Genomic DNA, 64,386 nt, shown 5'->3' with positions numbered 1-64,386 from the left:
TGGCTGTGTTACCTTTGAAGGTTGTACATTCAAGGATTATTCCAGAATTTGATGTGAACTGATACTTTCAGTAGAGTCCTGCTCCTTTGTTTCTCAGCGAGATACCGTAACCTCCAGCCATTTGTTCTCATGAGGGTGGGAACATTTACCCATGCAAAGTTGAGGTTCCACTCATCCCTATACAACTACTGCTCACGCAGAACCTGCTGTCAAAAAAATGCTGAACGTCACACCCTCTATTCCTTACTCTTCCTCTTTACCACCCCACCTCCCGGTTTCTCCCCACACAGAAGCAGGCAAGGATGGTGTAGGAATTTGGATTCGATAGCAAGCCTCAGAGTAAAGCCCTTGCTGAAGGATCAATTTAGAATGCAAACTAACCAGGTTTATGGGACAATGAAGATTCATAGACTCCCCAGTGCAGGTGCCTGCCATTCGGCCAATCGAGTCTGCACCGGCTCTCCGAAGCACTCTGCCTAGGCCGGTTCCCCATCCTATCCATAACCCCACTGAACTCACACACTAACCGGCACACTGTTGCATTGTGGGAGAAACCGACGCAACACTGGGAGAACGTGCAAATTCCAGTCACCCAATGTCCAAATTGGTCTTGGGTCCACGGCACTGCTAACCACTGTGCCACCCAAAATAAAAATTTCTGGCCTGGTACCCTGTGCCTTTTGGTTGATTGCCCACCCGCCCTCCTCAGGCCTTGCCTGGAGGCCCGGGTCGCAGCTCTCGACAGCCATTGGGTCAGTGACTCATCTCAGATTGATACTTAACATTTAACGACTCAGAAAATTGCATGATACACAAGTGAAACGAATGTCTGTCTTCCATGGATCAAGGGACTATGAGGGTGTTCTCTTAATTCCTTGAACTTAGTGTCTTGACTCACGACCTCCTTCAAGATTTTAGCTTAGGCAACTTAACTCTAACATATATAAAAGTCTCTTTGCAGCTTTAAGATTTCAACTCGTGGATCCTTTTCCAAGCCACAGCTCACCTTAACTGCTGAAATTGCAGACTTCACAGCTGCTTGCTGAGTGTTCTCTCCCTCTAGTGGAAACTGCAGCTTTCTTAAAATAACTAAGACTGCACTAATTTGTCCAAGATAGATTTAAACCGACAGCTAAGTGCTTATTTGGGCAGCACGGTAGCATTGTGGATAGCAAAATTGCTTCACAGCTCCAGGGTCCCAGGTTCAATTCCGGCTTGGGTCACTGTCTGTGCGGAGTCTGCACATCCTCCCCTTGTGTGCATGGGCTTCCTCCAGGTGCTCTGGTTTCCTCTCAGTCCAAAGATGTGCCGGTTAGGTGGATTGGCCATGCTAAATTGCCCTTAGTGTCCAAAATTGCCCTTAGTGTTGGGTGGGGCTGCTGGGTTATGGGGATAGGGTAGAGGTGTTGACCTTGGGTAGGGTGCTCTTTCCAAGAGCAGGTGCAGACTCATGGGCCGAATGGTCTCCTTCTGCACTGTGAATTCTATGATTATACATTTTCAATTTACTTTCAAGGCAATTACTTCACCTCTGGAAAATCTGTCTATACTGGATCCATTTACCTCCAATACCGGGTTCTTCGAACAACCCCGCAGCCCATACTAAATGTGTCAACTGGCAAGTCCTACCATGTGCCTTACTCCGAATTCTCTCCTGATAAATACCCCCTAGCAATTGTCCTGTGACAAATGTTAACACTTGGCAAGTGAAAAGTGATGCAACACTTTTATACTCATTTTGCAAATCGCTTTGGACATTTATCCCAAGTATATGCACCTGGATCAACACAGCAACTTCAATGCAATATGTGCAATCCTTGACCAACAAGAGCGCACCCTTTCCCACAACCATCCAACCTTAATTTGGATCCCATGAGCTTCATCCTCAGATCATTGTTCTAGACATTCAGCTTTGTAGTTTTACTGTTAAGCTAGACTTCGAACCCAACGTCGGAGTTATAACTTCAGTTCACTCCTTGTTTTCTTAAAGTTACATAACCGTATTTGCCACCTTTAAGGCTTTAACATAACCAAAAATCCACAAATAATTTCAATAATACATACAAATCAGTATAGTTCTGCACAATTTGATAATGTAAGCCTTATTAATTAAACAAGTGTGCCAATGAGGTGAAGGCGAACAATGAGGTCTAACAAACTAGGCTGGAAACAGTTGTATTTCTGAATTCCTCCTTTGCCATGCTCCACAGAAATGTAACTTAAATTAATTAACATTCTGGACCTGGAGCAGCTCCAAAATGAGTTGATTAGGTCACTTAAGGCAGAGCACCACTGCAAAAGTGCAACTTTTCCTGATTTCAATTTGGGTCACAGTATTCAAACCCCAATTTGCGCGCAATTTTATTCAGGCTGGTGCTGGGACATTGAAGTCACAAGCTTCCAATTATGGTCAGGGTGTATTAGGCATTAGAATTTGGAATATGAAATTTTGGCCTGATGTTTTATACCCAGAAAACACGCAATCTAAAGTTAATTTTCTCCCCCAATTTTCCAATTTCACCAGTGACTCTTCAATATGCTCTATGGAACTATGCATGTTGCCAGCTATTATACCTTTATAATTATTTTCAATACTTCATAATTGTTCCATTTAATTTTCACTGTCACCACTTGATTTCATATCTCATCCAAAGCTTTACAATTGCTGGGCACTCTCCAATTCCACTGCCCTTTTTCATTTGTCAGGATCTGTGAAAATGGAAAGTTCAATTTGTCTTGAAGCAAAAGGCGCTGACATGACAGCCAAGTGAACCGTATGCATATGCTGCATGAATAAATTTGTCTGCTTGCAAATAGTTAAGAAAGAAAACTGCGGGCAGCAGTGGTTAGTATTGCTGCATCACGGCGCCAAGTTCCCAGGTTAGATCTTGGCTCTGGGTCACTGTGTGGAGTTTGCACATTCTCCCCGTTTGCATGGATTTCTCCCACACAACCCAAAGATATGGAGGGTGGGTGGATTGGCCATGCTAAATTGCCCCCTAATTGGAAAAAATGAATTGGGTACTTAATTTTTAATTTTTTTTTTTTAAATAAAGGAAAACTGCTCCTCAGCTTCTTTTTTTGAAATATAAATTCAGAGTACCCAATAATTTTTTTCAAATTAAGGGGCAATTTAGCATGGCCAATCCACCTAACATGCACATCTTTGGGTTGTGGGGGTCAAATGCGTGCAGACACGGGGAGCATGTGCAAACTCCAGTGACCCCGGGCTGGGATCGAACCCAGGTCCTCAACGCCATAAACAGCAGTGCTAACTACTGTGCCACCATGCCACCCAGCTACTGGTAATTCAAACATTTGCTTCACTGTCTCCCAGAATATCCACTTTTCTAAATTCTCAGTGCAGATGTGCAACTTGCTTCCACATGAAAGCACAACTGCACTATCACCTATAATTAACGTGAGCAGTGCCATTCAGATCTGCTTGTCTTTTTTTTGAGAAAAACCTGTTTGGACTAAATTACTAAGAACACCTACAATATTATCGAGATCACGCGAGTCAGAATCAGACGAAGCACAGGGCATAATCCTTGCACTAAAAAATATCTATTTTTCCATGATTAAAACAAGGGCAGCATTTCCAAATACTAATATGCATTGTAACCATCACCAAAATGGAGAAGATAGTTTGTTTTAAGTGGCAGACCTTGAATGAATTAGAAATTGGAATTAAAATTCAGTGCCATCAGAAGCTGAGGCAGCTTCTAAGCAGTTATCAAAACGTTGATTTAATATTTGGAATAAACACAAAATTAAATAGAAGAGAATTATTTGGGGTACAAAGGAATGTCATGCTTCAGTTGTTCGGAGTCTCAGTCAGAACCTCACTCCAAGTATTGAGTGCAAACTGGAGGGCTGCAATATTAGCCTCAGAGGTACAGTGCAAATTCACAGAATTATATTGGGTTAAAGGATTAAATTACAAAGGCTGCATTAAATAAACTTGGCTTGTATTTTCTGGAGTTTAGAATATTGATTCAATCAAAGCGGTCTAAAATAAGCGATTTGGTGAGTCAGTACAGATGAACTATTTCCTTTGGAGCACTAATGCAGAAGCACGTAGAGCTACGCCATGAAGAAGGCAAGTATAAATCTGAACTCTTTCTCCTCCTCCTTCCCACCCAAAAAAGGGCTACAGACATTGTATCAGCTGAAATTTAAGCCGAAACAAAGATTGTTAGGCAAGGGCATCAACTGTCATAGGTTAGTGGTCGAATTAAGGGGTACGTCAATCATGATGTAACTGGATAATGAAACAGGTTTGAGGGCTTGAATTGCCCTTTGACTTTTGCATTTATAATTTTACAATCTGTACAGCACATCGTGCAACATCATGGAAAATACAAGTTATAAAGATGCTCCTTGCAACACTAAATGCTCTGCTATATGTGGGACCAAATTGTGGTCCATATCAATATATAATCCTCATACACTGGTATATTTGATCTTAATGAGCACTAAAAAAGTTGAAACATATTTTACAATGCACAAAAAGTAGCTAGCACGACTAAAACATACCAGCATCAGGGACTCCTGCATCAGCAATAGTATGAATTCGGCCCTGTGCAAGATTTCTTCTGCTCCATGTCATAGCCCAATAGAGTACTCCCTACTTCAACAGGAAAGGCTTTTCCCTCTCGTGGTACCAAACATTTGATTTTTCCACTAAATGATCAATTTCAACTAATGTTTTTTTAAAATTGAGATTCTTTTGAAGATAATGGCTTTAACTAGTAAACTGAAACAAATTAAACCCCTGTAGTAGTTTCAAATAACTAAGTTCCATGTACTTTATCTGACATTTTTGTGATCAAAGCAGGTTAGTTTTCTTAAAAAGTTTAATTGAGCTGCAGAAATCTAAGAAATGGAAACCATGTTATTTATTTTTAAAATCACTTTATTCCTTTAGATACAGAAGAAATAATCCAGAAACGACTAATGTCAATTAGCTTTCAACGTCCGCATAATCCACCCATTCCACACTCAAATGAGCTAGCAATATTTTTTTACAAATGTGAATCGCACCAACATGCAAACCACTCTAAAATATCTTTAAAATGAAGTTTCATAAATGGTACAGAAGTTTGCTCTGCACCTTCAATTAACAAATGGCACACATTACTGTTAAAAATAAACAGTTGGTTCTGACATGATTGTTGTATTTTACATTTAATTGTATAATTAAAAACACTCCCCATTTGTTGGTGGCCTAAAGAAATTATGTAACTATTCAACCTTGCATGAAATTTTTACGGTTCAATAAATTTGCATGATATTAAGCATAGCAATAGAATTGGGTTGAAAAGCAAAGAGCACAAATTAGTCTTAATGACACTACGCCCAAAGCAGCTTAAAGAAATAAAATTTAAGGCTTCAGTTTGAAATTTACTTTGTATAATTTTACATACCACTTAACTGCAGTAGGAAAGATATATTAACATACTCTTGTGAAACACTGCCACACATTGCACATTCTGGGCAACCTGCTAATTCAGTATTGTACAATTGAATAGCTTTTTAAAAATCTCAACCGCTGACAAAGTAGGAATTGTGATACCTTTACACTAGAGCATGCTTTAATAATCATACTGGTGTATTAAATGTTATCTATAGATATTTACACTTGTAACCTTCACCCCAATCCCCTTGTCCATGTGTATGCAAGTACGTAGAGCTCATCTCTTATATAGCCAAACTAGTACAAGGGACTCCAGCAGTCCAAATGTAGCCAGCGTTCCCTTCTCATTGTTTCCTGATTTTAGAGTGTTAAGCAACCCATTAAAAAAAAAAAACTGTTGCCTTCATCAGGCTTCTAGTTCAATCCATAGGATGGTGAAGCAAAAGCAAAAATTTACGCCCAGGTAGAGTGTTAAATTTGATGCATCTCAATATATGCCAGTGCGCTGGCATTTCAGGATGGCCATGAATTATAACTTCCCTGAAAACAGCAGGCAGTTGGTCCATCGCAACGTGAAATTCAGTTGTCTTGTGTTTATTGAACATTAAGCCTGGCTTTATGATACAAGGCTTTAAAATTCCCTTTACAATGGTAAGAGTATGAAATTAATATTGTGGAATGCTCAACTAAAAGAAAAGATTGTCAAAAGTCTGGTTGACATTTTCCCACTAACACTGTATTTATTTTTTAAATTCATACACAATAGCACTTCATTTTCAAAATAAATTCATCATTCTCGATTACTTCACACTTTGAAAACAACAGATTATATGCTTCCCCCCCCCCCACAAACCTCTCCCCATCCCAAACAAAAAAAAAAGAGAACAGGGAAACATTCACATCCTCCACCATGAGCTCAGCTGTGATAGAATTTTTAAAATATTCAGCTTTAAAATAAATAGTCTATATTTTATTCATGGTGTCAGTGAACATGTTGATGTTGCGTCAATAGAAAAATCTGGGCTCCTCATTTGAAGGCAAGGAGAAAGAGTCCCTGCTCATTGCGTCTGGTAACCTGCCATCCCAAAGCCGGCTTGGTTAGGTATAACAGCTGTACCCTGCCCTTGGGCTGGCTGAGCACTAAATCCACCTACCCAGGCAGCTGCAGATTGAGGTTGACTACAAAGAAAACAGAAGTATCTCAATTAGTGAATTTAACTTTAAATTCCCAGCACATGTAAATTACAATACATTAATTTCCCAATAATCCTTCAATAGGCACACAAGTTGGATTTAATACAAGCTAAAGTAGTTCAGCTATGACAGGTGGGTTAGGGCACCATTCACAGAACTGTTATACACAGGCTGCATTTTCGGGAAGTATATATTTGCAGACCCAGTTTCCCCAACGGTTCACCTAGACTGTGAATTCAAGCTACTTCATCCAATAAATTACTTACTCTACTCCAAATCCTTGCTGATTCCACGCTTGGCCATACATGCCGTAAGAGGGCACCTGCCAACCATTGGCTACATACTGACCATACTGTTGAGCATTGCCATACCACTGGCCCCATTGACCCCAGGGCTGGGCAAATTCCATCTGAATGAGAGGTAGTAATACTACAAATTAGCTTCATGTGACACACTGCAGTAAAACCAGAAAGTTTGATAAATCAGCTGTAAAAGCAAGTTACTTCATAAATTATCTTACCTGCTGATACTTGTTGGCCGAATCAGTAGTTTCTTTACCCCAATAGCATTTAACAATATGGCCTTCAATAGTGGTTCCATTAACTGACACTATAGCATGAGCAGCACTATCATGTGTTGCAAACCTACAAAAAAGAAGAATGTTTTTACACCAACCCATTATATTCATCTAGATTTTGAGGCAGTCTCAAGATTTCGTAACATACACACCTCGAAATCAAGAACAAAACCTTTCCACACCCTGGTTGTACACCACACAGTGAAAACATGTGCACAAGGCTATTTTGGCATCTAGATTTTCATCTGGAAGGTACAGGTTTGTGCAGGAGTAACAACACTCGCAGCATCGCACAAAAAGTAATTCTTCATCTGTAATCATGCCACCTCGGTTAATGACCAAAGTTAATGGCTCCTGTTAGAAAGCATGCAGTCTGATAAAGACATCTGCTCTTAAGTACCCAGGCTGGAGCGGGAATCCTGGTCACATCGGAGCCCAGTGATAGATGCAAATGTAGTTTTCCTAGTGCAAAATATGATCAGAATAGGCCTTCACTCCTGCCCCCAGTCATTTGGTCCATTACTGCCCCCAATCAGTTTTTAGCTTTCCATCAAGTGGGAAGACAAATATGTGACTATGTGACCTGTTCAAACATATAATCAATAACCAGGTACATCGATTGACATGCTCGATGTTTTCACGCTGGTAAAGGTCATCTTCTGGAGGACATTAGTTGGCAAGTCCTTACTGAGTTAGCTTGCACAGAAAACTATGTGCAAGTTACTAACTCTACTCTAATGGACCAAATACTTTTCTGCAATGCCCCTTCTGCCATCTATCAAGATGCGGTCATAAACAGCACTGGCTTTGCCATTATCTTGAAAATTCACCAAGTGCTTAAATGCCAGCCACTCCAGAAAACAATATGCAGCAGATACCAACCTAGCAAACAGCTGGACGTAATTGTGGGATGTACACAGTGCTAAGTTCCTTGGAATGGCAATCAGTGTCAAATTGCCACTCCGTGCTCACTTATAGAAAATTTCTTCCATGCCTCTCGTCCCAATTTCTCACTCAGGCTGGGCAGGATCCAGGCAGCTGTTGCCAAGCCAACTGTCAGAGACCAGCAGAATCAGATTGATGAGGACATGCCCCTTTTTTTCAGCACTGGCTACTGCCTCACAGCGCCAGAGACCCAGGCTCGATTCCCGTCTTCGCCGACTGTCTGGAGTTTGCACGCTCTCCTATTGTCTGCCTGTTTCCTCTGGGTTCTCCGGTTTCCTCCCAAAGTTCAAGGATATGCAGGTTAGGTAAATTGGCAATGATCAATCCGCAGGGTTACGGCGAGGGAATGGGCCTCGGGTGAGCGCTTTTTTGGAAGGTCGGTGCAGACCCGATGGGCTGAATGGCCTCCTCTGCACTATAGGAATTCTATGCTTTCTTCCAGGTAAAGTTAAAGGTCCAGTGAAATTGACAGTCCAGGGAGAAGTCAAGTCTCTTAGCTAAGTGAGGGGTGTGCATAAATCTGGGTCTTTTCAAACTGTTTGTAAAGTACTTCTAACCGTTTCTAGGTAATTATTGGTCTAACCCTGGCGGAACGACCTGAAATTTGCATTTTTCGATGGCTGTCAGTAAAGGGCAATTACCCAGAAGTAGTTTACACTTCTGGGCAATTGCCGTGCAATGCTTACCTGTGAAGTTCCAAGAGGGATTCCCCAGCACATCTTTGGTTTCCCCATATCCAAAATCCATGCTGGGGATCTTGGAAGTTACAGCCCAATGAGTCAACACCTCATCACTAACCCAACAGTGGAGGTCCCTGGCTTCAGGCTTCCTCAAAGGCAACGTGACAGTGCTCAACTGAATCTGCGAAGGGAAGAACAATGTGGCCACTTTCTCCATAAGAGGATGATGGAAGTGACTATGGCCATGAGCCATGGAACACATCTCATCAACCTGCCATTAATATCTCAGATTGACTGCAAAAGCGAGATTTTTTTCGATCCAGACAAGGGGGCAGGAGAAGAGATTGGGGGAGATGCCTTGGTGAGAGGGAGCTTTAAGTACTTGGGTATTCAGGTGGCACAGGAATGGGGTCAGCTTCACAAATTGAATTTGGGTAGATGAATAGAACAGATGAAAGGGGACTCCCACAGTCACTGGCAGGGAGGGTACAGACTGTGAAAGTGACAGTCCTCTCGAGATTGCTGTTTGTATTTCAGTGTCTCACAAAACGCCCAAGGCGTTTTTCAGGAAGATGAATGCGGCGACCTCGGGTTTTATTTGGCTAATGGAGAGGGAAGGAGTTCCAATAGGAGAGGTGAAGAGGAAGTGTAAAGAAGAGTTGGGAGGGACTTCCAGGTGCGGCTATGCGGAGCTGAGCCGCACAATTCGGCAGCTCCCGCTACCACGGACTTTCGGGCTTGCTAGAAGAGCCCCAACAGAACTTTTCTCGATACTGACCCGTGGGGAAGGTAAGAGGGAGGTCCCCCTCCAACTTTTATGAAACGGACTCAAAGTGTAACAGCCACAAAAGTGGCATTGGAGCAACGGGAAAAAACGGGGGAAAAAGACAAAGGGGCGGCGGCCAGAGACAAAGTGGAGCTGCAGGAGTTGGAGCAACGGGAAAAACCGGGGAAAAAAGACAAAAAGGCGGCGGCCAGAGACAAAGTGGAGCTGCAGGAGTTTATTAAGCACTGCTTCGAGGAGCAGCGCGAGGCGTTGCGTAAGGAAATGCTGGCGCCTATGCTTTCGGCAATCAAAGGACTGGGGATCACCCAGAAGGCCCACGAGGTTCAGATCCAGGAGGTACAAAAAAGAGTTGGTCAGAACGAGGACGAGATCTCGGGCCTGGTGGTGAGAGTGGAGCAGAACGAGGCGCTACACAGGAGGTGGGCAGGAAGACTCGAAGACCTGGAGAACAGGTCGAGGAGAAAGAATCTGCGGATCCTGGGTCTCCCTGAAGGAGCGGAGGGGGCCGATGCCGGGGCATACGTGAGCACGATGCTCGGGGTGATGATGGGCAAGGAGGCCCCTTCGAGGCCGCTGGAGCTGGACGGGGCACACCGGGTGCTGGCGAGGAGGCCCCGGGCAAATGAGCCGCCAAGGGCGATGGTGGTGAGGTTCCACCGGTTCACGGACAGAGAGTGGATCCTGAAATGGGGCAAGAAGGAGCGGAGCAGTAAGTGGGACAATGTAGAGATCCGAATATACCCGGACTGGAGCATGGAGGTTGCAAAGCGTGAGCGGGTTTCAACCGGGCCAAAGCGGTGTTGCACCGGAAAGAAGTGAAATTCGGAATGCTGCAGCCAGCGCGACTGTGGGTCAGATACAAGGACCAACACTACTACTTTGAAACGCCTGAAGAGGCGTGGACATTTATACAAACCGAAAAGTTGGACTCTGAGGGTTTGAGAGGGTGGGGGGATATTTGAGGTTTGATGTGTGATGGTTGTTGTATATAGGGGGTCAATCACAATGACGCGCAGGAAATGTTACATGGGCTGGGGGAGAAAGACAAGGCCGCGACAGGAACTGCGCCAGAGGGGGCGGAGCGGGCTTTGGAAAGCGCGGGGTTTTTTGTTTTTCCCGCGCGCGGGAAGAAAGGTGGGAGGGGGAAACTCCCACACGGGGAGGTCAATCGGATAGCGGGGGTAGCCGGGGTCAGCTGACTTACGGGAGTGACATGGGGGGAGCAGAAAAGCTAGACAGGGGTCTAGCGGGGGGAGGTTGGGGGGTGGGGAAGAGAAAGGGTTGCTGCTGCACTGGCCGAAAGGGAATGGGACATAGAAGAGGTGTACAGATCTCAGCCCCCAGCGGGGGAAGAGGGTATGAGACGATTCCTAGACCAACTGAGATTCCCGAGGGTGGAGGAGCAAGAGGTGGCTGGTCTGGGGGGCACCATTGGGTTGGAGGAGCTGAGCAAGGGTTTGGGGAGCATGCAGGCGGGGAAGGCCCCGGGACCGGATGGGTTCCCGGTGGAGTGCTACAGGAAGTACATAGACCTGTTGGCCCCGCTACTAGTGAGGACCTTTAATGAGGCAAGAGAGGAGGGGACCCTACCTCCGACAATTTCTTTGATCCTAAAGCCGGTCAAGGACCCACTGCAATGTGGATCGTACAGGCCGATCTCGCTCCTTAATGTGGATGCAAAGTTGCTGGCAAAAGTGCTGGCCACAAGGATCGAGGACTGTGTCCCGGGGATGATTCACGAGGACCAGACAGGATTTGTAAAGGGTAGGCAGCTAAACACCAATGTGTGGCGGCTCTTAAACGTGATAATGATGCCATCAGTGGAGGGAGAAGCGGAGATAGTGGCAGCTATGGACGCGGAGAAGGCCTTTAACCGAGTAGAGTGGGAGTACCTCTGGGAGGTGCTGCGTAGGTTTGGGTTCGGGGGAGGGTTTATCAGTTGGGTTAAACTCCTTTACAGAGCCCCGGTGGCGAGTGTAGTGACAAACTGGCGGAGGTTGGAGTACTTTCGACTGTACCGAGGGATGAGGCAGGGGTGCCCCGTTTCCCCCTGTTGCTCGCATTGGCGATCGAACCATTGGCCATGTCATTGAGGGAGTCTAATAAATGGAGGGGGGTGGTCCGAGGGGGAGAAGAGCATCAGGTGTCGCTATATGCGCATGACCTGTAAATATTTACTTTAAAAAATGATCTCAGATTGGCATCGCAGGAGGCCATGGACTAAACATTCAACTACAAGCTTTAGGTATATTAATATATGGACAATTAACCACGGGCCATAGCATCAGAAAGAGATGACCTGCAAGGATTTAATGCGCACTACTGCACTACTACTACTGCACCAGATTGCTGTAATGCAGCTGAAGGGCTCAGTAAAATTGACAGAGCAAGAAGGCGAGTGCCACGGTAAGTGGATGGTCAGGAGGGTGGATGGCATGGAAAACCATGGGTGAGAAACAGTCAGGCATGTGGGGCAAAGAGAGGAGTCCCCTGGGTGGGGAGAGACGGGCAGGAAAGTGTCCCATAGGGACTCTGGAGTGTGAACTGTGGGGAGGGGCAGGTCTAGGTGTTTACAATAGTTACCCAGAATTTAGAAGAGGCTTTAATTCTTCTAACCTTTTCGAACAAACTATTGGTGTAACTGTGGCAGAACCACCCGAAGTTAGCGATTTAGATCGCATTTAGCGATGGTTCCCAGCGCAGCACAATTGTTATGGGGAAGTTAGCACTTCTGGGCAATTATCTTGCAAACCTTTACTTGTAAAGTTCTGAGAGGGTTTCCCCAGTGTATCTTTGGGGTATGTTTGATGCGCAGGAATGCAACTTAGATGTGAAAAACAACAAAGCCAAAGGTCAACTTTTGAATCAATTTTTAAATATTAAGAATTGCTTTACATTTAAAAATAGATACATGGAGTAAAATAAGTAAAACCTACCTAACGAATGAGTAACCCTTTTCTGGGAAAACTCGAATTTCCATGATTTGCCCAAATGGAGAGAAAGTTTGACGCATAAGCTGCTCTGTAAGAGTTAAGGATTATAAAACATGTAAGGATGTTAGTCCGACAATATACAAATATTTTGTTTTAATGAATGTTGATCCATCCGTCATTTATTAAATTAATGGTGTCCATACCTGTTAGGCCTGAAGCAATACCTCCACAATAGACAGTACAATTTGTGGAACTAGACTGATTGACAACTTCTTCAAATTTTAGATGTTTCGAACTACCTATAAAGAAAACAAAGTGTTAGCCTCTTCAACCTGTGCCCAACAGTATAGGTGGTTATGTTACTAGCCAATAACAGAGGCCTAGATTAAATAAACTGTCAACATGAATTCAAATCCCACCTCTGCAGCTGGAGAATTTAAATTCATTTAAATGAAATAAAGTTGGAACAAAAGTTAAGGAGCTATAAGACTACCTTAAAAAACCATCCGTGTGATAAGATTATTACTTGCTATTTTTCAGCCCAAACCTGAATATTGTCCAGGTCTTGCGACATTTGGAAATGGACTGTTTCAGTATCTGTTGTCATGAATGGTGCTGAGCATCACATACATCAGCAAACATACCCACTTCTACATCTAAGGTGGAAGGTCATTGATGAAGCAGCTAAAGATCTTTGGACCAAAGACACTACCTCCCCCAACGAACTCCTGCAACGATGTTCTGGACTTCCTTTGTGCCATGTACGAGTCGAACTAGCAGAGTGTTCCTCCCGATTCCCATCGACCCCAGTTTTGCTGGGCTCCTTGATGCCACTCTAAAATGCAGTCTTAGCATCAAGGGCAGTACTCTTACTTCGTCTATAGTGTGCAACTCTTCTGCACATATTTGAACCAAGACTGTAATGAGGCCAGTAGCCGAGTGATCCTGGCACAGGCCGAGCGTCAATGAGCAGTTATTATTGCTAAGCAAGCGCCACTTGATAGGACTGATGATTCCTTCCAAAAGATGTCCAAAGATGTACACTACGGTGCCGAGGACCTGGGTTCGATCCAGGGTCACTGTCTGTGTGGAGTTTGCACATTCTCCCAGAGACTGCATGGGTTTCACCCCCACAACCCAAAGATGTGCAGGTTAGGTGGATTGGCTGCACTAAATTGCCCCTTCTTTGGAAAAGAATAATTGGATACTCAATTTATTTATTTTTAAATTGCCATGATCAATGCGTTACAGGGATAGGGCAGGGGGGGGGGATGGAGCAGTAATTGGCCAGATAGATTTTCAGTGTTGTAGGTGCACTGGAACAACTTGGCTATGGGCGCAGAATTCTGGCACACAAGTCTTCAGTACTATTGCCGGAATATTGTCAGGGTCCTTAATCTTTGTAGCATCCAGCGACTTCAGCCATTTCTTGATATCACCATGGGCTGAATCAAATTGGCTGAATGCTGGCATCCTTGATGCTGGGGACCTCAGGAGGAGGCAGAGATGGGTCATCTTCTCAGCACTTCTGGCTGAAGATGCTTTAGCCTTAAATGTGCTGTGATTTCCATCATTGAGGATGGAGATATTTGTGTAGCCTCCACGTCCAGTGAGTTGTTTAATTGTCTACCACCATTCATGGGTGGATGTGGCAGTTCTGCATGGTCTTAGTTCTGATCTGTTGGCTGTGAAATAGCATAGCTCTATTACTTGCTGTTTGGCATACCAGTAGTCCTATGTTACAGCTTGACCAACGCCTTTTTTAGGTACACCTGGTGCTGCTCCTGGCAAGCCCTCCTGCACTTGTCATTGAATCTGGGTTGATGCCCTTGCTTGGTGGTAATGGTAGAGCGAGGGATATGCCGGTCCGTGAGGTTACAGATTGTGGTAGAGTACAATTCTGCTGATGGCCCCAAGCATCTCATGGATGCCCAGGTTTGTGTCACTAGATCTGTTCAAAGTATATCCCTTTTAGTACGATGGTAGTGCCAAACAACATGGAGGATATGTTCAATGCGAAGACAAGACTTAGTGTCCACAAGGACTGTGGTGGTCACTCCGACTGATATGGTCATGACCAGATGCATGTGGAACAGCAGTTTGATGAAGAGGAGATTAAATATGTTTTTAACCCTCTTGTTGGTTTTGTCACCACCTGCCGCAGACAAAAAACTCGGTCGGTCATGGTGCGACCGAACCACTCTTGATGCTGAACATTGACATCCCCACCCAGAGTACATTTTGCACTCTTGCCATCCACAGTGCTTCTTCAGTGGTGCCCAACATGGAGTACTACTGATTCAGGGATGGTGATACTGGTGTCTAGGACATCATATGTAAGCTATGATGCCATTCCATGAATATGCCTATGTCAGGCTGTTGCTCGACTATTCTCTCAATGACCTGCAATTACCTAGTTTTACCATCTCTTTGAAATGGGTACTGAATTGGTAATTTTCCAATCTGCCAGAAAACATTTATTCCATAAATATAATTCTTAGGGCTTAACTCCTTCATAGAGAAACTGAGGTGATTTTTGCTAACTGCTAATGAATCCTCAATTTTAATTAATGTTGAGAAAATCTAGAGAAAGATTTGAATTCATTTCAAAATCATGTTAAAAATGGTCTTTTAAAGGCAATCAAGTTCACAAAACTACAGGCTCCGGTTCTTCCCGAAATGAGCTAACATGATTACTTACCATAAGACACAAGTGCAGAATTAGGCCATTTGGCCCATCAAGTCTACGCCACCATTCAATCATGCCCGATACATTTCTTATCCCCATTTTCCTGCCTTCATCTCATAACCCCTGTTCCTCTTATTAATGAAGAACCTATCTATCTCTTCCTTAAAGACACTCAGTGACTTGGCCTCCACAGCCTTCTGTGGCAAGGAGTTCCACAGGTTCACCACATATGCATCTTGCCATCGGCAGTGGTTCCCAAGGATGCCCAAAATGGAGTACTACTGATCAGCTTGGGTTTGGTAGGGCCCATGATTGACCCAATGCCATGTGACCTCAAGGGATCCAGAGGCGATGTCGAGAACTGTAGAAATTTCTCATCTCATTTTGAAAGGGCGGCATGGTGGCACAGTGGTTAGCACTACTGCCTAACTGTACCGAGGATCGATCCTATCTGTATGAAGATTGCACTCTCCCCGTGTCTCACCACCACAACCCAAAAATGCGCCTGGTAGGTGGAATGGCCATGCTAAAATGGCCCCTTAATTGGAAAAAAAAAAAGAATTGGGTACTCAAACCTCGTTTTTAAAGGATCGTCCCTTCAGTCTGAGGCTGTGCCCTCAGGTTCTAGTTTTCCCCTACTAGTGGAAACAGCCTCTCCGTGTCCACTATATCTAGGCCGCTCAGTATCCGATTATGTTTCAAGAGGATTCCCCCTTCATCCTTCTAAACTCCAACGAATACAGATTCAGATACGACAGGCTCTTCATTCCATGGATCATTCTTGTGAACCTTCTCCAGACCTTTTACAATGCCTGCACATCCTTCCTTCGATATGGGGCCCAAAATGCTCTCAGTACTCCAAAAAGGGTCTGACCAGAGCCTTATACAGCCTCAGAAGTACATCCCTGCTCTTGTATTCTAGCCCTCTCAACATGAATGCTAACATTGCATTTGTCTTCCGAACTGCTGACTGAACCTGCACGTTAACCTTGAGAATCTTGAACTAGGACTCCCAAGTCCCTTTGTGCTTCGGATTTCCTAAGCCTTTTCCCATTCAGAAAGTAGTCCATGTCTCCATTCTTCCTATCAAAGTGCATAACCTCACTTTTCCCACATTGTATGCCTATACTCCATCTGCCACTTCTTTGCCCACTAGCCTGCCCAAGTCCTTTTGGTAAATACAAATTTTCATTAATTCAGTCATTTTGGAAAGATAGTAAATTGGACACCTTAAAAAAACTATGACATAATACTGATTGAGAAACCTACTCTCTGGTGCACTCTTTGGAGCTGGTGGCTTGCGCGTTGCCCAGTTTGTTCGAATTTGTCGGCCTCCCAGCCATTGACCACCCATGTGCACAATTGCATTTTCTGCGTCCTATGGAAAATGGATGAAGAATGTAGAGGTGATGTAAATTCAGCCTCTAATAGTAATTATTCAATTCAAGGTTCACTTTGCTTCTCAATTCTAAACAGTGTAACAGTGCAGACATGCCAATATGCAAACATTCAGTTAAATCCCTCATTGAGGAACGGTGAGCATATTGACTCAATATATTTTCTGGGTTACCAGTTGCTAATTTATTCCAATTCTACTGCATCACTGGAACACTGCATTTATCAATATTTGTAGTTTAGCAACTGATGTTTGCCGAATATAAAATATTTGTACAGTGAATTGTGAAATACATCCACAATGTCAAGCATTTCTTCAGCCCACAGGTCATTCTCCTCATTTCACAAAGCTATTCATTTGTTTAGTTTTTTTAATAATCGTTATAACATTTACAGACCAAGATGTCATTAAATAGTGAAAGTCTTGAGGGGCTACATGCCTGCACTTGTTCCTATATTTACATACGACATACTCAAGTCAACAAATTCTAGGCTACCTCAAGATAATCATTCCAAAATAAATTCAAGAAATAAGAATTGACAGGGGTGGCACGGCGGCAGTGGTTAGCACTGCTGCCTCACAGCACCATGGACCCGGGTTGGATCCCGGCCCTGGGTCACTGTCCGTGTGGAGTTTGCACATTCTCCCAGTGTCTGTGTGGGTCTCACCCCCACAACCCAAAAAGATGTGCAGGATGGGTGGATTGCCACGCTAAATTGCCCCTTAATTGGAAAAATAAATAAATTGGGTACTTTAAATTTTAAAAAAAATAAGAATTGAAAAGAAGAGATCACAATCAGATCAGAAATGTTTAGTTAGGGCAGCACATGGCACAGCGGTTAGCACTGCAGCCTACAGCGCTGAGGACCCAGGTTCGAATCCTGGCCCTGGGTCACTGTCCGTGTGGTTTGCACATTCTCACCGTGTCTGCGTGGGTTTCACCCCCACAACCCAAAGATGTGCAGGGTAGATGGATTGGCCACGCTAAATTGGAAAATAAATCATTGGGTACTCTTAATTTAAAAAAAAAAAAAAAAAAATTTTTTTAAAGAAATGTTTAGTTTCAGAATTTCTAGATTATCTGGAATCCTATTTACAAGTTTGCCAAGAACTAAATCTTAAGTTTTGTCGAATTCAAACCCAATAAATTTGTACTGAAAAGTTAATTTCACTGAACTACAAGTTAATATTTATGGAATAGATCAAGCTTGTATCTTTTTCAAAATATCCAATTATTGATTAGCCAAAAGGCAAGCATATTACTTTTCACTGAACCAAATGAGCACATTATATGGTTCGTAAAGCAATAGTCAAAACAATTCCTTTCTATCTGAATTTATAGCAGTGATTGTTATAGCAGTGATGTAGTGAACAGAGATGCGTCGAGAAGAGAACTCTGTGAAAGTACACTACCCACTACCAATCGGAGGCCAGATTTTAACCAGTAGTTTTTAAACCAGTCCTGGGCCAGGATGATGTGTTGATAACACGCATGAGAATCTGCCAATACTATTCTGCAACCTGTCACAGGTTGTACCATAATTCTTCAAATGAGCGTGCAGTAAATTTTTCTTCCCTCCATCCCTTTCAGGATGCAGCCAACCTACCTATCCATCCAATTCCCTCAGCTGCAAACAAAAATCTGATCATAACAGTAATTTTCTCAGTGAGCCCAGTGAAAAGCAATTCACAAAATGGCAGTCCGCATCATCCAAGCCAATGAAATCTCAATTGAACAGGTGCACTTCATAAAGTGTATTGGGTAAAGATAACCAATCATACATAATGAACATTCGTAAAATTCAAAGTTGTTACTCATTTACTTCAATGCAATAAGGGTCTTATATCATTGAGTAGCATTGTGTAAACTATCCTTCGGTCTGTCATCCTCAAAGAGAATGCACAGCCTATTAAAAATTCTGAAGTTGGAACAAGATTAAAATTATAAAATTTTAGTAAATAAACACACCATAAATATCATTGGCTTCAATCACATTCCCCACCTCAATATATTGGCTCATCCATCAACATTGTAAATAGTTATGGAGGAAATAGCTTCCTGGAGTCCCAAGCGTGCGTTATTACTTTTATCTACAGCTTCGTTTTACTTCTACAAGGAGATGAGGCACCCAAAGAAAGCATGTGCTTTTTTAATCCATTATATCCAAATTGCTGAAACTAATTTCATATGTTAAAGAAATTTTCAGATTTCCCAAGTGAATAAATGCTCCAGCTAGTGTGGCGGAGGGCATTACCGACCCAACAAGAGGGCACTCCGCCACACTGTTAACTCAACATTAATACAATGATGCAGCTCTTCCTTGAGGATTCCTCCTGCCTGATCAATGCTCTGTTAATACAAGCTGGATAAGACAAATCTTTTCATTAAGAGCTTCCATCTTACCGAGGAGGCTTCAGGCCAACAACCTGCGCTGAAAAGTTAGCTCACATTTCGACAGCTGCGACAATCCACATTCTTAGTCAATTCACTCCATTTCCCATTAAGAGATCCGTAAAAAAGTTATTCCAGGATCTGGATCAACAGCTTTGTCAAAAATGAATCAGTTCTTCCTTGGGCCATTGCCTGAGTACCAGGTCTCATTGAAATCATCCACTGGTTTGAGATTTGTTTTCAAACAGATGAACAAACAGGCAAAAGCATTACCCACCTTAAGTGGCAGAGACAGGTAAAAACATACAAATCACTGGGGCCAGGCTGTAATAAGAGTGGTCTGCTCTGAGCATTTAGGAAATGGGAAGGTGCAGAAAAGTTTCATTCGGATGATTTCAGAGAATATCGAGGCTTTAAGGCAATATGGTTCTTTAAGGTACAATATGGTTCTTTTTTAAGATTAGAAGAATTTGATGTGGTCAAGTGCAAAATCAAATGCTTAGGGATACAATACAGGCAGAAGGATTACAGAATTAATGGAAATACTAAGCAAACCAAATTAGGAACGCGATCTCAATGTTATTCTAAATAAATCACTCTAAACAATGTCTAGCTGCAATCAAGAAAACTGAAAGGATATTACATTGTGCAAGATGACGTTCTTTTTAGATATAATTATGTCTTTGATAGAAATTCTTCCATTATTAGTTCAAACTGGAATTCAGAAACAAGAAATCATGAATTTTAAACTGCAATTGAAAATGTGGAGAGGATAAAAATGTATTTTACAAGTTGTTGGAGCAGGGACAATTTTGACTCATGGAATATTTGATTCCATCTATGCTACGAACTCCCATGTTCGTTCCAAGGAGTTTGCTCATGAAGGAACCTATGGGCCAGGGAGGCAATGTACTAGAGCCAACTCAGTTGTCACAATTTGAACAAGGACATACAATACATTCAGGCAAGATACAAAGAAACATGACTGAGAAATATAGAAAGTAGGAGCAGTGGGAGACCATTCAGCCCTTTTAAGCTTGCATTCAATATCATGGCTGATCCTGTACCTTAATGCCACACTCCTGCGTTCTCCCATTACCCCTCGGCGCCTTGAGCATCTAGAAATCTATTCTTAATATGTTCAGTAGTGTTGCCTCCGTTGCCTGCAGTAGGGAATGCCACAGGGTCCCACCTCAAGTGAAATTTCTCCTCATCTTAAGTCCTAAATGCCCTACCCCATATCCTGAGACTCCTTGTTCTAGACCGCCTCTAGCCAGAGGGAACAACATCCCTGCATCCAGTCTGTCCACGCCCCTCAGAATGTTATATGTTTTAATTAGATCTCCTCTCATTCTTCTAAATTCCAATGAATACAAGCCCAGTCGACCCAGTTTCTTCCTGTACAACAATCCAGTCATCCCAGGGATCAATCTGGTGAAACTTTGCTGCACTTCCTCTATGGCAAGTATACCCTTTCTTCGATAAGGAGACCAAAATTGCACACATTTCTCCAGCTATGGCCTCACCAAGGTCCTATACAGCTACACGAAGACATCCTTGCTCCTGCATTTAATTCCTCTTGGAACGAAGGCCAGCATGCCATTTGCCTCCTAACTGCTTGCTGCACCTGCACGCTTGCTCGGTGACTGGTGTACTAGGACACCCATGTCCCCTTGTATGTCAACATTTTCCATTTGGTTTCTCCATCCAAAATGGATAACGTCACATTTGTTCACATTATACTGCATTTGCCACATGTTTGCTTATTCACTCACACCATGAAACTTCTCAACATCTTCCTCACCACTCCCAATCCCACTAAGCTTTGTGTCATCAGCAAACTTGGAAACATTGGTTCCCCATAGAAATCATTGATGTATTTTGTGAATAGCTGGGACACAAGCATGGATCTCTGCAGAACCCCACTAGTCAGCACCCGGCACTTCGAAGACGACTTTTATTCCTCCTGTTTCCTGTCTGCTAGCTAATTCTCAACCCATGCCACATTACCCCCCAAACCCACACACTTTTAATTTTGCAGAGTAACTTCCATGTGGAACAAAAAGTGTTTGGAACATCCAAATGCTATTCTATTAGTTATGTCCTCAAAAAAAAAAAAAAACACCCAAATGGCCAGCTTTTGACACAGCTTATCAAGGGAGGTTTACAGGGCAAACATATTAGATGTCCAATATATAAATGAAGTATCGGGAAAAAACTGGATACAATGGCTCGGACACAAGAAACGGATCAATTGCTTATCCAGCCTCATATTCCTTGACTTAGAAATACAAGTACGATGGTACTCTGCACGTCACAGATATTCAGCTATTAACTGCATATTGTGTATTCAACATATCAGACAAGCATAAAAAATTTAGTAATGTTAATGGTTGAACTGTTAACCTATGCATTATATTTCAGAAGAACCTACCAGTTTACTGTAGAAAGATACAAATCCATAGCCTTTAGATTTCCCTGTTGCCAAGTCTTTTACAACACGAGCATCCCTGTGTAAACAGATACAACTGAATAAATAAAAATGTAACATACCCCTGAACAAAATAAAAAAAAGGAACCACACACACTGTATTGTCAGCACAAGTCAACTTCGAAAAAAATGGGATTTTTATAATCCCACCGTAATAACTAATTGCTCTATCCTTTGTTACAGCTTAACCTTTAGTGTAGCAGTAAATAGCAAACATGCAAACTGTAGTATCCTGAACGCTGTTTCGCTAATTATACTGAGCTGGAAACCATGAACTCAACAGATTTTTAAACACTAACCCTCACTAACACTAAAAACTGAGAAATAGTCTGTAGTACAAAATACAATTCCAATTCTCCTTAACCATGCATTTCTATACAGAGCCTTTAATAATGTGTGTTCTACCTAGCCACACAAATATTTGAAATATAAAAATTCAGAAAAGAGAAAAAAAATAGGAATTAAAAAAGGCATACATCGCCTGTTAACTGATTTCTTTATTTTTCTTGGTATGGTCAATTCTCTACCCTCTTTTTGGACTGTGGGCAGCTGTAAATTTTGAAAAATTGAGACTTTCAGAAATTTAGAAAATGAATATGAAACTAAAACAATACTAAGCACACCAGTACGAACAACAATTACATAGGATTTGTAAGCACGTCAATAGGATTGGGAATACGAAATTCGCACTATATAGAGCACATTAAAATGTTAACAATCAAGTCTAATAAATTTATAAAAAAGAGAATAAATAGAAATGAGAAAAAAAACTACAACTGAGTTAATGAACTTCCAGTGTGCACAGTTCCTTGCAGTTAGCCATGGGGATCCTGTCCATTCTTAACAGCAATTCTGTAAAATAACCAGAATGCTATTACTTTTAATTATGACTCAAACTACAAAAAGCTGCACATTTCTCCATTATTTTCTGTAGCCTGTGTACAAGCAGTCTTACAAGTGCTCTGTTGAAATTTACACTAATTTACTATTTAGATAATTGAAGTAGATGAGAAGTACGAAAGCAGCATTACATACTAGACCAGTCATTACAACACAGGTAGTTGACAGTATATAAAATGTTACTCAATGAGTAGGTTTAAGTGCAAACAAGCAGAGAAGTGTTAATTTATGTATTTAAATCAATTTTAAAAGTAGCATGTACTGAACCTTGCAATTTTAATTAATAATGATGGTGTCAAGGAACAACAAGCACTGACATTGATGCAATGGCCCTTGCATGCATTTTTGAACACAAAAGAAAAATCCAAAATCTGCCAGCAACAATACTGCCAGCAACAATACAAAACTGATACTACACATTATTCTATACTGCCCAGTAATGAATAAATGCCTGGATATTTATTTATTGGCCCATAATTTTGTGGGAAAATGGCAAGTTCTCAAAGCATGCCAGCATTCAATTAAAAACAGTAATTTGTAGTGAGAAAGGTAAACCATTAGTTGTGAATTGTCATAAACTGTTGGGACAATCTGCACTCCATTGGCCTCACAAAATACAGGACCTCAGTCAACCTCCCCACAGGTCAGCAAATTTTGGAATTGTGCCATAAAATGAATAGTTTGCTGCACAAAGGGAAGGCTGCTATTTCATGGCACAATGGGGTAACTTATGACCCCAGCATCCCAACCAATCTCAGAAGCATATAAAGTCCTGCAAGTTATTTTTTTCTTTAAAAAACTTTTATCTTATTGTCCCTTCAATTACATTCTGCAAACTTGACGCAAGAATTCCCTTCTGCTGTGGCAAGTTTCTTTCGCAGTCCTTAAATTTCATTGGTTAAGAAGGTGGATTCAGAGTTCAGTCATTCACCAAGGCTCCCGGTGCCTAATTATCAGCTTGCACATCCAGCAATTTGCAGTGCAAAAACATGGGTGATGAATAAAAAATAAAAATAAACTCACTGCACTTGTCACAGGATGCTCACTCCAGCTCATTCTGGGCAATTGTTATGATCGTAGCAAATTAAGGCCAAACTACTGCAGCACCCACTTAACCAAGTGCACATGCATGGCAGACTATCCCAATAATGGGAATAGTTTATATATGTTTAAAACACACTGGTATGGTAACTTGAAGTCAGCCAGAATCCATTTAAAGATTTTTTAAAAAGGAATTGTAATTGATGGGTATGATTACATTGCTTAAAGAACTAGCCATTCATCATGATACCTAGACATCAAAGCACAAGAGTTTAGCTCCACAGCCCATTTTTACTGGGTGGTCTGCTCCAATGGCAAGTTGCCATCATCCAGACATGTTAGTCTAGAACTGAAACTACTGACAGGTTTCTTTGATTTGAGCAATTATTTTTGCATGCCCATACTTTGGATTGAATTGCTCTGGTTGAGTTTCATCCATAGCCAGAACCCCATCCCCTCCCAACCAGATACATCCAGTGCACCATAATACTCCTAATACTCTTGATTCAATTCCATTGAAGCATAGTACTAACATAGAACTTAAGTGCAACCATACTCTGTTAATTCTGTGCATGTTTTGGTACAAGGCTCTATGTAAAAAACAAAGTGAAAACAACTTCATTCCCAGCTTCTGATTTGGCTTCATAAAATACACTATTGGTGTACACTTAAAGAAATTCAAATTTATGAACCAAGTTGTGCAAGTCAAGACAAGTCAACCTGGAGAGTGTCCTCAATCACCCACTGGGTCACAATACGAATAGTCAACACATGAAACAAAACCACACAATTCCTGCAACACAAGTAACCAATCTACCATGAAATTTTGCTTCTTCTTCAGTCATTATTTAGTGACCTACTCATAAAGCGTTGGTCTAAAAATTAATCCCTTTACAGATCAATAATATTCTATGACAGTGGCCAAACAAGTCTTGGATAATAATCTGTTACAGCAGACAAGGTACAAAGTATGTGAAAATAAAAGATATAAAACAGCAACAATCCACCTAAATAAATTTCTCAGTTATCAGAACAGAAGCATTCTATCAGCTTATAAAAAAACAATTATTAAAATATTAATCTGATCGCAATCTAGTTGGCCCTGAATATTTTGCGTTGTTTCAGTTATATGCACTAACTGATACCATATCTGGAGCATGTGATAGAGGTTGTATTTTCTATTGACGAGGAGAAAGTTCAAGTTCTACAGATATGCAACCAAAATCAAAATATAATCAAAACGATACTCAGCAACATCCAATTGCTGAAATAGTTATGAGAACAGCCAACTTCACAAATGAAAAGTGACTAAAGCCAGCCAAGAGTTTTATTAAAATGTCACATTCTAAAATTTACATTACTGCATAACAGCTGCAATTCCAGCTCTAAAGCTGCAAAATCATATTTTGAACTCGTAAACTGATGGGATACTGGGAAACCGAAACCACTTAGAGGTGCAAATGTAAACTACTTTTAAAAACCAAGATACAAAAAAATTTGACACTGACCTAGTCCCTCTGCAGATTTTAAAGTTGATAACGAGTATATACATTATGTATTAAAACATCACAGAATTTCCAACTGAACCAGATCACAAACTATAATATCAAGGGGTAATGCTGATTTGGTAAATTTTGGTAAATTTGATGCAAGACAAACTGTCGTTCATGCATCCAGTCAGTAATTAGACATTTATATATGTAAATAAAGTCAATTTCTACTATAATTAATATTTTTAATTAGGTTCAAGAAATTCTGACACCAAAACAACATTCGCACAAAGCCAAAATACAAGAACAGCACTTTAGGGAGAGATACCAGGACAACAAACTCCTCAATATAACTAACTAAAGCATATACTGAATTTATAGCACAAACACTACTTCCAAAACCTTGGCAGCTACATAATTAACTAATTCATGGAAGACCTTCGATGATTTGGACAATGGGATGGAATTACAACAAATATTTTATATCTATTGCATGGTTGACATAAATTCAGACCTGGCTCTGACATCTGTCAAACACAAACTTTAGAATGAATTGAGTGGTATGCATCCTCCGATACAAGTAAATAAACAAATGGGCATTTTCTCTTTGGGAGAGTTCTGGATAAAACAACTCCAGCTCAAACTGAACCTAGGAAAGTGACAGAAATCTGATATATTACATGCCCTTTTAAAGTACAATTGACAATACAGGGATCACAGATCAGGCCACTAACATCTTGACCTACGATGCTGATCCAAGAACAACCAGACTTCTATTCATTAGCACTAAATCGGTTTCAGCAAATATTAAAAGTAACAAATCATAAACTGTTACTAGCCTTTCTCCTAATTTTGTTTTCATCAATTCATGAAAATAACACAAGATATTTGTCCAAATATCAGTAGGAAATTAAATACGAAATTAGGCCATAGTTAAGATAATAATCCAAGCAATATCTTGCCTGGAGGCAGACATCACTTGGGAGAACAAGACAGCTTTATCTTAATACAATTGTCCAATAAGTTAATGTTGTGACCAAAATTTGCTGTTCATTTCCAAGACCGATAATGTTTTCTTCTTTTAGCTCAAAAAAGTTTGAAGCTGTTAAATTACAAGATATGGACCAGTCTCCAACAGGTCCTGCAAGACAGATCGGCTTCCTTTGGATCTTATTCTAAATAAGCTGCTTTTGAGTAAAAAGGCTTCACCAAGTAACTGGGGGAAAAGCTACTATATTTGTCTCATGACATCCTCTTCCCTGTCACTTGACAGAACAACCGAGAATTTCAGTTTCAATGTGGAGTTGATTTTTTTTAAATATAAAAAGGTGCTGAAGAAAGAAAAAGCTGAATGAACTCTTGAACTTTAAAGAACTAGAAAATACTTACGATATTCTACCAAAGGGCGCAAATGCAGATTTTAGATCCTCAGTGGTTATCTCAGGGCTTAAGTCACCAACAAACACATGAAAATGATCTGAGAAGACAATAGCAATTAATGGATACCTTAAATTAAATGCAGTATCAATCCTACACCATTTTTCCCTGTAAATTTATACTATAAACAGAAAATATATTGAGACTTCCGGTTGCGGCGATGCATCGCTAAGCCGCACGTTTCGGCACCTCCCGTTTCAACTGACTTTTGGGCTCTTATCGGGAGCCCCAACGGGATTTTTTTTTGGCCACACCCACTGTGAGGTGACAAAGGAAGCAGTCCCCCCAGGGGTGGATGGAAAGGAGCGGCAGTAGCGGCCAGATTACAGAGAATCCTTTGGAGCAGCGGCAGAGAAGAGAAGGGAGAAGCAAGATGGCGGCCGAGGGAGCCCAGATGGTATGGGGCCCGAAACAGCAGGAGTTCCTCCGATGATGTGTGGAGGAGCTCAAGAAAGAGGTGCTGCCGCCGATGTTACTGGCAATCGAGGGACTAAAGGAAACACAAAAGGTCCAGGCGATGGAGCTCCATGGAGTGAAGGCAAAGGCAGCCAAGAACGATGATGAGATACAGGGCCTGGTGGTAAAAGCGGAGATGCACAAGGCACTACATAAGAGGTGCATAGAAAGGCTGGAAGCCCTGGAGAACAGCTAGAGGAGGAAGAACCTACGGATTTTAGGTCTCCCCGAAGGAACAGAGGGAGCTGATGCTGGGGCGTATGAGAGTACGATGCTCCATACTCTCCTGGGAGCTGAGGCCCCAATGGGCCCCCTGGAAGTGGAGGGAGCGTACCGGGTCCTCGTGAGAAGACCAAAGGCAGGGGAAACACCAAGAGCAATGGTGGTGAAGTTCCATTGCTACAGGGATAGAGAGATGGTCCTGAGCTGGGCTAAGAAGACACGGAGTAGCAAATGGGAGAACTCGGTGATACGCGTGTATCAAGTCTGGAGTGCGGAGGAAGGTGCGGCGTGGAAAAGGCTGGAGATGGCGTCCTGTAAGGGAACAAGCCTGAAAGCGCTGGTGACGGCGCCGCTACCGTTCTCCCCGGAAAGGTACACCACAAAACCCAGTGGTGGTGGCGACCTTGAAGATCTGGGGGCCGTGGAGACGACACAGGGGAGTGACTGGTGCCCCGGTGTGGTCCCCGATAAGGAATAACCACAGGTTCATCCCGGGGAGGATAGATGGGGGATTTCAATGTTGGCAGCGAGCAGGAATTAGGAAGCTGAAGGACCTGTTTGTGGACGGGACGTTTGCGAGTTTGGGAGCATTGGAAGAAAAATCTAAGTTGCCACCAGGGAATGCTTTCCGAGGTGAGGGCATTTACGAGGCAACAGGTGAGGGAATTTCCGCAGCTCCCGACGCAAGGGATCCAGGATAGAGTGATTTCAGGGGCATGGGTTGGAGAAGGTAAAGTGTCAGAAATATACAGGGAGATGAGAGACGAGGGGGAGACGATGGTAGAGAAGCTGAAGGGAAAATGGGAAGAGGAGCTGGGGGAAGAGATTGAGGAGGGGCTGTGGGCAGATGCCCTAAGCAGGGTAAATTCCTCGTCCTCATGTGCCAGGCTTAGCCTGATTCAATTTAAGGGTCCACACAGGGCGCATATGACGGGAGCAAGACTGAACAGGTTTTTTGGGGTGGAGGATAGGTGTGGGAGGTGCTCGGGAAGCTCGGCGAACCACACCCACATGTTCTGGTCGTGTCCGGCACTGCATGAGCTCTGGGAGGGTGTGGCAAGAGTGGTCTCAAAGGTGGTGGGGGTCCGGGTCAAAACAAGCTGAGGGTTGGCTATATTTGGGGTTGCAGAAGAACCGGGAGTGCAGGAGACGAAAGAGGCAGACGTTCTGGCCTTTGCGTCCCTAGTAGCCCGGCGAAGGATTCTACTTATGTGGAAGGAAGCGAAGCCCCCGGGCATGAGGCCTGGATAAACGACATGGCAGGGTTCATAAGACTGGAACAAATAAAATATGCGTTAAGAGGATCGGCTCAGGGGTTCACCAGGCGGTGGCAACCGTTCCTTGACTATCTCGCGGAACGATAATGGAAAAACAGAAAAGACAGCAACAGCAACTCGGGGGGGGGGGGGGGGGGGGAGAGTATTATCCCGTGTTTTTGTTTTTTTGCCAGTTGTTGATATTTGCTTTATCTCTTTTTTCATTTGTTGTTAGTTTAATATATTATTTAAATAACATTTAATGTATATTCCTTTATTAAGTTGTAAAAACGGAAAATTTCTGTTTGTAAAATTTCAATAATATATATTTATTAAAAAAAAGAAAATATATTGAGTTGATTTTGCACAAGTATTCGGTACAAGTTTGTACCTGCTTCTATTTGAGGCTTCGATGCGTCGGAGGGGCAGTACAGTGGTTAGCATGGCTGCCTCACAGCGCCGAGGACCCAGGTCACTGGCCGTGTGCAGTTTGCACATTCTCCCAGTGTCTGGATGGGTCTCACTCCCACGGCCCAAAAAGATGTGCAGGGTAGATGAATTGACCACACTAAATTCCCCCTTAAATGGTTTTTTTAAAAAAAAGATTTACGCGCGGGGAGGGTTTAGCACAGGGCTAAATTGCTGGCTTTGAAAGCAGACCAAGGCAGGCCAGCAGCACGGTTCAATTATCGTACCAGCCCCCCCGAACAGGGGAATGTGACGACTAGGGGCTTTTCACAGTAACTTCATTTGAAGCCTACTTGTGACAATAAGCAATTTTCATTTCAAAATGTTAATCGGATTTTCTGAGCCCAAATGGTGAAACAAAAAAATGTAAGCAATATCCAATTAACAAAGTGTTACATTAATGCACTGCTTAAAGGGACCATTCAAAAGGAATAGAACAAGTTTACCAATTGTACTTCACTGCTAAGCTCATCATGAGGATAACTACCAGTGTGATATTCGGACTTAAGAGTTATTTGTTAAAGGTTTACATTCAAAACATTGAAGTAAATTTCATACCAAAGCTTGGAATTAAAAAATGATTTTGCAACAGGAAGTGTTACCAATTGAAAAGAATTTGCATGGTGTTGAATTCTCTCAAATCTCGATTGATTTTTTTTTTTTTTTTGCAATACTAGTGTCACAAATTGTGTCCTCATGGAGAACAAAATCAGTAGCAAGATAGATCCGACATACGGACCAAAAACAAAGTAACAGCACATAATTTTATGAAAAGTTTTAACGGAACAGAAATGCACAGAAAATATGTAAAATAAATGGACTTTTGGCGGTGGGGGGGATGGGACTAAGTAATCAGGGACAGTCACAAATGCACTGTAAAAGAAGCAGTTTGATCCCTTCAAAAAAAGTGGAATAAGTGTCATGGTGAGAAGAATTTTGGTTATTGGGATAGGCACACACATGAATGATATGCATGTCTCTCTAGGAGGCAATGTAGTCTTCTACTTCTAGAATTGGATAGTTGTTGTTTGTGATGGGCAGTAGGCAATGGTTGATTAACAGATCTACGAAGAGTCTTGCTTCATTACCTCTCAGTTTTAAGTGTTTACACACAACAGAGATTGTATGGGAAATATGCCTGTGCAAAGAACGGATTTGATTGTCAAATGGCCTTCCGACAGTCCCTGTTTTATGTCCAAAAATGTTCATAAATTGCTTGCTACATCTGTACACGATATTTACATCAACTTCAATGCAATACTAATTTCATCAAGTCTTCTGTATCAAGTCCAAAATAATACCGAGGGTGGCACGATAGGTCAAGATTCTATCGCCTTTGGGATTGGAGTTTGAATTTAACCCAGATAAGAGTTTAACGATCTTGTCTACTCATTATAAATACCCTACACAAATAAATTTTAGACAATTTCAACCCAATTCCTGGCATGCAAGGGCCCATTGCATCAAACTGATGTAGCAATGGAAATGGAAAATATTAATGTTACAGGTTCTCTGAAAATGGATCGTAGCCTCAATATTTCAACTAAGGAAATGCCTGAAATTGAAAACACCTTCCAATGCAGAACTTTATTTTTAAAGACCATAAGACATCGGAGCAGAATTAGGCCATTCGGCCCATTCAATCATGTCTGATATGTTTTGCATTCCCATTCTCCTGCCTTCTCTCCATAACCCCTGATCCCCATATTAATCAAGAACCTATGTCTGTTTTAAAGACACACAGGTAGCAATGTTCCACAGATTCACCACCTTCTGGCTGAATAAATTCCACCTCATCCTAGTTTTAACGGATTGTCCCTTCAGTCTGAGGCTGTGGCCTCGGGTTCTAATTTTTCCTACTAGTGGAAACATCCCCTCCCTGTCCAATATATCTAGGCCTCAGTATCCTGTATGTTTCAATAAGACTTCCCCCTCATCCTTCTAAACTCCAGTGAGTAAAGACCCAGTGCCCTCAACCGCTCCTCATATAAGCTCTTCATTCCAGGGATCATTTTTGAGGTTCTTCTCTGGATCCTTTCCAAGGCCAGAACATCCTTCTTTGGATACAGGGCCCAAAACTGCTCACAATACTCAAAATGGGGTCTGATCAGAGCCTCATGGAGCCTCAGAAGTACATCCCTGCTCTTGTATTCTAGCCCTCCTCGACATGAATGGTAACATTGCATTTGACTTCCCAACTGCCGACTGAACCTGTACGTTAACCTGAAGAGAACATTGAACCATGAACCCAAGTCCCTTTGTGCTGATTTCCTGAGCCAATCCCATTTAGAAAATAGTTTAGCCTCCAATATTCTTACCAAAGTGCATAACCTCACACTTTTCCACATTGTATTCCATCTGCCACTTCTCTGCCCACTCTCCCAGCCTGTCCAAGTCCTTCTGTAGCCCCCTGCTTCCTCAATACTACCTGTTCCTCTGCATATCTTTGTATCATCCGCAAACTTAGGAACAGTGGCCTCAGTTCCTTTTCCAGTATATTGTGAAAGGTTGTGGTTCCAACACTGACCTGAGGCACACCACTAGTCACTGGCTGCCATCCAGAAAATGATCCCTTTATCCCCACTTTCAGTCTTTAGTCAGTCAGCCAATCCTGTCCACGCCAGTATCTTACCCTTAACACGATAGGCTCTTATCGTATTTAACTGGCCCCTATATGGCACCTCGTCAAAGACCTGGAAATCTAAATAGATCACTTCCACTCGTTCTCCCTTGTCCAACTTCCCTGTTACATCCTCAAAGAATTCTAACAGATTTGTCAGACATTACCTCCCCTTGACATAGCTGTGCTGACAGGGTCCTATTTTATCGTGCACTTCCAGGTACTCTTCAATCTCACCTTTAATAATGGACTCCAACATCTTACCAATGACACCGGCCTATAATTTCACGTCTTCTGCCTCCCTCCCTTCTTAAATAGGGGTGTTACTTTAGCCATTTTCCAGTCCTCTAGGATCCTCCCTGCCTCCAGTGATCCCTGAAAGATCACCGTCAATGCCGCCACAATCTCCTCAGCTATCTCCTTTAGAAGCCTGGGGTGTAGTCCATCCGGTCCAGGCGATTTATCCACCTTCAGACCTTTCAGTTTCCCCAGAACCTTCTTAGTGATGGCCACTACATTCACCTCTGCCCCCTGAAGTTCTGGCATCCCATTGGTGTCTTCCACAGTGAAGACTGATGCAAAGTAACTATTCAGTTCCTCAGCCATTTCTTTGGCTCCTATCACGACTTCTCCAGCCTCATTTTCCAGTGGTCCAATGCCTATTGCCTCTCTCACCTTGAATATATTGAAAAATATATTGCTTATTACTTCATTTTCTCCCCCTTTTTGCTTTTATAGTTGTCCTTTGCTCACTGCCTTCACTTTTAATTAAAAACTGTTTAGTTCAAAAACAAATAAAACTCTTCATACATTACATGTTGCCTTTCATTCAACCAACTCAGACATAAGGTTTTGGACAATGAAAATAGCTGTTAAATGCTGTGGATCACAAGTGCACGTGAAGAACATTGAAATGTTACCCCAGTTAAGGAAATTGAATTTTGTCTCAAAGCACCTGTTTGCCAAGTCATTCAGACCTGTAAAGTTAGCCCAATAAACAAGCCTCGTCGTCGGCGCCTAGCGAAGATTTAAACAGCTACTGATAATGCCAATAGTTTACATGTTTCTAAATTCTTGAAACTATTCACATTATATATAATTTTGTGGAATGTTCTGTATGAGTGACAAAAATACACCGAACACTCCCATGATGCAACATCGCCCATTTATTCAAAATCTACTTGGGTGTTAATAGAATGTTAAAACAAATTAACTCTTGTCTATTTAATGTTAGCTGGATTCCAGGTTTCATATTTATACACACACATATATATATAAAATAAAATAAATAATATATATATAAACTATCTTGAATTAACCACTTCAATTTGTAACTAAATGTCAAGCTTTCGGAAAACAAACAACTCCAACAAAAGGAATAATGAATAGGAAGTCATGTATCAATTCAAATGTTACATTGGCATCAATAACTTATCCAACTTATAAAAGAACAGCTGTCTGTATATTTTCATCTTCCCTTTCTTCAGTCACAGAAAGAAACCAAACACCGAGGGAGGGGGGGGGGGGGGGGGGAAATATTAGAAATGGCAAAGAAAAATATGTTGCCCCATCAGTTGAAAATACAAAATATGTGGATGATTTACAAGGCATTACTTGGTTTAACATCTACCCAACTTAAATTCCACAACTAGAAGTTTCAGCTCTTATGCCAAGTACAAATTGTTTTCTCTCTGCCCCAATAAGACATTTCACACCACATCAGTCTTAAGCAGAGGCTTTTAGTTTAAATGGTAAAGACTTGGATGCAAAATAATGCACCATAATCCTTCAAAGAAATTTGATTGCCTAAGTTACCTTCAGTGGAGTCCAAGGGCTGAAATCTTTACGAGCAAAGGTACTAGGAGCGTTACAACATTGCTCCACAGATGTATATCAAAATCAGTTCTTAACATACTGAGAGGGTTGTCATCAAAAAAGTATGCACTTACTGGTTGTATCTTTCTTCTGGCTACTTGGTGTTGTTGCCCAGTTTACTTTGACTTCCTAAAAAGTAATTTAAAAAGTGAAGCACTTATTAAAAATGAATTCAAAATTGCTTATTCTTCCTTAAACATCAAGCTACAAGAATTTCAAAATTTTGACAGTACACTGCATTATATTATTTTATTTGGGGGCACAAATTTGTGAAGGGTAGGTAGAGGGGATTGATTTTTTAAAAGTGGTTGTTGAAGTAGTGAACGGGGACAATCTACTGGTGTTCTGTATGGACTTCCAAAAGGTAAACAAAGTTCCTCAAAAAACTTTTAGTTGAAGCACATGGAACTGAAGGCAAATTATTTTACTGTTAGGGGGAAATGATGAGTGGGTACTCTAACTTGCATGATGTGACTAATGGTGTCTCACAAGGTTGTGTTGTGACTTCAACCAGTTACCATATTCAACCAGTTACCTTATTTGTTCAAGGGATAGTGGAATAGAAAGCCACATATACAAATTTGCTAATGACGAAAAAAGGTGGCAGTGGAAGCAGTGCAGTTGGAAGCATACTAATACAAAAGATTTTGATAAGAGTAAGTGACAGGGCAAAGCTATGGCAAATGGATTTCAATACAGAAAAACGAGGAGCCATCCACTTTAGACCTTAAGGATACCACAGGGTACTTTGCAAAATATTGAAAAGCTAGGAACAGTGGAGGTCCAAAGAGACGGAGGAGAGGAGGTACAGGTACAAAAAATAAATTATCAACAGTGCAGAATTCTTAATAGAATGCTGGCCTGTATATTAAGAGGACTGGAGTACCAGGGGTTGGAAGTCAGGCTTCATAGGGCAGCACTGCAGCATAGAGGGCAGCACAGTTGCTTCACAGCTCCAGGGTCCCAGGTTCGATTCCCGGCTGGGGTCACTGTCTGAGCGGAGTCTGCACGTTCTCCCAGTGTCTGCGTGGGTTTCCTCCGGGTGCTCTGGTTTCCTCCCGCAATCCAAAGATGTGCAGGTTAGGTGGACTGGCCGGCTAAATTGCCCTTAGGCTAGGTGGGGTTACTGAGTTAAGGGGATAGAAGGGGGCTTGGTTAGGGTGCTCTTTCCAATGGACGGTGCAGACTCGATGGGCCGAATGGCCTCCTTCTGCACTGCAAATTCTATGATTCCATGATTTACACAAAGCCGGGTGAAACCACACCTAGATTAACAAGAGCAATATGAGTGCCAAGCTTGGAACGGATATAATGGCCTTGGAGTGTAGCATAGTTTACCAGGATAATTCCTAACGTTACAGTAAGGAGGCAAGATTACACAAACTGGTGTTGCATTCCTGGAATTTTGGCATTTAAGGGGTGATTTGATCACCGCTTATAAATTAAGGGGAAATGATAGGTTGGATAGAAAAAAACATTTCTACTGTTTGGTGAGTCGAGGATAAGAGAAAATCTAAATATTAGAAGTCAGACCGTTCAAGAGTGAAATTAGGAAACCCTTTTGCACACAAAAGGTGCTACAAGTTTAAAATGCAGTTCCATCAATGGCTATTGATGATAGATCAATTTTAAATCAGGAATTATTAGATTTTTGTTACCCAAAAGGAATAGGGAAAAAAAGCAGGTTTGCAGAGTTAAATCACAGGTCCGCCGAAATTCATTTAATACCATGTGCTTGATGTGTTAAACAGACTCTTGTGTTTCAAAACAAAAATGACATTATCTACATTTTATGCATTTTTGTAGCTAAGCAGGTGCACGGAGAGATCTCCATTTTTTATAGAATTTACATTTCAGAAATAGGCCAGTCAACCTAACGGGTCTATGCCTGTATTTGAACTCCATACAAGACTTCACCACCCATCACCTGTGCCTGACCCCCACGTCCTTCCATGCACTTCTCAATGTTCTCTAATTCAACCAGTCTGTGGTTGCACATTGCAATTTTGAAAAATATATTTTTAAAAATTAAACTAAGAGTACACTTTGTATGCCTACTTGTGACAATAAAGATTAAATATTATTATTAATGGTTCCTTTTGGACAATGTTCCTCCACATTCATCCTTAACAATCCTTTCATTACTATGAAGGCTTTGCAGCTTGCAAGAGCTCAAATCATCACTAATAGTTATATCCTCTAAATTCTGACATTTTCTCAAGTGCTTCAATATCACTTTTGTAGTACGGAGAACTAAACTGAACTGTATTCCATCCCTCGAAATACATCCCAGAACGTACTGTATGTGGAGTCACTAGTTGACCATGTTTTGATTAGAACTTTCTCATCTATTACCAAATGTTCAACTTAATTTTTCCTCCATGCTTTTATCATACAGATAAACGATGATTCCTTTCATTTGTATCAACAATGCTCCCCAAACTAAATAAAGCACCATGTGGTAGACCCACAGGTTAGACAAACAAGTAATATTACAAATGATTCAAATAACAGCAGCTGGGTTTCAGAATAATTCAAGGGCACAGCTCTACAATTAAGACCATTATTCCTAGAAATCCTTTCTAACAACCATCACAATGTTCTATTAAGAATAGTCTCTAAAGGGGCAGCATGGCGGCGCAGTGGTTAGCACTGCTGCCCACAGCACCGAGGACCCGGGTTTGATCCCGGCCCCGGATCACTGTCTGTGTGGAGTTTGCACATTCTCCCTGTGGCTGCGTGGGTTTCACCCCCACAACCCAAAGATGTGCAGGTTAGGTAGATTGGCCACCCTAAATTGTCCCTCAATTGGAAAAATAATAATTGGGTACTCTGAATTTATTTTTAAAAATAGTCTAAAGTACACTTCAGTTACTCAGATAGTTTATTATAAAATTTGGTACAGGCAGCCAAGAACCATTAATATATACTGGATTATTTGAATAAAATTTGATGCATAAAATGGTACATTACATGGAGTACATTTAATTTTCTGAGGGGGCTAAAGCAGTGGTTAAAATTTTGCTAGACATTTGAATAAAGTTTTATTTCAAACCTCAAATACCTACAAAAGGAAGCCAATGTATTTTATTTCTCTAGCTAACCGAGGAATCAGACACTGGCACTGTTCAAAGTATCACATCTTAAATTTATCCAGCTGAATGTTCTCCTCACTCACCCTTTAGATACGATAGCTTACCTTACCCATTATTTTACGGCCATTCATTGCAGCCAATGCAGCTGCTGCATCCCTATGCTCGTAGAATTCCACAAAGCAATACGGGTCATTGCTGGAATGCTGCAAAACAGAAAATCCAACAGAAGAGTTCACCCTTCTGCTTGCGGTTTGCTGAGAAGAAAAATTCATGAAAACTTAGTACAAAGAAACCAAATGAAATACTTACATATCTACATTATAGCCTTTTACTTTTATAGCCAATCTGTCCACAAACAATTTAAAGGAAATTACTGAACATTTAATATTTCTGAACATTTTCTATGTAAATCAGGGCTTCCCCGGCTTTTAAGTATATTTAAGAAAACAGTATTTTTACTAGTTGAACCCTAAAATCATTAGTAAAAATTGCTAACCTGTTGGCTAACTTCCAGAGCCAATGTTTTGTGCGGCAAAGAATAGCAAATATTGTGAGGGTTTAACTTTTGCAGAGATCTGCTGCAATTGCTGTGACACTGATCTTTCCCCGTCTGCAATCTGTAATCAGGAATGGAGCTGAAAGTATGTCTCCAGTGAAGGGAGATATTTTTATCTGGGAAGGTATGTATGACTACTGCCACATGAGCATCTGTTTTGTTTTTAAAAAAAGTAAAATTTGATTTACAGGTAAATGGTAAATAGAATATCAAACACGTAGGTGAAGTAGCTCAAGAGTCCATCAAATGTTATGTAAATAACACTTGTTCACAAACTTGAATAGGAAGCAATTCTACTAGAATGACCATTAAAATAACTTGATTAACCCCAAGCTCTGACATAAACTTGCAGCGTGTCCACTTCAAGGGATATTTACATAAAAATGTAACAAACTTCATGAAAAGTAATATATACTTCAAAAAGGTGCTATTTTTGAAGTCACTGATTGTTACAAGTAGCATCCTAATTCAAAATGTTACCGTAATCTTCAGAGGGCTAAAATGAACAATGTGATACATTACCCAACATTGCACCGAATGTGCCCTTGATTTGGTGTTCAGTTGGTAACTGGAAATCACCATGCTCTCAAATTGAAATGCATGCACAAACCCACATCTCAAAAATAATCAACTCCCAATGGTTAAAGCCAAGCACTCAGCAAATACAGTAGTGTAAACATCTTTAAAATTTGAAGACTCAACCATAATTTTATAGGTTTTGAACCAGCTTTTTGTAAGCTCACATTTAGATTTTGAAAGTACAAGTACACAGATAGATACTTTAGATCATTTTTAAAAAGGCCTGAATAACATTCAAGCTCCACAAAAATTAGTTTGCAACAAATTTAATTCTAACCTCAACACAAATGGACCACATGGTTGGTGCAGCAATGCAGTTTTAAAATAAAATCACCTGAGCATTGGGGTAGCAATACAGCATTTTGTGGAAACTAAAAGGTTATTTTCATGGTATCTAATAAGTGACAAAGTCAAATTACACTGAAAATTTGCATGGAAATTACATTCGATTCTGAAGGAAAACAGCAAATGTGATGTACATCCAGAATACAATTTCCTATTGCATAAAGTCATAGTAGAATTATTATATAAAATTCCTTGCAAAACAGAGACCCACTTCTGTACATTGAAGATTTATTTTTAAAAATTGGGACCAAATGCAACGATTAATAAATGGCTCCAAAATAAACTAATAAATGGCTCCAAAACAAACAGGAAATTGTCTAGAATATTCTATGAAACTGCACTTTGGGTAGATGCAGGGCAGAACTAAAATCTTCAACGGCAACTCTCCAAAACTCAATATACTGTCTCTGCACTTTGGATGCCCATGCCATTTTGAGTACTAGATTTAATGTAACTTAAAGATAGGAAAATTAATTGGCACAACGTAACACTACACCCAGTACAACAACTCGTGGCAGGCTGTTGCAGTGTCGCAAGTGGTCAAAGTATCTGTTCCCTGCAAATGTGGGTAATAAATTATTTGCTATGGCAAATCATTTACTCTAATATAGGTTTCATCTGGTAAATTTTATTTCTCATAAAATTGCCTGGACAACATGGCTCAGGTGATTGTGTTCTTCATAAAGGGTGCAACATAAATCTACTGTTTTATTAATAAAAGCGAGAAACAGCACGGAAAGGGGCAGACCTGGCGAGTTAAAACAAGGGGAGGGAGAGCAGATTCAGAGCGAGAAAACGCATGGAGAGGGGCAGACCTGGCGAGTTGCAACAGTGGGGAAGGGAGCTGCGAGGGACAAGCTCACCATAAACAGATTGGGGGAAGTGACATCACAGAAAACCCCTAAGTTCATTGGCTGGCAAGTAACTAATTTGAATTGTTTGAAGGTAAATAGGAAAGAAATATTTTATAGAATAAAAAACTGAAGACCAGTGGAAATTTAAAAAACAATTTAAATAAAATAGTGATGCAGTACCAGGCAATGGGTACATGCAGGATGTGGAAGCTGATGAACCCCATTGTGATTCCTAGTGATCACATCTGCAGCAAGGGTTGGTTGCTCAAGGAACTCTTCGGACGCTGCAACACATCAGGGAGGGGAAAGAGTTAGACGCTGTCTTTCAAACAACAGTGAGAAATGATACAAGTCACTGGAGATCAAGACACAGAATCAATGGGGGCAGAAATAAGAAATAACAAGAGAAAGAAGTTCCTGGTGGGAGTAATCTATAGGTCCGCAAACACAGTGGGACACAGTATAAACCAGAAAATACTGGGAGCTTCTAAGAAAGATATGGCAATAATCATGGGTGATTTTAATCTGCATATAGACAGAATTAATCAAATTGGAACGGGTAGCCTCATGGGTGAGCTTATTAAATGTATTAGAGATTGTTTTGTGCAGCAATATGTTGTGGAACCAACCAGGGACCAGGCTACTCTGGATTTGGGATTGTGTAATGAGGAGGGATTAATCACCTCATAGTTAAGGATTGTCTAGGGAAGAGTGATCATAGCATGCTAGAATTTCAAATTCAGACTGTGAGAAACTGGAATCCCACACTAGCATTCAGGAGTTAAACAAAAGATATTGACAAACACATGACCACAGCTTTGGCTCCAGTGGAATGGGCAGGAAGACAGTTGATGAACAGTGGCAGATTTTTACGGAGATATTCAATTCCAGCCAACTAAAATATATTCCAGAGAGGGAGAAAGATTGTAAGAGGGAGAAAAAATACCCAAAGCCAAGCATGGAAATTAAAGATACCAAAGACAAAAATTACAGCATATCACATTGCAAAGGTCAGTGGCAGGTTGGAAGATTGGGAAAGATCAACAAAGGGTTATTGAAAAATAAAAAGAGCAAAGGTAAATTAAGAAAACTAGTGCAAATTATAAAAAAGGATTGCAAAAACTTGTGTAAAAGGCAAGCGAGCTGCTAAAGTGAATGTTCGCCCCTTAGAGAATCAGTCTGGGGAATTAATCGTGAAGAACACAAATGGCAGAGATAAATCAATACTCTGCCTAGTTTTCACAATGGAGGACACCAGTACCATGCCAATAAGAACAGGTAACGCAGAGGTAATAGAAAGGGAGCATCTTACAGCAATCATAATCAACAGAGAAAAAGTACGAAGCAAACTATTGGGATTCAAGGCAGGCAAGCCCCCAGGGCCTGGTGGTCTACAGCTTAGGCTCTTAAAGGAAGTGGTAGCAAAGGAAAGGGATCCATTGGTTACAATATACCAAAATTCCCCAGATGCGGGAAAGGTTCCAGTGGTTTGGGAAAATGCCAATATCTGCCCTTATTCAAAAGTGGAGGGAGGCAGAAAAGAGGAAACTGTAGAACAGTTAATTTAACGTGCCATTGGGAAATTGTTAAGACTCCATTATTAAGGAAGGAATAACAGGACATTTGGAAAGCCAAAACACAATCTATCAGTCAGCATGGTTTTTATGAAGGGTAAATAGTGTTTGACTAATTTGCTGAAGTTCTTCAAAGATGTAACAAGCTAAGTGGATATTGGAGATCCTGTAGATATCTGGACTTCCACAATGTATTTGATAAGGTGCCACACAAAAGTTTAATACTCGAGGTAAGATCACATGGTGTATGGGATAATTTACTAGCTTGGATAGAGGACTCATTTAACCAACAGAAAGCAGAGTCGGGATAAATAGGTTTTGTCAAATAGGTTTGGCAAGATGCAACTAGTAGGGTGCTACAGAGTTTGGTCCTGGGGCCCCAACCATTTACAATATATATATATATATATATATATATATATATTGCCGGGATAGAAGGTACTATGGCTACATTTGCAGATGACACTGAAATAGGTGGGATAAGTTGCAATAAAGAAATAAAAACATTTACAAATGAATATGGATAGATCAAGTGAGTGGGTCAAAATTTGTCAGATGGTGCTTAATGTGGATAACTGTGAGAAAAATAGAAAGCAACTCAGTACAATGTAGAGAAATTTCAGAGTGCTTCAGTGCAGAGAGATCTGGGTGTCCTCGTGCATGAATCAGAGAAAACTAGTATGCAGGTACAGGAGGTAATAAGGGAGGCAAATGGAATTTTGGCATTCGTTGCTGAATGAATAGAAGATAAAAGGTAGGGAAGTGTTGCTGCAACTGTGCAAGGCATTGGTGAGACCACACCTAGAGTAGGTCTAGCTTTGGTCCCCCGCCACCCCCCCTTGAGGAGGGATGTAGTTGGATTGGAGGCAGTTCAGAGGAGGTTCACTAAATTGATTCCGAGATGAGGAGTTTGCTTTATGAAGAGAGATTGAGCAGTTTAGGGCTAGTCGCTGGAGTTTAAAATGAAAGGAGATCGAATTGAGCAATACAAGGCGAGGATTGATAAACTAAAGGTGGAGTGTATGGTTCCTCTTGTCGGGCAATCTAGAAGTCATAGTTTTCGAATACGGATAGCAGATTTAAACAAACAAAGAAAAATTAATTCTCTCTCAGTTGTGAATCTGGATTTTGCTACCCCCACCCAGTGCTGTGGATGCTGGGACATGGAGTAAATACTCACGGATTAAAGAGTTAATGGGAGAGGGCAGGCAAGTGGAGTCGACATCAAGATGAGATTAGCTTGAACGCAAAGAAAAACGGGAAGGGGAAACGAGCAATGGCCCAGTTATAGATGATCGGTAAAAAGGAAAGAATAGAAGAGAGAGAGGAGAGGAAAGACCCCCAGTCCAGGTATATTTCCAAGAGCCTATGTGTTTTGCAAGGTATATACCTGTATCCATAACTTGGACAAAACTGTATTTTAAAACATTTTTTTTTTTTTTTTAATGGAGCGCTTGTTTGGGGGGGGGGGGGGGGGGGGGGTGTTTTTATGCTGAGCCAGACGACAACACACTGTAAATAGAGAAACCTAAGAAGAAGCCTTTTTGTACTGTACAATAAATGAACAGCAAGGCAATGGACATAATTTTGAAAATGCCAATAAAAAGACGTTGAAAAAAGATGAGATCAGCTATGCTGGCACTGAATGGCGAAGCAGGCTGGAGCGGTTCTACCAAATTCAGATTTAAAATTGATCTAGCAATTACCATTTGCAAAAAAAAAAGAGTTCTAAACTGCTACCACCATTTCATAGCATGTTTCCCAACTTCATTCTGAAATGTCTGCCGCTAATTTAGACTATACCTCCTGTGCTATGGCACCTCAGTTGAAGACTCCTTTCTAATCTAGCCTCTATTCCACTTAGGAATTTATTCCTTGGAATCCAGGCCCATTCTGGCAAACTTTAGCTGCATTCACTCTAACACCAATATATTTTTCTAAAGATGTGACGCTCAAAAATCCAGGTATCATCTAACTGGAGCTTTCTACAGCTGAAACGTAACTCCTATCCTTGCATTTGTTTCTTCTAGGGCATGATTAGCCTCTATTATTTTCTGTACCAGTGACATTTTAATGATCTAGATACGTAGATTCCCAAGTCTCTTTGGACCTCTACAATTTAGAAAGTACGCTATTCTACCCTCAAAGTCGGAGGGGAACAACCTTGTATTTAGCTGCATGGCAATCCATTTGCCATCATTGTGACCACTTTTTAAATTAACATCTTTTAGTAATGTCATACTTGTATTTACATTACCTACAATTACATTAATCTTTGTCTCATCAGCAAATTTGGTTGGAACTTTCAATCTCATCATTTAGATCATTAATCTGAATAATGGGGCCCCCAACACAGCCTTGAGACACATCACATCCTACCATTAGAGTACTGTTTTCATCCAAACTCTGTTTCCTGCCAGTTTCCCAACCAGGTCAACAATCTGCCTTTAATTCCATGAGCGTTAGCATTAGTTCAGTCTCTTTCGGGGGATTTTGCATCAAATACCTTCAGGAGATACTGGCAAATAGCCAGGCATTCCCACCTACGACAGACATCGGTCACCTCTCCAAAGAAATTCCATCTTCATCAGGCATGGCACCGCATGAATCCATGCTAGATCTTTCAGATTAGTTTAATATTTAAGGTGTTCAGTCACAGTTCTTAATTTGTAGATTCATTTCTTGACAACAGGTGTTCTGCTAGCTCATCTACAATTACCTGGTTTCACGCTCTCCTTTTCTTAAACGGCAGAATGATGAGCGCAACTTCATTTAAAAGGAACAGTTTCTGAATATCTGCAATGTTCTCATTGACTTCTTTCAGAACCTTGGTATGGTAACCATCTGGTTCTGGGAATGTGTTACTCTTGAACACCTTTATTTTCACTGCTAGTTACTTTGCTTGTATTAATTTTCAGGGGTCCTTGATTCAATTACATTTCTGAGGTATACAGCATGCAAAGCTCTTCCTCCACTGTAAATATTGACGCTGGGTAATTAGTCAGCATATCTACCATTTCCTTGCTTTTATAATATGTTGATGACTTAGACATTTTTTTTAATGCTCTATGTAGCTTATGCTGTTTCTTCCATCCTTCCTATTTGCCAGGATCTGTTGACATGCTTTCAGTTTATGGTGTCTCTTATCTCTTTAGACATCCATGGTTCGGGTTTGGACAAGAACCCTTTTGCTTTCAGGGTGTAAACTAACTCCATATTAAATTATTTTTAAGTGCCTTCCATTGATTGACAACATTTATCCATCAACAGATTTGTCAATTTTACTGATTAGTTATGTGCATCACATTCGAATTAGCCGTACCTAAATCTGGAATCATTATTTCCTGGTAAATTGCACTTCCCCTTTCAAACACTACATGGAACCAAATCAGATGATGATCAGATCAACATTCACACTGTTAACATGTTAGTAAGTGAGACAGGAAGAGTCATGGTCAGTGATGTTTGCAAATGACCGGGCAGCATGGTGGCAAAGTGTTTAGCACTGCTGCCTCATCGCACGGAGGACCCGGGTTCAATCCCGGCCCTGGGTCACTGCCCGTGAGGACTTTGCACATTCTCCCCGTGTCTGCGTGGGTTTCATCCCCACAACCCAAAGATGTTCAAGGTAGGTGGATTGGCCACACTAAATTGCCTCTTATTGGTAAAGAAAATATTTGGATACTCGATAAAATGTTTTTTTTAATGTGTGCAGATGACATTTAGCTATATGGTGGGGGCGATGAGAACACGACTGAGTATCTGGAGAATAACACTGGATGACAGGGGTTGTGCACAGCGGAGATGATCAAAATTAAGGTTGTAAAGATTATGGGGGAAGACCTGGGGTCAGTGGTGGCAGAAGATGAAGTATGGAAATAGAAATTAAGCAATGGGTGACCTCTGGATAGAGTCATTAGAAGAAGTGCAGTTGAGTATGCGGATTGAAAAATATTGCTGAAACAGAAAGGAAACATCGACAGTGAGGCCAGCCGTGTTCTCAGCACAGAAAACTGGGCAGCAGATACTGGATACCAATGAGATCTGGATGTGGAGATGGATGCACAAAATGACATGAAAGGACAAGGTCAGGAACTGTGAGGATTGGGGAAGCAGTGAAGTAATCAGCCGAGCTGAGATTGAAATTGTATGGTCAGGGCGAGGAGATGTGGCAAGGCAAGTGATGGAAATAGGACTTCTGGGAAGAAAGAGAAATGAGGCCAGGTAGAAAGGTACAGTAGCAAGACTTAAAACAGCACGATTGGAAAAGGAATGGGTGCCTGACAGGAGATGGAGAAGGATGATCAATCAGCATTGTTACAATCCAAACCACCACCACCATTCGAATGTTAGCTGAATCTGGCTCATTACAGATTACTGAATGACATTCTTTCTTTTTATTTCTGGAATATATTGCTGCAGCAACACATCTCATACACAAGAAATTCAGTACTCGGGGTGGCATGGTGGCAGTGTTTAGCACTGCTGCCCACGGCACTGAGGACCTGGGTTCGATCCCAGCCCTGGGTCACTGCCCATGTGGAGTTTGCACATTCTCCCTGTCTCGGAGTTTGTTTCACCCCCACAACCCAAGGTTAGGTGGATTGGCCACACTAAACTGCCCCTTAATTGGAAAAAAAATAATTGGGTACTCTAAATTACTATGAAAAAAATTCAGTACTTTCTGACACGTGCTAGTGTACTTGCCCCAATCAAGATGCAATTGAGGCTCCTATTAAAATATCCGCCTTCACTACATGCTTATTTGTATTAAAGCATGTGCTATGGCACAGCTGCTACAAGGAGCCCATATACAACTCCTCCTAAATTTTAAATCTTTTCTATTTCTTAATTCTCCCCATAAAACCACCACCATCTAATTCCCTCTCAATTAAATGATTTAGTATTCAATGATCGAGGCTACATTGATCCCTCTATCATTATCACAATCTTTTCTATAGAACTTAAAATTGGCATGTTTAGTTCCCAATCATGAACATCTTGCAGCTTGACAGTAATAACCATCTGAATTAACTTCCCAGTTGAATTTACAGCTTCATTTCACTTGATTTGTTCTTTACACAAAAAAAAGACAGGGAATTTTATTGGGGCCACACATCGTAACCTGATCGGTTCTATTATTTTAACCACCTTTCCTTCTCTTTCCTGATGCAATCATTTTACATCTTATAGTTTCTTACCTGTATTGTCTGAAGCATCATTTTTTTACTGTTCCTCTATTCTTTTGTTTTTGAAGAAAAATCAACACTACCTTTTCCAAATTAGCTTTTCTCCCACCACCCAGCCATTTACTTGTTGACGGTCCTTATGGTCATCCTCTTGGTTTGTTCGGACCTTGGTCCCAGCCCAATTCAGGTGGAATCCATCCAAATGGTAGTTCCATTCTTTCTCAGCATCCGTCAAAATGAAAACCCTCTTTCCCACACCAATCCTACTGTCAGGACACCTCACTCATTTGTTTCTTAATACCCTTTGTGTTGGCTCAGGTAATAATCCATTTATAATCCAAGCAGCACTGTCGCACGGTGGTTAGCACAATTGCATCACAGCTCCAGGATGCCAGGTTAGATTCCCGGCTTAAGTCACTGTCTGTGCGGAGTCTGCACGTTCTCCCAGTGTGTGCATGGATTTCCTCCGGGTGCTCCGGTTTCCTCCCACAGTCCAAAGATGTGCAGGTTAGGTGGATGGGCGATGATAAATTACCCTTAAGTGTCCAAAAAAGGTTAGGTGGGGTTGCTGAATTATGGGGATAGGGTAGAGGCATGGCCTTAAGTGAGGTGCTCTTTCCTAAGGGCCGGTGCAGACTCAATGGGCCAAATGGCAACCTCCTGCACTGTAAATTCTATGATAACCTAGTTCCTGGTAGTGTTTAAAACTACTTCCCTAAATGGTTTGTCTGAACCCAGCATAATACCCAGCTGGTTCCTTTGCCTCCAATATCCTTTCAAGCCAGTTCAAAATGTCCTCAGTCTATCCCCAATGTAGGCATCATTTCAAAGGAGACTCCTGACACTGCTTCCAAAGGATGCCAACTGCCTGCCAATTACAGCTACCACATTACACTTCTCCAGGTTACCCCTTTTGGACAACCTATTCCCATGTGCCATGGGCTGCATTCTGACTGTCCTTCCAACAGTCGTTCTTCTTATTCTTACAGGTAGTAAGCACATTACACCTTTTAATTAGAACCAGCTTATGCTGATTCTCCTTCCCCATCCTACTGGGATTCCTCATTCTGCAAACTGTTGGTCATACTAACCCAATTCTGATCCTGCACTGCTCAAAGACTGGAGCAAACTGTGCACATACTGCACCCACTCCCTATGCGTGTCACCAACTCACACTTCAGCTCAATGTGAGTGACAGGTTTCAAGACAGAAACATGACTGTAGAGGTGTTCACTTAGGATAGTCCTGCAGTCCACAAACTCCTACAATATGCCATCCAGACACAACCTGCTCTGCCCCATCTTTATTCATTTATATCTGTCAAAATACTTATTCCCTTATTCTTTCAGGAAGGCAAAAAGAAGCACTTCCTTCCCCATCTGCACCAAATTTCCATCTGTTGAACTCTGTTAGGATACATTCTCTGTCAAATACAATCATCTCATTCCAAGGTTTAAGATGCTAGGCTGCAACAGCCCAGTCCATGCTTAACTTTTAGCTATACAAATTTAAGTACCGTTTAAAATGGTTTAGGACAGTCATCCAAAAAAAGCAAATGAATTGCGAAATGCTTCAGATTGAGGATTCAAACCTGACAATTAATAATTCCACAGGGTAAAATAGCCCAACATCAAATGCACAGTACTGATCTGTGTTCTTCTGCAAGCCCATTCAGAAAATTATATATTTAAGATACCAAAAAATTACTGATAAGGGCTCCACCCAAATTTTCAACCATTCCCTTTCAAACTGATCTGCTAGGCAATATACTATATGAATCAATGGAATATTTTATTAACACATTGGTTAACAACCTGGTCAGTCATTTAGTCGTGAAAAACCAATATATTTCTGGACCAACAAAGTAATAATTAATTATCCATAAGCAGACAAAGCACACAAATGTGAACACCGACTGTTGTACGGTAGAATCTAATTTAACAGATGATAGCATTGTGGAAAGTGCAATGATGGTGATGATTAGGGCACCAAAGGAATTGGAAACATGTAAGCTGCCACGCTGTCAAGGTGTTGACCTCAACTGTGCTGCTCCAGTGAACAGCCAAATTAGCAAAAGTCACGTATGCTGAGGGAGTGGCGGGAGAAAAGCTGTCCCTTGGCTGCTGTGACCAAGTTTTCTACCAGTTATGTCAGAGTAGCAGAGCCTCTGATCTGCAAGCTGTATGCAGTCCTCCCAAAAAAAAAAAAAAAAATTGGAATTTGTTACATGGCCCCCAAAGATTACTATTTCTTATATTCACCCCAGAAATTACTGCATTTCATTCAGCTCCCCGCCCCCCCCAAGCCTTTCTTCCCCCACTGAGGGCACTTACAACATTTCCATTACAAAACATCCCTATTTTAAATTATGCACTGGGATTTGAAACTTGAACTTAAAGTTCTACTCCTCCCAAAACAATGCACAAAGTACATAGTAGCTTGTACTTCTAGTGGTGCATAAACTCAAGTCAACTGTCATACTTGTGACTTTTTCCAAGAACCAGTATTCTTCTTGAAGTCATTCAAAAGGATGATAGTAGATTAACAGTGAATCATCTCATTTTGCACAAAAGGTTAGTGTTGAAATTGGTCCCATTTGTAACAATTACAGGTATGAAACAAGCTTTTACAGTACAACAGTATTCAGAATAATCATTGACATAGTGAGTTTATATTATTCTTGAGAGTGTAATCATGTGTTCTTACCTCGGTAATCATTTTACAACTTTTGCATGGGCCAATCTGACTAAAAAGTTGAAGTATAAGGGCTTCTGTCACATCTCTGGAGAGGTTGCCTACGTAGCTGAAAAACAAGTAGACATTTCAATGTCAGTTACTATTATTAGCAAATTTTCATTCCAGATTATTTCTGTAGCTTGAAAAGTGATTTAACTGGTAATAATTGATTAGGCATTTTGTGATCATTCCATTAAAAAGATTATGTGATGCAGGCATTTCAGTCCATTTCATTTGGTTTACTTTTTCCTCTAACAAGTGGTAGAACATTAAACACTGATGGGATTCTGACCATCTCCCTTCAATCTTCCAATAATTGAGAGTTTTCCTGGAGTTACTTAACTTGGGAGAGAAAGGTTGGGTACATTCGGGGGGGGGGGGGGGGGGGGGGGATCTAAAACTAACAAACCATGATGACATTTTCAAAAGGCAGGACCAATAAAAGATATGTGCGCCATAAAACACATGCATGCTCACAAAAACAAACTGAATATTAGGAAGTGAGGTACCTGGCATTCAATATTTTTTTTAAAATGAAGCATTTTCTGGCTGGCAAGTTTTATTAAATGATGGCTTAAATAAAAACACTAGGTCCAAATACATTAACTTAAATCATGACCAAAACTAAACAACTTCCAAAGTTTTATACAGGTACCAAAGCACATATATACACAAGTTTCTTGCAGCACAAAAATCGCAAGACTCATGTGCTAAAACCATTATTCATCTTCAGTCATAACTCAGGATCAACATGGCAATCTTCCCTGATCTTTAACACAATGCTGTAGATAACGAGGTTAAATTTGCCAATAAATCTGCAAAGCTAACCAACAATTTTGGAACAGACCATGTTCACAATAGACGGGAATAGCTGGCATAAATATCCCCCCACCCCCGCGGCCACTTGTTGACCAAGCTGGACGGATGGGTGAGGTCCATGTTTCGAAACAACACCACCCCCCCCCCCCCCCCCAAAAAAGACCAAAGCGAAAACTACAAGAAAAAAAAAATAATGCCGTCAAGAGCAATCTCTTGGAATTCCGCTCCCGCCCGTCATAAAAAGTGCGGCGTCGTTTTTTATTGCTGGATTAAGTTTATTTCCTCTCCCCCCCCCCCCCCCCGCATCTCGCAGGAGACGAGACCGGGGCCCGGCGGCGATAGCGGGCGCCAGCTGCCGGGACGAATTTGCTCGACGACGAGGCCGCTCGTTATCGACACAAAATGGATTCCTCTCCCTCTGTCCCGGGTGCGAGGCTCGCGGCCGGCGCTGGCGGCCTCACGGCACCTCTTTCTCCCTCTCCACCCCCCCCCCCCCCGCGCTCTCCTTTCCACCCCTCTCCCTCAGGGGCCTGGGGCCCAGACTCCAGACACGAAGCCCACTCCGGGCGTCAGGCCTTCGGGAGGAAAGGTAAACCCGACGCCTCCTCCCAGCCCTCATCACGCCTCAAAAAAATATATATATTAACCCTCCCCGTTTTTTTTTCCTTTCTTGTTACAAACAGACGGGAGGGGAAAGGAAAGGTGTGCGTTTGAATGATTTTCGTCGCTGGTGTTCGGCTTGACTCACAGGGTGCGCGGGTACGAATCGTCCTCCATGTCGGGAGCCGCTTCCTCTCCGCGCCCGAAGCTGCAAATGGCGGAGCCGGTGAGTCAGCCCAGGCCTGCCCGCGCATGCGCATCCGCCTCTTCCCCACCCCCACCACCAACTTTGCTGATACTTTATAAAGAATCCCAAACTTTTGTTTTTCATTTGATCAACAGAAATCTGGGACTGCTTAGGCGGCATGACACTAAATGAAGAAGAAGAAGAAGACCAGAAACAAAAATTCTCTCAATTCTGTTCCACTTCCTCCTCAAGAATCACCCCCCCCCCCCCTTTCCTATCCATTATCCCAACACAGGCCACTGTTTGGTCGTCATTAAATTGATTATATGTTGTTTTTCATTCCTCCCAGATTGTTGTGCAGGGACTCAGCTCACTGAAGAGGTGTCACGCCGACTCCAAATGTTAACTCTTTCTCTCTCCACAAATGCTGACAGACCTGCCCAGCTATTCCAGCATTTTCTGTTTTTAATCTGTGAGCTGTAGGTTTTTTTTTTCAACAACTACATCTCCCAGATATATTCCTTGAGATTAGACCCAAAACAAGGATAGAAAATGGTGGAAGCTCTCAGGCAACACCTGTGGAAGGAGGACAAGAGTCAATCAATCAGGTTGGCGACCTTCCATTAGTTCTGATTCATCAGGTCCAGTTCTGATGCTGATTCATCAGGTCCAGTTCTGATGCTGATTCATCAGCCTCAGTAGCTCTCAACACTGCTTCTCCCTCCATGTCTCAGTGTTTCCAGCATGTTCTCATTTTTAACTAAAGAGAAAGGAATTGTCCATGTGATTAGGTGCAGTAGGGGATATTTAGGGGATTGAAGATGATGTGAAGCAAAAAGTTGATCATTATGAAAATCAGAGTAACAAAATAAGTGTCAAGAGGATTTATGAAAGCTTGCAACGGAATAGCGAAGAAGATGGGAAATCCAGTAAATCTAGTTCTCAAAGGAAAATCCTCAGGACAAGCTCACACCTTTTCCATTCGTCGTAAATCATCTGCACCGACCCTATCCTCCACCAGCTCTCTGAGGGAAAATGAAAAAACTGAGACTCAATGAAGTTGTTAGTGCCATTGTTGAAGCCAGGATGATATTAAGCGCCCACTAGAAAGATGAGACACTCTTCCTCAAGGCTGCAATGAGCTTTTGGACTCAGGAGGTCAAGGAGTATGGGAGCACGCAGAAAAGTGGAGTTGAAGCTGAATGTCAGTCATGATCATCTTGAATCACGAAGAAGCCTTGATATTATTATGTTCATCAGATCAATGTAGGCGGCCAACAACAGAGGGTGGGGCAGAGGAATGAGGTTACAAAATGAGCAGAAGCTCAAAGTCATTCTTGCGACAGAACAGAGATCTTCAGCAAAACAACCAACCTATATTTGGCTTCCTGTATTGTGAGCAGCAAATACCGTTCACTGGATTGGAAGAAATATGAATAAATTATTGTTTCCTCTGGTAGAAATGTTTGGGGCTATATGTGGTGACAAATGAGAAGGTGAAGCTAAACAGGTATTGTATCACCTGCACTTACATAATAAGGCGCCACGGGTGACAATGACGGAGGATAATCCATCAAATACAGAGGCCTCGTAGGATGGAAGACAAAGGGGATCTTATCATCTTCTGGGGAGGGAGAGAAGGGAAGTGAGAAATTGGACTGACCTGATTAAAGAAAAGAAGGATATTTCAGACGCTCTGATATGGAAAGTGATATCATCTGAGAAGATGTGACAGAAATGGAGAAACTAAAAGATGGGGATGGACTACTTACAGGAAGCAATGTTGGAATGGGTATAATCAAGGTAGCTGTGAGAGTCAAACGCCCTGTACTTGGCATCAGTAGATGGCCTTTATCCAAAGGGATAAAGAGGAAAGAAATTGGAGAAAGGAAAAAGGCAGAGATGGAACACGTAAAGGGGAGGGAAAGGTGGCAGTTATCCCTAATGCGAGAAATTTGTTTAATCAGCCCTCTCCTTTCCTCCAATAGTATTTAAGCCCGCATGAGGTGGATCCTGTCAAGCAATGATTGAGCAGGAGGTGGTTCCTGGGAGTTGATGGGAAATGTTAACGTTCCTCACATCTATTTAAATTTAATCTGTAATTACTAAACGCTTGTGACTCACAGCATCAACCATCTAATGAACGAGTCCATACATCTTCAAATTTCGACAAGAAATTGTTGACGGTTAAAATTACGAGATGGAAAATTTAAAGGGCCACACATCACGGTTGCACAGTCGTTAGTACTGGTGCCTCGCAGCACCAGCGACCCAGGTTCGATCCTTACCTGAGTGACTGTCTGTTTGGAGTTTGCACATTCTTCCTGGGTCTGCGCGGTTTCCTCCGGGCACCCCGGTTTCTTCCCCCAATCCAAAGATGTGCATGTTACGTGGATTTGGCCATGCTAAATTGTCCCTTAGTGTCCAAAGTGTTAGGTGGGGTCATGAAGTTACAGAGTCACGATGGGGAAGTAGGCCTGGGTAGGGTCTCTTTCAGTGGGTGGGTTGAATGGTCTCCTGCACTGTAGGGTTTCTATGAACCATGAGCTTCTATGATTCTATGATCACTGGCTGTTGGGTCGCAGTAGTTGAGATGTTCTACTTTTCTCCTGGGTTTGTAATGATAATAATAATCATAATTGTCACAAGATGGTTTACATTAACACTGCAATGAAGTTACTGTCAAAAGCCCCTAGTCACCACATTCTGGCACCTGTTCGGGTACGCAGAGGGAGAATTCAGAATGTCCAAATGACCTAACAGCACATCTTTCAGGACTTGTGAGAGGAAATCCGCGCAGACACAGGGAGAATCTGCAGCCTCCGCACAGTCAGTGACCCCCGGGAATCGAATCTGGGACCTGCAGCTGTGAAGCTGTTGCTAACCACTGTGCAACCGTGCCGGCCTATATCGAAAGTGTCCAGGAGATCCACCTATTATCTGGGAGACACCTGGAGAGTTACTGTTATGTTTTTGTACCTTAAAAAAAGACCCAGATTATCATCCGAGGAGCATAATCAAGTGTTGGAAAGATCAATATCATTTAAGATTCTTGTTGTTTAAAAGTTATGGTTCCTAAATTAATAGGATGACAGAATTCAATGCTTGAAACATTACCTCCCAGGGGGTGTGGTTATTAGGTTTGGGCCACAGTTGATTGGGCCTAGAAAAAATGTTTCCAAATGAGGAGCAAACTCATTTTCACCTTGCTTTTGATACCAAGAAACCTCTTAATTTGCAAACAGGTAGGAGAAAGGGTTACTGTATGAATTTGGCTGCTGACCACTCTTAGTACAACTTGTACCTGTGAATTTACAGACCATGACCTCTAGCCATAAAAAGGATAGTCGTAAAATTGGCTACATTCTGTAGTTGTACCTCCTACTTTCAATAGCAAAGAGGAGATTGTTGACCAGATGCCTCCGCTGTTCCAATGTGGAAAATGAATTCAGTTTTCTAACACCACTACAACTTTGTCTTTAATGGAGACCTGCTACTTTTTTTTCCACTCAGCCAAGTGTGCCACAGACCAGGTTCTCTTGGCAACTTTTCCAAGCGCCAGCCGTTCACTCAATTTGAGAGGCACTCGCGTCACACAAACTAGTGCTCTCCAGAGGCTAGCTCAAACCCATTTTTGTTTCTCTCGCAAAATTAGGACTTGTCTTCAGAATAAAGAATGCTCCAAGTCCTTTCTTGCTCAGGGCAGCTGGCCTCCCTTTCTCTCCTCGCTTGATTGCACTTGCCACGAAGTGTAAAGCCAGGATTCCTGAAAGAGCAACATTGGCAGATGAACCGAGCAGGCGTGTGCCAGAATTTGCAGTCAAAGGCAAGCATCTGCAAACAGAGGGAATGAGCTTTGGGTAACTAAGCCAGATAGGCCAGGCGGGTTGTAATGGCATGATGCAGCCTCAGGCGTGCCCTGTGGGAGGTGCATCTGAGTTCAGTGACTGACAATCCATGATTTTGTAAGAGGCACTCGGTGTTCATGCTGCATGTGTGGGAGACACGACGTATCATGGAATTTATTTACCATATTTTCACTCAGATGATCCTTGCTGTCACCTCTGATTTGGTACACTCTCAGTGTGGTCTTTTCTTATTCCCTGCTCATCAGTTCCTGTGAATTATTTAGGATTTCTTTTTCTATCCAGCTGCTATTTTTCTTTCCAACTTTGCACCTAGCAGAGTAAAGATGCACAGAATTTGAAAGGTGGCTCAATACAAAGAAGTTTCAGCATGTCACCAGAAGCAGTAGTCAGGTATGGGTTCACGTATTTGAATTCTTTTTTTTAAAATATGTTTATTAAAGTTTTTTAACACAATTTTTCTCCCTTACAAACAATAACCCCCCCCCCCCGTAACAAAAAAAAAGAGAAATCGCGCAGAGCAAGATATATACATGGCAAAATGATATATTTACACAGCTTTGTACACTGGCCCTCACCCGTACGTGCCAGTTTCCCCAACCCTTCATGTTATCTCTTGCTCACCCTCCCAGGCAGTCCCCCCTTCTCCCCCCCTCTCCCCCCCCCTCCCAGGACGTCCCCACACCCCCCCCCCCCAAGGTTGCTGCTGCTGACCGACCTTCCTCTAACGCTCCGCGAGATAGTCTAGGAACGGTTGCCACCGCCTATAGAACCCCTGCGCAGACCCTCTCAAGGTGAACTTAATCCTCACCAACTTTATGAACCCAGCCATATCATTTATCCAGGCCTCCAGGCTGGGGGGCTCCTTCCACATTAGCAAGATACTTCGCCGGGCTACTAGGGACGCAAAGGCCAGAATGCCGTCCTCTTTCGCCTCCTGCACTCCCGGTTCGTCCACTACTCCAAATATTGCTAGCCCCCAGCTTAGCTTGACCCAGACTTTCACCACCTGAGATATTGCTCCCGCCACTCCTCTCCAGAACCCCTCCAGTGCCGGGCATGACCAAAACATATGGACATGGTTTGCCGGGCTCCCTGAGCACCTTCCACATCTGTCCTCCACCCCAAAGAACCTACTCAACCTCCCCCCCCGTCAGGTGAGCTCTGTGAACCACCTTAAATTGTATCAGGCTGAGCCTGGCACACGAGGAGGAGGAATTAACCCTACTTGTGCCGGGAGCAACGGGAATTCCCTCACCTGTCGCCTCACAAAAGCCCTCACCTACATATATCCAAAGGCATTTCCCGGGGTAACTCGAACTTCTCCTCAGTGCCCCTAGGCTCGCAAACGTCCCGTCGATGAACAGGTCCCACGTATTTGAATTCTTAACATGTGGGGGGCGATTCTCTAATATGGAGCCCAAGTGTTCGCGCCGTCGTGAACGCCAGCACGGCGCTGGAGCGGTTCACGCCGCTCCAGCCTCCTTTCGCGGCACCAAATGGGCGCCGCGCCATCCTGCGCATGCGCAGTTGGGCCACGGCAGCCTGCACATGCGCTGGGGGCTTCAGCACGCCGGCCCCGACTCAACATGGCGTCGGTGTTTAGGGGCCGGCCGTGAAAGAAAGTAGGCCCGGGGGGTGGGGGTGGGGGGCTGGCCCGCCGATCGGTGTGCCCGATCACGGGCCAGACCCCATCGGAGGCCCCCCCCCGGTGAAGGAGACCCCCCTTCTCCCCCCCCCCGCCCCCCCAGAGGCCGCCCCCCGACCGTTCGCACAGAGTTCCCGCCGGCAGCGACCAAGGGTGAACAGCGCCGGTGGGACTCTGTCGTATCGGTGCGGCCGCTCGGCCCATCGGGGCAGGAGAATTGGCGGCCTCACCGATTCCAGCGGTCCGTGGCCGGCACCGCGCCAAACGCGCCGGTGCAAATGGCACCGATTCTCCGCACCTCGGAGAATCGCGCGCCGGCGTCGTGGAGCGGTTGCGGCGATTCTCCGGCCCGGAGCAGGGCTCGGAGAATCACCCCCGCGATTCCCTGATCTTGATCTGATTTTCTGTGGCTGCTTTTAGAAAGAACGAGTTGCATTAATTTTGTGCCTTTCACGGTCTCATGGTGCCCTGAAGTTTTTTTTGACCAAAGAATTATTTCTGAAGTGTAGTCACTGTTGTAATCCAGGAAACAGGCAGCCAATTTGCAACCAGCAAGATACCATGAACAGCAATGCGCTAATGCTCAGATAATTAATTTTGGTGATTTTGGCTGAGGGGCCCCTATGTTCCTCTTTAAATGGTGCAAATGTTAGGGCAGATGGGGCCTAACTGTAACGCCTCATTCGATAGACACTCTTTTCCTCAGATGGCCGAAGGCTGTCCTGCACACTGGCGGTCAGGTTGAGTTTCAACGTCGATACCGTCCTTGCTGAGAAGAGTACCCAAACTATGAGAAGTGATCAACATTGTCCAGTGGCCTCCCACTGTCACTGGCGGGGAGGGTACAGACTGTGAAAATGACAGTCCTCCCGAGATTGCTGTTCGTGTTTCAGTGTCTTCCAATCTTCATCCCCAAGGCATTTTTTAGGAAGATGAATGCAGCGATTTCGGGTTTTATATGGGCTGGGAAATCCCCGGTCCTTCTTGAGTGGGGGCGCGGGGAGGGGGGCTTAGCCCTTCCGAACTTTATTAATTACTACTGGGCGGCTAATATATCGATGGTTAGGAAATGGGTAGTGGGGGAGGGGTCGGTGTGGGAGCGAGTGGAGACGGCATCTTGCAAGAGCACAAGTTTGAAGGCTCTGTTAACGGCACCTCTGCCGTTCTCACCGGCTCAGTACTCCACAAACCCAGTGGTAGTGGCAGCCCCAAGAGTGTGGGGGCAATGGAGGCAGCATATGAGACAAGAGGGAGCATCAGTGTGGTCACCGATCTGTGATAACCACCGGTTCGCTCCGGGGGAGCAGGACGGGGGCTTCAGGAGGTGGCAGGGGGCAGGGATTGAGAGATTTGGGGACATCTTCATTGAGAAGGGTTTCCCGAGCCTGGAGGAGCTAGAGGAGGAATTTGAGTTACCGGGTGAGAATGGGTTCCCACTTACCTGCAAGTACGGGATTTTGTCCGGAGGTAGGTCCCGAGCTCTCCTCGCCTCCCACTAAGGGGACTACAGGATAAGGTGTTGTCTAAAATGGATTGGGGAGGGGAGGGTTTCGGAAATATACAAGGAACTGATGGAGTGGGAAGGGGTCCCAATCGGGGAGGTGAAGAGGAAGTGGGAGGTGAGTTGGAAGTTGCATTATGGGAGAATGCGCTGCGGAGAGATAATGCATCCTTGTTGTCTGACACGCTTAGCCTGATCCAGTTCAAGGTGGTCCACAGGACTCATATGCCTGTGATAAGGATGAGTAAGTTTTTTGAGGAGGTGGAGGACAGGTGTGGTCAGTGTGGGAGGAGTCCTGCGAACCACGTACACATGATCTGGGCATGTCTGAGGCTGAGGGGATTCTGGCAGGGATTTTCAGATGTCATGTCAGAGGTCCTGGATGGGAGGGTGACTCCGAGCCCAGAGATGGAAATATTTGGAGTGTCGGAAGACCTGTGAGCCCAGGGGAGGAGAGAGGCCAAATTTTGGCCTTTGCCCCCCTGGTGGTCCGGAGACGGATATTGTTGGGATGGAGGGACTTGGAGCCTCCAAAGTCGGGGGTTTGGGTCAGTGACATGGCAGGGTTTCTTAGGCTAGAGAAAATTAAGTTCGCCTTAAGGGGTTCAGCACAGGGGTTCGCTCGGAGGTGGCAGCTGTTCATCCACTTCTTCAAGGAAAACTGACCGTAAGCGGTGGGGGAGGGGGAGGGCAACAAAGTGACGAATAAGGGCAGGGAATCGAATGCATGGTTAGTTAGGGTTTAGGGCTGGGGGGGGAGTCGGGTGTGTTATTGTGGGGTTTTTGCGTGTGTTGGCTCTCTGTTGTTTAAAATGTTAAAATTATAAATGCCTCAATAAAATATTTTCTTAAAAAAAAATCTTGACAGTCGAGGGGCAGTATTATGCCGTGGGAGCAGGCTGGTAGAGAACATTTGTCTTCCGGATGTTCAGACTAAGGTCCATGCTTTTACATGCTTCCGTGAATGCGTTGGCAATAGTTTGGAGCTCGGCTTCTGAGTAAGCGCATGCACATTGTCAACATACTGCAGTTTAATGACAGAGGTTGGGTTGATCTTGGTTCTGGAATGGAGGCAGCATTGGTTGAGTAGTTTCCCACTCATCCTGTGGAGTAGCTCTACTCCGGCGGGGAGCTTCGTGGAGATGAGGTGGAGTTTTGCAGGGAGGAAGATGGAAAAAAGCACTGGTAGGATGACACCATTATGCTTGACCCCAGTTTGCACTTGTAGCGAGTCTGGGGCAGATCCATTGGCAAGGATCATGGCTTGCATATCATTGTGTAATCCCTGCTGTTGGACAAAGACCTTGCTTCATCAGGAAAGAGAAGCCCATCGAGGGCGGCACGGTGGCGCAGTGGGTTAGCCCTGCTGCCTCATGGCGCCGAAGTCCCAGGTTCGATCCCGGCTCTGGGTCACTGCCCGTGTGGAGTTTGCACATTCTCCCCGTGTTTGCGAGGGTTTCGCCCCCACAATCCAAAGATGTGCAGGCTAGGTGGATTGGCCACGCTAAATTGCCCCTTAATTGGAAAAAATTAATTGGGTACTCCAAATTTATTTTTAAAATACTTTTTTTTTAAACTCTGGAAAGTAAAAGGAAAAAAATTATAATGAAACTGGGGCTTTGAAGGAGAGAATAAAATAAGAAAAGTTACTTATATCTTAACCAATTTCTGTAAACTGATAGATAATTAGTATTATAAATTTATCTTTCAGCATCAATAAAGTACATAATTACTTTGTGTCAGGCATGCTATATACAGCAAATTTGCTGTACTGGAACATTGGGGAAAGCTACTGTCAATTCTAAGCTGCAATGTCACTGATAACAAACACCACAAGTTCTGTGCCAGGGCTTGATATACACGTCAGCAACATTACTGATGATTTATGAATATTGTTAATAATGCTGACAATCCTCAATTGTATTTGCAAGTGCTGGCAATTTTATCATAGTCTTTATGATTCTGATTTTTGCTTCTATATTTTGTAGAAAAAAATCACTTTAAAAATTCTATCAAAGGGCATAATGAGAACGTTCTTCTTGCATGGGATTTATATCACCCCCTGGTGGCCTGACTTTAAATTAACAATAGTCCTGACACAGGAAAGGAGATTTTCCATTCACCAAAGTCATCGTGTTGACCCCCTCTAATTTTGGTTTGATGATGTCATGAATCATACATGCAATGCAAGCTCCCTGGCCAGTTTATGGCCCACCAGTAGGAGCTGATATTCGGTCAGCAGGTGCATAGCCATGCTGTCATCCACCCTTCAAACGCTGCAGGGCATAATTAAAAACATGCAGCCATATAAGAGTTTGCATTTATAAAGCACCTTTCAGCAACGCAGAGCTTCCCAAAGTGCTATCAAGAAAATGAAGTACTTTTGCAGTCTCGCTGCCGTTGCAAGGCAGGAAACGTAGCAGCCATTTTGCACAGAGCAAGCTCCCACAAACAGCAACACGTTGTATAATAATGATCAAATCATCTGTTCTGTTAACGTTGGTTGAGGAATAAATAATGGCCAGCAAAATTAGAAGACTTCCCATTCCCCAAATGATTGGGTGGGAAGAGGATACACTTGAATAAAATGAATGAGATTTAAAATTGCCCAGGCCTGATGCTCTTGATGTTATGTGTCGGGTCATGCCACCCTTCCATCCACATCATTCCCAATATTTTGTTCCATCAACTTAGACTTAGGAGAACTTCCCCACTTTGTAAAATAGTACAATGGGATTTTTTTGCATCCACCGTGAGGACTGAAAGGGACCTACTCAATTGTTTGATGTCTTCCCAAAAGAAGACTTCCCACTGTCACTGCATTGGAATGTTAATCTAGATTATGTACTTAAATTACTGGAGTTACATAGAATTACATAGGGCGGGATTTTCTGTGCCGCCCAACCACAACATATTTTCTGGCAGCAGAAATGGCTAGCCATTGGCTGCCAGCAGAATCGTCTAGACCCGCCAATATCTACGGCATTTTGCGTGGCTTCCCCATTAAGCCCCTGGGGAACCCACATTGGGGAGGGGGGGAGTTGACTTTAGCGGGACCAGAAGATCCCGCTGGCGGGTAGGGCTGGAGAATTTAGCCCATCGTGTTGATTGCATAGTAAAAGGCCCAACAGGCCCATGATGGTGTTCAGGTTCCACATGGGTCTCCTCCCATGAGTTACTTAATCTAACACCATCTTCTCCTCTGCAGTTGCCACCCTCCCTGTGAATCATTCTGTGAAGGACACAGTGTAAATGTATGTTGCTGATGAGTGGGGATATTCTCTGCAACATACAACAGACAGTGCAGAAGGAGGTCTTTTGGCCCATTGAGTCTGCACTGACCCACTTAAACCCTCACTTCCGCCCTATCTCCGTAACCCAATAACCTCTTGGACACTAAGGGCAATTTAGCATGGCCAATCAACCTAACCTGCATGTCTTTGGACTATGGTAGGAAACTGGAGCACCCAGAGGAAACCCACGCAGACACGGAGAGAACGTGCAGACTCTGCACAGACAGTGACCCAATGGGGAATCGAACCTGGAACCCTGGCGCTATGAAGCCACAGTGCTATCCATTTGTGCTACCGTGCAGCCCAGTTGCTTTTTGTGGCTATAAACACATTTTCCACAGACTATGTAAAGTAAAATGTGTCTTTGTCGATGCTTGTAACAGACATGTGCCAAAGATAAGTGACTTTGTTAATACTTCCAGAGTGGGGCCCATAACTTTCTGGTTCAATGGTGGGAGTGCTGCCAACTGAGCCAAGCCTGACGGTAATTGAGGAGTAGGGGCAATACCAGGTAGATGTAGTTATGAAGTGTTTATTGGCAGCTGACAACTTATGTACAGGCACAGAGTTTCAAATACAGGTGTTAACACTCTGCCTCCTGGGTCTGCTGTGACCAGGACCCTCCTCTCCCAGGGCTTTGTGCTTTTCCCTCAGTGGTCGGGGTTCGGGCGCTCCCGCATGATAGGCCATGATCCAGTCACATGGACCATTATTATTATTATTATTAGGGCATGCCACTTTAAAGGGGTGGGACTACCACATCCATCAATAACAAATATACAAACAAGCTATATGCAATAACTCTATACAATAGGAAGCTGAGGAAACATAAGGGAAGACGGTCCAAACAGTCCATCAGAGGTTAACCTATCGGGAGATTTCCTGGGTCTCGCCGACCTCCTTAATCCTCCAACTGGTTCCTCAAACTCCAAGGTTACAACGCTGTCTCTCTTAGCATAATGTTCCGGAGAGTCAACCAACCCTGCAGGGTTATTCCTTCTGTAGCTTGTTCCTGGATCATCCATAGGGCCTCCTCAAGACTTTTGGCTCCCTTTGTTCCAGCTGCACCACAGGAACTCAGGTGCCGCCTGCCAGCTCCAACTGTTTCGAGGTTGGGGTTGTGGTCCTCCAGCTTCTCACATGGACCATGTGATTCCATACTATGACGTGGGCCTGAGGTAAAATTTCGGACAAGGACCAGGTCGCCCACTTGGAAAAATGTGTCCCCTTCTCGCAAAGTGTATTGTTCCCTCTGGGAGGACTACTGTGCCTCCACCCTCTCAGGCAAATTTGGGGAAAAGAAATGCAGGCCTTTTAAGTCCCCTTTGAACCCTAGCTAAGTGACCTCACAAGCTTGGAAAATGCACTTCTCGCGTTTTAATCTGATTCCCACATTTCTAAATCGTCTCAACAACTCTTCTATGCTTGCAAGTTGCTCATGTGATGTTCCTGTTGTCAGGACGTTACCCAGGAAGACCACAACCTTCTGGATACTCTGGAGGAGATTCTCCATTGTGGCTGGAATATCGTACAGGCTGAGGAGATACCAAAAGGAAATCTGGTGTACTGAAACAGGCCTTTCTGAGTGGTAATCGTCGCAAACCTTCGGGAATCTTCATCCAGTTTTAGTTGCAAGTAACCGCAACTGAGGTTAAGTTTGGTGTATGTGAGGCCCCCTACCAACTTTGCATAAAGATCTTCAATTCGTAGAGTTGGGTATTTATCTAGTAAGGCTGCCTGATTGATTGTAAGCTTGTAGTCCCCGCATATCCTAATGGAGCGGTCTGGCTTTAATGCAGGGACGATTGGGGCTGCCCATTCTGAAAACTGCATTGGTCTGTTAATTCCCAATTCTCTCAAGCTTTTAAGTTCGGCTTCCACTATTTGAAATGAAATTGTGATGAATGATAACTGTACCTTTAATGTCATGATCCCTTTAAGACCGGGTTTGGAACCCTGGGGGACTCTGCCTCTGGCTCCGCCCCCCCCCCCCAGGGAGCCATATATAAGGTAATGTTCCGTGTGCAGTGAGCACACTTCTCGGCAGCTGTATGGTTCTCTGCTAATTAAAGCCTTTGTATTACCAATCATCTCTCTTGAGTTGTAATTGAGGGTATCTCAATTTAATTAGCAGATTACTTCAAGATGGACAGCGGTCTAAAGCCAGAGAAGCTCAATTTGGACGCTCGGTCACCGGAGGCCACTGAAATTTTTTAATACTGGCTCCGGTGTTTTGAGGCCTACCTGAACTCCTCAGACACTCCAGTCGACGGACCTCGCAAGCTGAGCTTGCTACATGCCCGGGTGGGCCACAGACTCTCCTCCGCGATCGAAAAGGCCACCACATACGAAACGGCGGTCGAAGTCCTGCAGAAGCGCTTTGTTAAGCCAATAAACGGGGTACACGCCCGGCATTTGCTCTCGACCTGCTGGCAGCGCTACGGGGAAACGATGGATGAGTACGTGGAGAGACTCACCGCACTCGCTAGGAACTGCGACCACAAGGAGGTGACGGCAAAAGTCCATATGAACTTGCACATTCGAGATGCTTTCGTGGCCGGTATACGATCCACGTACATCCGGCAGCGACTCCTCGAAGACGGAGCAAAGGACCTCCAAGGCACGGTAACGCTCGCCTCTTCTCTGGAAGGGGCCCACCATAATCTCTGCACGTACTCTGCGGATCTTGCAAACCCCTCTCAATCCCCTCCAGACTCGGCCACGCTACAGGCCTGCACCGCACGGCGACCTGCTCACACCGAGGGCACACCGTGCTATTTCTGTGGGCAAGACCAGCACCCACGTCAGCGTTGCCCAGCCCGCTCCGCTACCTACAACGACTGTGGAAAGAAGGGACATTTCGCAAAGGTCTGCCTAGCTGGGCCCAAAGTCCAGAAACAAAAGTCTCATCGGGCCCAAAAATCGAGCTCCCGGGCCCACAGGCCCCTCAACGCGGCTGCGCGCCAGCCGGACATGCCCCCTTCTGACGCGTTATCGGCCTCATGCGAGTCATGGGGGCAGCCATCTTGGTGGTGGCCATCTTCAAACTCCGACACGTGCAACCGACGGCAGCGGCCATTTTGTGACTCCGGGCTGCCATTTTGTGAGTCCGACTCAACTGAGGACTCTGACTACCCGCAATTGGGAGCGATCACTCTCGATCAATCACAGCCAAAGCACCTGCAGTACTCCATGATGCAGGTCCAAATCAACGGGCGCGACACCCCCTGCCTTTTCGACTCCGGGAGCACGGAGAGCTTTATTCACCCAGACACGGTAAGACGCTGCTCCTTGCGCACCTATCCCGCCTCCCAAACTATCGCCCTTGCATCTGGGTCCCACTTGGTCCAAATCACGGGGTATTGTGTCGCGAACCTCGTGATCCAGGGCGCCGAATACGCCCGTTTCAAACTTTATATCCTCCCTCACCTCTGCGCCCCCCTGCTGCTCGGTCTGGACTTTCAGTGTAGCCACCGAAGCCTGACACTGATGTTCGACGGACCCCTGCCCCCACTCGCGGTATGTAGCCTAGCGACACTTAAAGTTGCACCACCCCCCCTCCTGACTGTAAGCCCGTCGCCACCAGGAGTCGACGGTACAGTGCCCAAGATATGACTTTCATCAAGTCAGAGGTTCAGCGTTTACTGAAAGAAGGGGTCATAGAGGCTAGCAACAGCCCCTGGAGAGCACCAGTATTGGTAGTCCGGTCTGGGGAAAAGCAACGAATGGTGGTGGACTATAGTCAGACCATAAACCGTTTTACGCAACTTGATGCGTACCCCCTTCCCCGCATAGCAGAAATGGTTAACCAGATCGCCCAGTACCGGGCATTCTCCACAGTTGATCTAAAATCCGCCTATCATCAGCTCCCTATCCGCCCGGAGGACCGCCCCTACACGGCCTTCGAAGCAGCCGGCCGTTTTTTTCACTTCCTCAGGGTCCCTTTCGGTGTCACAAATGGGGTCTCCGTTTTTCAAAGGGCGATGGATCAAATGGTGGACCAGTACGGCTTACGGGCTACGTACCCGTACTTGGACAATGTTACCATCTTCGGCCATGACCAGCAGGACCACGACGCAAACCTGAAAAAGTTCCTCCAGGCCGCCCGGGCTCTCAATCTGACATACAACGAAGAGACATGCGTTTTCCACACAACCCGACTAGCCATCCTCGGCTACGTCGTGGAAAACGGGGTCTTAAGCCCAGACCCCGACTGCATTCGCCCCCTAAAGGAACTTTCCTTTCCCCGTAGCCTCAAGGCACTCAAACGGTGCTT

The 64,386-nt window shown here is 43.2% G+C and overlaps 1 protein-coding gene across 3 annotated transcripts; it reads right to left on the bottom strand.

The window, feature by feature from the left end:
* Window positions 1–4,897: 4,897 nt before the first annotated feature.
* Window positions 4,898–49,866, bottom strand: tial1 (TIA1 cytotoxic granule-associated RNA binding protein-like 1). Of its 3 annotated transcripts, XM_072479352.1 has the most exons (12): window positions 49,764–49,866; window positions 48,167–48,263; window positions 36,468–36,617; window positions 33,343–33,397; window positions 26,324–26,411; window positions 21,447–21,522; window positions 16,494–16,602; window positions 12,739–12,834; window positions 12,539–12,623; window positions 7,134–7,257; window positions 6,880–7,022; window positions 4,898–6,598 (listed from the first exon to the last, which is right to left on the bottom strand). In XM_072479352.1, the coding sequence occupies exons 1-12, from the start codon at window positions 49,790–49,792 to the stop codon at window positions 6,478–6,480; spliced, it is 1,173 nt and encodes a 390-aa protein (XP_072335453.1). In that variant the 5' UTR covers window positions 49,793–49,866; the 3' UTR covers window positions 4,898–6,477. The 3 variants fall into 3 exon arrangements, with proteins under 3 accessions (XP_072335453.1, XP_072335455.1, XP_072335454.1); XM_072479354.1 differs by lacking the exons at window positions 48,167–48,263; window positions 49,764–49,866 and adding an exon at window positions 36,860–36,973; XM_072479353.1 differs by lacking the exons at window positions 26,324–26,411; window positions 33,343–33,397; window positions 36,468–36,617; window positions 48,167–48,263; window positions 49,764–49,866 and adding an exon at window positions 21,980–22,310.
* Window positions 49,867–64,386: the final 14,520 nt, after the last annotated feature.

The sequence above is a fragment of the Scyliorhinus torazame genome, chromosome 16 (assembly GCF_047496885.1).
Source record: "Scyliorhinus torazame isolate Kashiwa2021f chromosome 16, sScyTor2.1, whole genome shotgun sequence".
NCBI classification, from domain to species: Eukaryota; Metazoa; Chordata; class Chondrichthyes; order Carcharhiniformes; family Scyliorhinidae; genus Scyliorhinus; species Scyliorhinus torazame.
Note: the sequence above shows the minus strand (reverse complement) of the source record. Positions and strands in the feature narration are given on the sequence as shown.

Bases quoted from the DNA above. Each gene is read 5' to 3' on its own strand.
- tial1 (XM_072479352.1), bottom strand. From the start codon at position 49,792: ATGGAGGACGATTCGTACCCGCGCACCCT. The intron at 7,023-7,133 runs GTAAGATAATTT...CCTCTCATTCAG, and splicing joins CGGCCAACAAGTATCAGCAG to ATGGAATTTGCCCAGCCCTG. The intron at 6,599-6,879 runs GTAAGTAATTTA...TTTTCTTTGTAG, and splicing joins CAGCAAGGATTTGGAGTAGA to TCAACCTCAATCTGCAGCTG.